At 32.9% G+C, this 72,089-nt stretch overlaps 2 protein-coding genes and 1 long non-coding RNA gene across 4 annotated transcripts in view; 2 read left to right on the forward strand and 1 right to left on the reverse strand.

Moving 5' to 3' along the window:
* The window catches only part of RpL10 (ribosomal protein L10), a 17,303-nt gene extending 4,905 nt beyond the window's left edge, over nt 1–12,398 (forward strand). The window contains exons 4-6 of the mRNA XM_035358466.2: nt 943–1,189; nt 8,428–8,590; nt 12,187–12,398. Of these exons, the coding sequence (XP_035214357.1) occupies nt 943–1,189; nt 8,428–8,590; nt 12,187–12,357 (581 nt within the window). The 3' untranslated portion in view covers nt 12,358–12,398. The remainder of the gene's footprint in view (nt 1–942; nt 1,190–8,427; nt 8,591–12,186) is intronic.
* A 12,933-nt stretch (nt 12,399–25,331) lies between these two features.
* LOC118188107 (protein argonaute-2-like) lies at nt 25,332–54,057 on the reverse strand. 2 transcript variants are annotated; one of them, XM_035358465.2, is made up of 3 exons: nt 53,640–54,057; nt 37,424–37,576; nt 25,332–29,719 (listed from the first exon to the last, which is right to left on the reverse strand). In XM_035358465.2, the coding sequence occupies exons 1-3, from the start codon at nt 53,656–53,658 to the stop codon at nt 26,997–26,999; spliced, it is 2,895 nt and encodes a 964-aa protein (XP_035214356.1). In that variant the 5' UTR covers nt 53,659–54,057; the 3' UTR covers nt 25,332–26,996. The 2 variants fall into 2 exon arrangements, with proteins under 2 accessions (XP_035214356.1, XP_085673852.1); XM_085817726.1 differs by lacking the exon at nt 53,640–54,057 and having other exon boundaries at nt 25,332–29,715; nt 37,424–37,559.
* Nucleotides 54,058–70,922: 16,865 nt separating this feature from the next.
* The window catches only part of LOC118188106 (uncharacterized), a 5,917-nt gene continuing 4,750 nt past the window's right edge, over nt 70,923–72,089 (forward strand). The window contains exon 1 of the long non-coding RNA XR_004758058.2: nt 70,923–71,064. This is a non-coding gene — a long non-coding RNA (uncharacterized LOC118188106). The remainder of the gene's footprint in view (nt 71,065–72,089) is intronic.

The raw sequence follows: 72,089 nt of genomic DNA on the forward strand, positions 1-72,089 counted from the left end.
AAATATGAATTTTCAAAAAGTATGCAAGATTGATTGTGTGTGTTAATTTTATTTCTGTATTATCAGTTCTATAATATAGCAGTGGGAAAAAAATTCAAATTCAGAAGTATTAAATAAGTGTTGAATATAATTATGAAAGTATTCAGCTAACGTAATACAGTATAAAGTCTCTAATCTGGACCTGAAAGCCACAAACTTAAGCATGTGCGTTTGATGAGCGCGTCCGCTACGCATGCGTGTAAAGCCAGTAAAGTGTTTACCCATGTGTGCTTCCAATAGTGAAGAAAGTAACAGAGAACGTTATGGAAAACGAAAAAATTTCGATTGACAAGTTAGTCGGTATTTTCGACACAGCAGGTACAGGACTTGAACAGTGGAACTTTGTAACTGAACAAGAAATTATGTTTATAGAATTAAAAAGAAAGTATTAGCACAAAAAACGAAGCAACTTAAACAACTAACGTTGATAGAAATGTTTACTAAAGTAAACAAATATTAAGCTTTTTTTTTTTTGTAAATTTTGATTCCCTTTAGATCATAATTGCTCTTTATTTCATAAATTAGTTTCATATTTTTAATTTTAATTTCTGCATGCCATCTTACCAGATTTAAATTGATATCTATAATCTGGAAAAATCCCTAATCCAAAATCGCCGAAGTCCCGACGAGTGCGGATTACGGACTTTGTACTGCATTATATTTATGTAGTTTAAGCAGTATGAAATGACACTAATTTAAGTGAGTGAAGCCTAACTTATTGCCAGCCTCTTTGTCAATAAGAAGTATGGTTATGCTGTTAGGTGATAATAATGCATTTATTTTGGTAAATTGCATAGATAGCATTTTCACCAATATTTTATTTGCAACATTTAAGGCTGTAAAATTTGCAATATAAAATCAGATAGCCTGATATACAGTAAAGTTTTGAACTTATTTTTATAGATCCAAAGATACGTATTTTTGACCTTGGAAGGAAAAAAGCAAAAGTAGATGAATTACCACTTTGCGTTCACCTGGTTTCAAATGAATTTGAGCAGATATCATCTGAAGCTTTAGAAGCTGGACGTATCTGTGCAAATAAATATTTAGTAAAGATGTGTGGAAAAGATTCATTTCATTTAAGAATGCGATTGCATCCTTTTCATGTAATTCGAATCAACAAAATGTTGTCGTGTGCTGGAGCGGATAGGTGAGTCGCTACAATTTGTTTAAATAATCTTTGCTAAACTTGTATGGCATTGTTTCAGTTTTATTAGTCTTGCATAGTTTTAAAATTAAGATGGGAAGTGAAGCATTTGCATCTAAACTTATTAGCTTTTCATTTTACACAGTTTTGTTTCCATTTTCTTTTTCACGTTTGAAATTTTTTATGAGTGTAAAATTGCTTAAAATAATCACTTCAGAAAAATGCTTATGTCTAGTTGAAGAAAATCATATTTTATGTACAAGTTTTACTCCAAAATAATGTTATTTTAAATTATGCCATAGGAGAAATACGTGAATTTATTTCTTTTTTGTTTGAAATAATTTTACATTTATTTTAATAAATTTAAAATGCTTATTTTGATGTACTTGTTAGTCATTTTTACTGGTTATTTTGAAAATTCGAAAATGTGCTCTAAGCATGTTGTTCAAATAAAAGTAAATATATTTAAAATCTTGTTGCAAATTTGGAGGTTTGTAATTATTTTAGAAATTTTAAGAAAGATGTATAACAGATGATTTATTATTTAGCCTCTCAGACTGCCTTGTTCTCTAATTATCTAATAAGTTATTTTCTATATTCTGTACCACTGGCTAAAGTATTTACTGCTATTGGTAGCTTGTGCGAGAAATTTTAAAGTAATTTTAAAAATATGAAAGTTGGTGCATAAAATAATAAAACTATTAACTGTCAATTAGGTCAAATATAGAAACACTAAAAACACTGGTTGCATTATGAAAAAAGTAGCATGATTTTCATAATATGAAAAGTGTGTTTTTGTTCTCGGGTAGTTGTATTGCAACATTCTTAGCGTATTTTGCTGTATTTAATTGCTTCAGTTTGTATTTCATTCCATTATAAATTTGATAAATGTGAGTGATTATAGTTGCAAAATTTGAAATGTAGCGATTGGAAATACAGAATTTTTTTTTCCCGTGTGTCAGCTACATTTTTTGTGCATATGGAAGAATCTATGCTTAAGAGCTCTATTTTTGTCAGGTTTTAAAAGAATGCAGTCAGCACTTTTCTTTTGATTCATGAATCACCAGAAGACTGGCTGAATTCAGAACACCTGCATAAACCAAATCATCACTTTTAAACATCACTTTAAATCATCACTTCTAAACCAAGGATTTCAATTTTCAAACGAACAAAAAAGATTTCTGATGGTCCATAAATGCCTGTAATCCATAGCAACTTCTGAATGTAAACAAAGTTTTGATTTTTAGATAATTCAGCGTGGTGAATACAAAAATGTTTCTTTATAAGTACGCGAATGAACTTTTTTTTACAAAAGTGCATCGGTTATAAAATATGTAAATTAAAAGTTAATTTATTTCATAGAATTTATTTTATTATGCAATATTAACTCTATAATAATTATCGATCATGAGAGTAAATTTTTCCTTTTAGATAAATCATTACTTTTGAGTATGTTCTATTGTCTAAATACTGAGTTTATGTGGTTAATGTATGTAAGGAATTCATTTTTCTGCAGCTTTTCAGACATTTGCAGCATTTTAGACAATGCATTTTTATAAAATACATTGTAAGGTATATTTTAATTTAATTTTTAATTCTTTCCTTGTTTCAACTTGCATATCTCCAACAGATTGAGTTTTTGGAATTGTGTTGAATGCAAATGAGTAAGAAGTAGTATTTAAGGAAGATTCATTTTACTTTGTGAGAGAGGTAAGAATCCTGAGTAGTGCGTGTTTGCCTTCAGGCCAAGCGTCGTTAGGTGCTGTTATGTTCGGCCGTATATTATGTGCCTATTGCTATTAGTTGGCTACTTTAGATTAGAGGCTAGCTACGTTAAATTTGTTTTGGCTTCGGCTAAGTGATAGTTCCGTATTTCTGAGTTTTTTTAATAGTATATTTATTTACATAGTTTTTCTTCTGTTTGAGTGCAAAGCCCAAATCAGAAGTACCTTCTATTCTTGAACTTCTCTGGTGGAGTTTTAGTAGATAAAAGCAAGATCCTTGAATTTATGCTGGCAATATTAAAATAGCGAAAAAAATATGCCCATCAGTTTGATATTCTGGCCACAGAATAAGTGCCACCCATTTCGTCGACTATATCAGCTGCTCTTTTTGTCATGTTATAAAATGTAATTAACTTCAGATTTCTTCAAATCTCCCGTACTTTCATCAATATGGTCATCGTTGTGCATAGTTGACAAAAGGTTAACACATTTGTTCTTTTCAGCCATATAAGAAAGTAGCATTATATCCTTATGAAACCCCAAGAGAATTGAATGCTGTTCTGTATTTTTATTCGGCACAAATTCAGGTGGGATAATCTTATCCTTGCATATTGTTTCAACGATAGAAATTTTATTTTTCTGTAAGAAATTGGCCAATTCATATCTGATATACCAACTGTCTGTCTCAAACAAAACATGACAATTCTGAAAAATATTTCTCCCAGAATTGTGTAATGGAGCTAAAATGCACTTTGCTTTTTCACAAGAACTGTTGACTTTCTTTTTCTTGTATGACCCATCTGGCTGCTGACTTGAGTAAATCTCCATGTTCAAAGTATAGAAGGTCCTAAAATCAACCACAGTAAATATCTTTATCTTGCAGGTTTCTTAGGCATATACTGCCAAAAGGAGCATCGTCCTTGAAAAGGTTCTAGCTTTTCATGCAGTCTTGTATTCCCCTACATGATATAATTTCTCCACAAAATTTTCAAACAAATCTTTTATTGGAGCTAATTTATCACTCTTTCTTCTGTTATCCCGTGTTCCAAAAGGCACAAAGAATGAAAAGAAAACGCTTATAGTTCATTTGTTTTATGAAAAATATCCAATCTTGTTCCATCAGTCACCCATAATTCTCTAGCATTTACACGGGAGGATTTGTGCAATCCAGCTATGTACGAGTCCTAAAAAAGCAAGAAACTTTTCTTTCTCCATAGGTTTTGCGTCTCTTAAAATTTCCCGAAATATTTTTTACATAAATATTAGAGCATCTCGCAATCATTTCAATCATTGTGTCATCAATATTAGCTTCTATTCATCGATGGGTGAAGCCACATCCTTAGATATATGTGTATTGCCAGGCAATTTTTTTATGATGTTATGGGAGTCTTTGAAATCAAAAGTGTTCTTTCTTCCTTTTTTTTTTTTTTTTTTTTTTTTTTGTATCTTTTCCTACAAAATAGTCAGTTTGATCACAAGGAATGTCTTCTGTAGAGTTGCACTCTTTTTCTGATTCAGACTGACGATCACTAAATATATTGTAAAGTATTTTGCAGTAATTGACAAAATAACAGATGATCTTCTTAATGAAACATATTTTTTTTTTTTTTTTTTTTTTTTTTTTGTTTTGTTTAGGGGGGAGATAGATAATTTGAAAAAAATTCTTTAGTGGCAAATTTTTTGTACAACTACTGGCTGGTAAAACTTCAGAATTCTCATTTTAAACAATTTCTTATGTTGCTGAGCAATGGTTACGTCATACAAATATGGCATTGCCACTTCAATAATAAATAAATATTTATTTGTTAAATAACAAAATATTACAATATCTTCATTATCTGAATCTTGTAAGAATGTTCACCTCTGAAAAGATGTTTGGAAACTTATAAGAAATGATGTTCTGCAAATTGATCTTAAAAGGGACCTAATTCATTGCTATATTCATTAGTGCAATTTAGAATATCCAAAGTGAGAATGGAAAAAGCAATATTCTCATTTCCATTTATGAAATAACCAATGCTGTTGACAAACCCCTGATGAAATTAAACATGACAACATCATTTTCTTCTGAATGCAGCCATACGTATGAAAAAGGCAGATGAAACACTTCTCAAAATGTTGTGTCTGAAATGAGTCGTAAATGCTTTGCGTGAAAAGTTCATGAATTGTTGCCAGACGTTGAAAAACCTATTTTTATTCTAAGAAAGATATTTTTAAATATCTGTTATAGCGAGAGTCTTTGGAAAGACTTCAGCTGATATATTAGTTTTGACAAAGTAGCGAACATGGTGAAGTGAGATTGTTATTATGCCAAGCAGTAATAACTTTAGGGGGCATGACAGTGTGATGGTTCAAGATACGGAATACTGAAGATTCAAACTTAGGTCAAACTACCAGTATTCAGCAATTGTATTGCTCAACTGCTTGTGAACTTGAACAAAAGTATGAATATCTTGTTAGTGAAACCCATGACGTAAGAAAATCGGGAACATTTATAAACTTTTCAAGATTAAAACATGGTCGATTTTGTTATAAATCCCATGATTCTGACATGTTTTAAATACACTCCTGCTACACAGATAGAGGCGGAATGATCTGTCCTGTTTACAACAGATACATCATGTCAATGTAGAATATGAAGGAAAGTTTAGGTTATTTGAATATGGCTATGGACCTGAAGAAAGATGCCGTTTTGAACAACTTTCTAAGGGAAACTGGCTTGTATTTGCATTACATGTGAAGAAAACTAGAAAAATCAACCATGCAGCCAGCTCTTTAACCATGATATGAAACCAGATCAAACTACCAGTATTCAATATCAGTTGTAGGAAAAACCTGAAGAAAATGCTTGCAATATCATGTAATCAGAAATTAACTATTTAATTTGTTGTGTTGCATAGCAAGATTACTTTTGCAAGTGTCAAGGTAGAGAATACTACTTTTTTTTTGTTTCTTTATACAGGTATTTGACCATGGTATTCATTACATATATTCTCTGTCATTCATACAGAATACTAATATTTTTAGTAAAAAGTGTTTTTTTCATTAAGTGCTTTGCTTGTCAATATACTCAAAATTATGTTTAATAATTAGTGCTACTGTATATTTAATAGATTAATGGATTCATTACTAAATAATACATTTAAAAAAAACATTCATTTTACACAAGCAATTTTTCAAAGTTGTTTTTTGAATTTACTTGCCGATAGCTTAAAATATTTTATTTTGAAACGGTCTTTTTCATAATAAATTTGACAATGCCAAGTATCTTTAATAATATTCAAATTCTTTAAAGTAGCATTGTAAATAAAACTAGAATAAACATTATACATCTTGTTATCTTTCAAGATTTATTCAAACTTTGATTAATTACTCAAAGCAGTGGTTTACTAACTTTGATGATCCTGGGAATACATAAAAGTATATTGTCATCTCAGAGAACCAATAATAATATTTTTTTTATTCTAATCATCTATTGTATATATGCACCCAGCATCCTCTGAAAAGTAATTTTTAAAAATGCATTAAAATATATCAAATTTTTAAGCATGAAAACTGATTTAATTCTTATTATTTTAGGTAAAAATAAAAACTTTAATTATTTAAAATGTATATTATTGCGGCCCACATAATAATATACGTTCCATAATATTTTTAACGTAATAATATACGTTCCATAATATTTTAGGAGCTCTGTGGTTCTGAGTGTTTAAAGACTTAAAAATTACATAAGAACACAGCCATACATACTATTCTAAAAAGCCGTGTTATATTCACCCCTCCCCCGCCGATTTTCACCACCTCAGCTGGTAGTAACGCACCGCTAGCCAGTGGTAAAACGGAGCCCCGAACAGACGAAAAATATTCTCTGTCTAAAAGCGAACCAGGTTGCTACTCCCGACAAACCAATTCGCCGGGTTACCAGAACTTTTATCGCTATTTTTGGCGATGTTTACATTTAACGGATCCTTTGCCGAAGTGCTTCCAAATAATGTAATGCAGATGAATCAAAGTTTAATATTGGGGCCAATGGTCAAATTTCTGTGAGTTGGCTGAAGACTTGTTGCCCGCTGTTAAGCATGAAGGTGAAAGCATAATATTTTTTGTATGTTTGTTGTGTTGTATGTTTCATTGCTTCTGGGATGGAAATTTTATTTTTATAAAAAAAATGAATGGTTAAAAATAAAAGGTGAGGCTATTTTCCAGGACTGCTCTAATAACACTAGAACAGATGGTGTGAAAAACGTAACCTTTTAATGTGTTTCGAAGTAATCCCCATCTGCCGTAATACACTTCTATGCTCGGCTGTATAAGTTGTGGAAACAACTTTTTTTAAAGTCCTCTTTCGGAAAGCTCTTCAATGTCGGTGTCACGTTCTTGATGTCTTCAACATCCACAAAGCGTGTTCCTTTGATCCTAGTTTTGAGTTTTGGAACTGAAAAGAAACTGTGGGGGCCAAGTCAGGAGAGTATGGCGGATGATGCAGTTCCATGACCTCATGCTTAGCAAAAAACCTCTTAACTGGGAAAGCAATGTGGTGGCGGACGTTGTCATGCAACATGATGTCGACATTGAAGAGCCTTCTGAAAGAGGACTTTAAAAGTTGTTTCCACAACTTATACAGCCAAGCACAGAAGTGTATTGCAGCAGACGGGGATTACTTCGAAACATAGTAAAACTTATGTTTTTCACATCATCTGCTCTGGTGTTATTAGAGCAGTCCTGGAAATTAATAGCCACACCTTTAAGTATGTTAGTGGAACTTTGAATACATCTGCAAGTGAACTTGCAATGCAGAATTCATTCAGTTTCTATCAGAATAATGATCCTAAACATACAGACCTAAATGCCAGCTTGTGGACAATTGTCCTGAATTTATCAAAGCTATTTTATAGGTTTGAATCATATCAGTATATGGAGCGAGTTGAAGAAAAGAATGGGTAAATGACATTTCTTTGAAACTTCTGGTAAAAGCAATTCTTTATGGAGCAGTGAAACATTCCTACTTGAAACATACTTCATTTCCACTTTATGTAGACTGTTGTCAGAATGAATGAATATTAACCCTCTAAGTGTTATAGGTTTAGCCCTAAAATGTCATTAGCAGCCTAATAGAACTGTTAATGTGCATGCAACAGTAATGCATAACTGCTGCATTTGAAAAACAGATTTCTTCTTATTGGTTGAAATGACATACTGTCTCATTTTTAAATAAAAATGTGAAATATTCAGTCAGACTTACTAAAGCAGCTAGCACCATCTTCAGCAGTATTTCTTTCTTCAATAGTATTTACATTTCGTTCTACAGTTTTTGACTTTTGAAATGATGAAACTGTATATGTTCTTTGTATACTTGTTTTTTTACTGTAACTCGTATTCTCAGGTTAGGTCAGCTTCAACTATAAAATATTTATTAGCTGTTAGATTTATAATTTTTTAACCATTTTCATTTTTCAATCAATAGTCTGTATTTAAGCTATTACAAATCTTTAAAACGTTTATTTTTAATATTTTAAGGCTTCAAACAGGTATGAGAGGAGCTTTTGGGAAACCTCAAGGAACAGTTGCTCGTGTAGATATAGGACAAATGATTATGTCTGTAAGAGCTAAGGATCAACATAAGGAACATGTTATTGAAGCCCTTCGTCGTGCAAAATTTAAATTTCCAGGTCGTCAGAAAGTAAGTAAAGTATATTTTTTATTTTCAGTAATATGCTGTTAATTTGTAGAAAAAAAGTTCATTGTGTGCTGATGCCTCGATATTTGCACAGTTCTAATTGTGTCTTGATTTTTTGTATAGGCTGTCCCGTCAGATTAAACTATATTTATAATATAAATGTTATATATTTACTGACCATGTGCTGAAGATAGTGCTAGCTGCTTTAGTTTTTGAAACAAGCAAGCCAGAACAAAAAGTTGCTTAAAGCCAGTTTGGTAAATAAAGTTGCCATGGAGAATCTGAAAACTACATTTTGAAAGACTTCTGATGCAAAAGCAGCAATTTTACGCTTAGTTGTCATTGTTTTCCCCTTTAGCACTAACTTAAATTAAATAATGTTGCTATAATTAGCATTATGCAGAAACTAATCAGTGTGCAAAGAAATGCTCATTAACACCCTATTAGTAATCATAATACTTGTTTGAGATGAAGCCCTAGTGTGCCATATCCAAACAACCTAATCCAGTGGTCTTGCACTTTCAGTCCCTCTGAAGCAATTTTATGTATGCTGCAATTTCATTTTAATTATTCTGTTGCAGATGTTGTGCTCATAGCTTTAGACGTAAAGATAAGGACTAAACTTATGTGCATGGCTGCTCTTTAGGGACAAAATGAGTAGGGTAGGCTTTGTCAGGTCACATGACTACTGTAATGCAAGAAAATTTCCTTCTTAAGTATGATCAGTTAATTTGCAAGCTGACAACTAATGACACTTCAATATTCTTTAATATCCAGTTGAAGATAAAAGTTAGCTATTTAGTGGTTCATTCAACAATATTGGAATTATCTGAAATAAATGTCTAAAATTTAATATTTAGCTGTCAATATACTTTGGTTACAAAAAATAAATGGTAGAAATATCAGCTCTAGAGTAGAATTGTGGGTGCTCCTTCGATTAGCGACAATTTTTTTTTTTTTTTTTTTTTTTTTTTTTTTTTAAATTTTGCCTATGAAACCTTATTTCTGGTTACCATGATAGTTTTAACTTTGTTTTAGCTTCCTGGTTTTTTTTTTTTTTTTTAATGAAAATAGATTGATGTTTACATGGATAAATTTAAGAGCAGTGCACAATGCCTAGTTGTTGTGCAATTCTGGGATGATTTTTTTTTAAGTGAAAAAAGATTGATGATTGCATGGACACAGAGTTTGTGCAATTCTTTGACTTCTTATTTTGGTTTTGTGTTGCATCCATCTTGAAATTGTGCCTTCCTGGCACAAAAAAAAGAATCTCCAATAAACAAGAGGCACCCAATTGTAAACTTTTAATGAAATTTCTTGCGGGCATTTCTTTATTCTTACTTTCAGATAGAAAATTAATTGTAAACTTAATTTTCGCCTTTTTGTTATTGTTTATTATGTTTTGATAGATATTCAGTATGTGAAAATCATCAAAAGGTATTTAAATTTTTTATTTTAACAATATTTTAAAATTTTATTGAAAAGTGTTCCATCCTGTCAGTTACTTTGTGATCAAGCACATGACCCACATATAATTTAAATTTTCAGACTATTGACCTAGCCTTTCTTCATTCCGAAAAATGATGGTGAAAAGCTTTCTAGTAAACATATGTTTTTTAAACTGTAAGGTCTTTTGTAACTTCACGCTGTGTTCTTGTTTGTATCTAGGGCTCCACTATATGTTGGAATTAGAATTTTGTTTTACATATTTGCAGTATAACTTCAATTGTTATTTAATATACAAGTATTTAATATTGAAGGTAATATTTTGCTGGAGATTATAACTGCATTTACATATAATTATTTTGAATTTTCATGTATATATATTATGGTTATTAGTATTGCTATAAGAATTATTATTTTGGTTTGTTAGGGTTGTTTAATATTGCTATAAAGTGTGATTCATGCTAGGTAGTGTAATTTTATATGATTAACTTAATGTGATTTTGTGATTAGGAATATGTACCTAACACTGCATATTCCTTGATTTGTGTATATATTGGGTCATCTGGAAAGTTCTGTTTTTCAAATCAAAAGACATTCCTATCATATTTTGTTGCTGTTAACAAGGTGAGAGCAGATTTTGAATATGGTCTTTTCTGCTTGCATTGCATAAATCTAGCATATGTTGTGGCATAATTTTTGTTTCAGTACTGTGAAAAACCCAGAAGAAGTTATGGTCTGTTATTTAAAAAATGCTTGTGAGATTGCTTCTAAAAATTGTACTGTATATGATAACACAGCTCAGAGAGGGTTAGGAAGTGCAGAAATTTCAGCTTCTAATATAATGCTCACTCTGGATGTTTTTCTCTGCAAACAAGGACATAGTAAAAGAAGCTGTCTCAGAGAATTAATGTATACAAACTATTATATTCTAAACACAATATACGATCATTTGGAAAACACTGTATATAAGCTGCTGCAAGTGTGGGCACCCCATTCTTTAAGAGAGTAGGATGTGCTTGCTTGAGTTTTGGCATGAGATTTTTTTTGCTAAAACAAGATTTTTTAAAATGGTTCATTACTGGAGATGAAAAGTGGCCATTTTGCAGTCATCTTGCAAGAAGATTGTTGGGTAAGCCAAATGAATCTGCTTTTGTTACATTGAGGAGTTGCATTAAAAAATTAATGCTTAGTGTATGGTGGTAATAAGAGAAAATTTTATTTTATGAATTGCTGCCACCAAATCTGGCAGTTTTAAGAGCAAAATTTAAAGACCCCAGAATTAATAAATTGTCGATCTCCCCCTTTTTCCCCTCGCATCCTCCTGTCATGACAGTGCTTAGTGTATCACATTTTGATGAATATCAAAGGCTTATTGAGTATGGCTGGATTGTATCCCTAATATTCACTAGTCCTTGTCCCATTGAATTTTTTTTCGTAGTGACTTGAAAATTCTCTGAATGGCCTGGAGTTCACTTCTTTGGAGTTTATCTCACAGCACTTTGGTTTATGAAACAAAGTCTTAGAACAAAGTGGTACTTATGTGGTTCAATGAAATTTTCTTGTGCATTTGTATTTATCATCAAAAGACTGCAAGTTATTTAATATTTCTTCAGTATTGTTTACTCCATACCATTGTAAATTGTCATAGGAAGCTGCTGTATAACCATAGGCTGGAACCTGGTGTAAGTGAATATTTGTCATTGTAAATACTTTCTTTTATCAAAAATATACACTGGCAAAAAGGAATTTGCACAATTACACTCTATCATAAGAAAAGCTCTCGCCAGTTAGTCTGCAGACGTAGGGATGTCTTGAAGAGGAATGATAAACTATTTTCCCGTCAGCCAGCGGTCTCCAAAAACAAAAAGCAACCCTTGGTTTGACCCTATTTGAAATATACTAGCTCTGCTGCTATAGCGACCCCCTAGACACTGTGATGGGAGCTATTATTCTTATAGACAGATATTACTAATTTTGTATAGATGATCTGTCTCAAAAGAGCAAGTACTAAGTATATAAATTTTGAGTGATTAGACACCGTCTGAGCTGATTATTTTTAACATTACTTTGTAATTATTAATTTGAACACTGTTCTCCCAGTGCAGTTTTATATTTTGTGCTGGTGATTATAAGTTTTTTTTTTTACTTTTCAGATTGCTGTTTCAAAAAAGTGGGGTTTTACAAAGTGGGATAAAGAAGAATATGAAGCAATGCGAGCAGATGGTCGTCTGAAGCCAGATGGATGTTATTGTCACTATTATAACAACCATGGGCCTTTTGATGTTTGGGTTGATATGCAGCGAGAATTAAGAGGACTTGATTAATGTAAGAGTTATATGTAATTAATTAAAGTCCTGAATAAGTACTGGATTTTTCAGTGTCCATTTTCTTTTAAAGTGAACATTAAATTTTAAACTACAGTAAAACCACAGCATAACTAAACTTACTTAAACTGTATCATCTTATTTTATGAAAGCACTGAAATTATCTCTGTATTTGGTACTTAGAACAGTACTTTTGCTTTATATTTATTGCACATAACATATCAGTAGAATACCTTTGGTGGTAGGTTTATAAGGAAATATTAAATTTTCTCCCCTTTTTTACTTAGTTTAGAATAAAATTTCTAACTAGAGATGGCATGTTAAACAGGGTTCGTACGGTCCTTAAAAGTCAGCCATAATTGGGAGAAGGTTCTTAATTTTAATCATGTGAAATTTCTGTCTGTATGACTGAAATTTTAAGTGTGAATTGCCATTTTTGAGGTATATTTTTGGCGATTCACTGATAAATATGGTTATATTTTGAATGGGTTATAATGTGTTCCTATTTCTAATATAAATGGTGGGATATTAGAGTTTTTAAGCAAGAAGTGAAACATAAGCATTTCGAAATTATTTCACTTTTTCTAATGAAGAGATGCTAAATAACTTTTCGTTTGTGGGGATGGGACGGCTCTATTCAGTATCTATAGTAAATTTTTAATTCCAAGATCTGACGATTTTTTTTAAACGTTGTAACATTGATATGTTTCATTAAAATAATGGTAATGTATTGAAATTATATTTTAAAAATAACATTAAAATATGGCATTTTTAATTTTTCCTGTCATATAAAATTATATTTTGGCCACTTATTAGACAATATTTTGAATCTGAAAAATGAAGTATAATGCACAAATTCTCAGAATATGCATCAGTTTTCTCTATAAAATTAATTTTACGCTTTTTAAATCTGATTTTTTTCCCAAAATATTTCTGGCTGTTTGCTGTTACCAAATCTGTAGGGGTAATTTTTCTTTGGGACATTAGACATTACAACTTAAAAAAAGGATGCAACTTGGAAAGTTTAGAAGGATTTTAAGGCAAGATTTATAGACCCACGATTCTAGAAGATTCCAGAAAAATGTGACAAAATGGAAAATGTCTGTATAGTATTAACACATAATGGAAGTACAGAGTTGCCAACTCTCCCCATTTAGGCTGGAGACTCCCGATCTTCGACCGTTCTCCCGACATTTTTTATTCTTAAAATTTCTCATGATTTTTATGGAACTTCGTTATATGAACAAAAAAAAAAAGTGGGTTTGGACATCTGAAAGCAATTGAATTTTCTCTAGATTATATCTAAAACAAAAACTTGCGAATCAGATGAAAACTTCTGCTTTGTGAGTGAGAGCATATACGTATCCAGAAACGTCGTTGCATCGGGCTCCACTGCATGTCATCTGGCGTATATTAGCATATGAGCACAAAGCAAGCTGTTATTTGGATGTTCTTTAGTTATTTCGTTCATCTTGTCCTGAGTTGTGTGACTACAACGTGCCTTCGGGAAATAGTTTTAGAAATTATCTTTTGTTGTGTCTGCAAGAATGGTGAAATACTTGTGTATGTTTAAAAAATCATACACCGTTGACTTTCCTTCCATTATTTCGTCAAGGAAATGCAATAAATTTGCGATGTGTACCGTCTGTTGTTGCGATTTTTCGATTTCGCATGGTGGAAGGGCGGATGTTCTCAAACATGTGCGTACACAAAGACAACATGAGTTGTTTTCTTTGGAAACAAAGGACCAAAAAGTTATTAATGTAGAATGTCTGTTATGTGCCTTTTTACTGGAGCACAACCTGCCACTGAATGCATCAGATCACACTGTAGCTTTATTTAGAAAAATGTTTCCCGATAGTTAAATCGCTAAGAAATACTCAAGTGAAAGAACCAAAACAGGTGCAATTGTTAAAAAAATGGGTTTGAAAAATAAATCTTCAGTTATTGATAGCATTAAAACAGTTCCGTTCTGCATCTCTAGGGATGGAAGCAATAATACTGATTCAAAACTGTTTCCAATTGTTTCTTTTTTTAATCCAGTCTTCAGAAATTGAGTGCAGTTTACTTTCTGTCCCCACTTTAGAAGGATATTTGACAGGCTTTAATATAGCACAGCTAATTAATAAAACGTTAAAAGAAAATGCAGTCCTTCTAGATAATTGCTAGTATTTGGTGCCAATAATGCACCAGTATTGGTAGGCTTCGAAGACTGGTGTTGCAGGCATCTTAAGAAAGGAAAATTCAGATTTACAGATTATGAGTTAATTCATTATTAAAAACAGTATTTTTATCATTTAAAAAGTCTTTAATATTTTGAACAATCTCCTAATTTTTGAGTGTGATAGGTTGGCACGTATGGAAGTATTTTACAAAAAATTTGCAATGAATTTCTTGCTTTTTGGAGAACATCTCTACTTTTCACTAGACACAAGCATGGGAAATATTAAAAATTCTTCTAATCATATCACATGGTTAGGCATTATATAAAGGAATTTTTTTATTAATAAAGAAACTGGAAAATGACAATTTAAGAGATTCATCTAATATGTCTTAATGCACCTACACAGGTCTGACGCTATGCATTTTCGCATGTGGTAAAATCACATGGAATATTAAATTTATATCTGTAGATCCTAAATTTTGCTCACTTGTGCCCTTTTAAATTCTGCTTCCAGTGCCTGCTCTAAATTCTAAAAGTTTTGCCATTTCTAGATTCTAAACATTCTGCCACACCAGCTCTGTAACCGGCCCTTACCATATATGTTTCACATTTCTTCTGAATGTTCGTATTGCTAAAGAAATAAAATTAGTAGCTTTTTATATGCATTTAGTTTTTTTTTTAGAATAACATATCTTTAATTAAATCCAAAAATTTTAAAATGAAAAGGAAGCATGTTGAAGAAAAAAACCGAATACATACAAAGAAAGAAAATTATTTAAAGATATATACAGTTATTATGTAAATTACCCAGTTATTTATAATTTCAGCTTTTACTATAATTTCCCATTTTTATCTCCGCTTCCTCTCTTAGTTCATGCCAGCTCTGATAATTTATAACTTTTTGTCTGCATTATCGCTGCCGGCATTTGAATTAGTTATAACGATAGAGTTACTGAGGCAGCTTAAGTTAAAATTAAATTGTATAGTCTTTGACAACTAGCCCACCTTTTTGTTTGAATTTGACCATTCTTGTTTAATTACATCACCACAAACTGGTTAAAAAGGTAATTTGGTCATCATAAGAACATGCCTTTAAGTGCTTTTTAAATACGAGGCTTATTTACACCTTTGTCTAACTTTGTAGTTACTTTCAGACATAGCGATAATTTGCTTCACGTCTGTCGGGAAGGGGTTGGACTGTTCAACTTTTACCAGATCAATTAAACCCTCATAGGTACATTATGGGGAGGTTGACAAGTTAGGAGATATAGCACACAGAAACTAGCAAGAACATTGATTTGCATATTGAAAGAATTTTTTAATTCTTAGAAAAGATGCTTTAGAGAAGGAAATCGATATAAATTAGCCAAAATGTCTGGGCACGCTTCAGATTAAAAAGACTCATAAATATTTTGTTGAGTGTTATTGCTACAAAACATAAATGTTAATGTTTTGTATCTTGTAGTGTATGATTATCCTAGTATCGTTTAAGAATCAATGACATAAATAGCATGTATTTTAAACTGAAATTTTATTAGATTGCGATTTTAATAGGGCTTTTTAATAAATATTATTAAAAATAAGCAAAATTTAATAGTGGTCATGTAAATCCATAATGACAGGTTATCTAACTACCTAATTCAATTATTTATATTAACCTGCTGTCCTGCTTTTAGTGAGAAACGTGAATATCATTTTAACTCTACGAATGTTAACAGGTCTCATTGGAAGAAACCCTCACAAGATTTTTAAGACATCTCTTTTACCATATGATTTAAAGTGTTTTTCTTTTATCCTGCTCTATCTGCATTTCTCAAAGTCATTTCTGCATGCCTTCATCAGCATTACAGGTTCATTTCAACAATTCATCTGATACAATGTGTTTGTGCATTTTATTAACCATTCATCTGGTGCATACATAACCTTCAAGGTTTTGTGCCATTAAAAGTCAACTAACCAACCATCAATTATTTATAACTGCTTACCCTTAAAAATTATCTCTGCATATTAAAGTGAGCTATTACCTTTCATTAATCCTCACCGTGGTATAAGATAAAACACAAAAATGTAAAAATTAATGTAAAACTTATTGTTTTTATATAGTGAGACCTAAAATAATACAAAGCAATTTAGTATCACCTCTGGTGGTTTTGTGGCTTATTGGAACCTTAAAATATGTTAACTGGGTTACACTTAAGGTTTCCACCTCTCCCGGAATTCCTGGGTCCTGAAAATTAAAATCTCCCGGCTCCCGGAAGGAATTTAAAATCAATATTACTCTCCCGGAATATCAGGTTCTCGAAAATAAATATACAATGTGCATGGACGAAATGGTAGAGAGCATCAAAAATGACATGACCGCGCACAGCAGCCAAAGAAAGTCTATGTCAATACATATTCTTTGCAACAGCGATCTGTGGTGAGTAAGCGCCTTACGGATGAGTCATAGTTTCATGCCAGGGTGTCATGCTCATCGCCCTCACCCTTTCATTTTCAATCCATTCTTTAATTTAGTCTACTAGCTCAGGTTGGTGCTTACGTCAAATCGCAGCATATACCCACATGGATGCGAGCTTGGTGCATCGGCTATGGCAAACATGTTGGGAAGAAGGAGGGGCGCAGTTGCAGCCAGAGTTACGTCAGAACGTGTGGATCGGCACATCCGCCAACAAGCTGTGGCGATCCCGCAAGTCACTTCTACCGCGATTCTGCAGCACGTGCAAGATATCCTGGATGTTCCTGTGTCGACCAGAACCATTTCCCGTCGATTGGTTGAATATGGACTGCACTCGTGGTGTCCGTTAAGAAGACTGCCATTGACCCCACAGCATAGATGCCAACGTTTAGAATGGTGCTGGACTGGAGTGGTGTGGATAACAGAATGGCGAAACATGTTCTCAGATGAGTCATGCTTCTGTTTATGCAGTGACAGTCGCCGCATACGTGTGTGGCGTCGACATGGAGACAGATCTGATCCGGCAGTAACTGTGAAATGCTTCACCATGCGACATCGTGGCAAAATTGTTTGGGGTGCTATTACCTACGATTCCAGGTCACCTAGTTTGCATTCAGGGCACTATGACGGCTCAACAATACTTGGATAATGTACTGCGGCCGGTGGCAATCCCCTACCTTTACTACTGCCTAATGCAATTTTTCAGCAGGATAACGCCTGACCACATAGTGCTTGCATCTGCCAAAATGCTCTGCAAGGTATACAGATGTTTCCCTGGCCACCGTACTCTCCTGACCTGTCACCAATTGAACATGTGTGGGATGTGATTGGATGCCGTTTGTAGATTCTGCCCCTGCCTTGCTCAGAAGAGCTGTGGCAAATGGTTGAAAGGGAATGGAGAGCCATCCTTCGAGACACCATCCGCACTCTTATTGACTCTATGCCTGGACGTGTTTCTTCGTGCATCACTGTCCGCGGTGGTCCTACATCCTACAGCTGATGCCGTTCTTGCTCAATATTCTGACTATCATTTTGAAATAAAGATGATCACTTATTGCTGTTTGCTGTCTCTGACTTTTTTCCAAATTTCATCACTTTCTGACTACTCCTTCTTGGCATTGCATTTTCAATGTCGAGCAGTGTATTAAGTACGAGGGTGTTAGAGTTACAACTCTAACCTAACTGTACATTACCAAAGCAAGAAACGCCAATCGTTAATATTGAATAGCGGTTTTTTGCAATCGGTTTCGAACTTTTCCATAAGGAAATCTTCAAAAGAAAAGGACAATATATCCAGCAATTAAAATTACTTCAGTCTATCATGGAATTAAGCACCATCATAACCAGGATTGCACAAACAAATTGTTATAACACTCTAATTCTAGATTCTTCTTTGACAAAATGATTTCTTGTGGTGGAACGAAATGTGCAAGTATTTGCGAGATTGTGCTTGCTCCTGCAGCTCAAGAAATACTTTTAAATGAGATTCAGGAGGCCAATTTTTTTTCAGTTGCGACTGCCAAAGAAACATTTTTTTCTTCTCCCAGATTTTCACAGTCAAGAGGTGGCAACGCTAGTTACAACCTTTGAAACTACACGATGCTATGACACTAACTGCATCAGACAGAGCCCAACTAACTTTCAAAACTTGCCTACCGTGTCCACATCAGGCCTTTTAGTTTTCTGATCATCAGGTTTCTCTCTCTAGGCCAAGGAGCAGCGGTGACAACAACCAGTCATAAATCATTCTGATTAAGATTTTAATTTTGATTTTAACTATGCCGCTTGACATAAAATCTACCTGCTATTTTGAGCAAGTATGTGACAAAATGAGACTAAAAAAAAAATAAATAAATAAATAAAAAAAAGAAACTATTAGTAAAACGTAAATAAAATGTCACTTATCTTCTCTCAAATATGCTGAACTATATAAGTGTATAATAATTAAAGTATATTTTAATTCTCAAACTTATTAATAATTGTTAATTAAGTGATGTTTAATAATAATAATGCATCCTAATTACATATCTATTTTATTTTTTTGGATGGTATTACAAAAGTGAAGTTCTAGAGATAATACTTTTAATTGAATTTATTAATTTGTTATTTGCTCATTAAAGGTCATTAAAAGTACTTAATTTTCATGTGCAGAAATGTGTACGAACCCTGTTAAACACAATGTGTATATTTAAGTCTTTAAATATCAAAATAACTAGAATGGTGATCTACTCTACAGTGACTGTGTTGTATTAGTGACTATTGGACTTTGGAAGTAAGGAATCCTGTTGTGTAAACTATGAGAAAATGTCGATAACAAATGTCAAGAGTGCCAGTGAATTAATGTACACCAGTAAGAATTAGGGCTTTGGAGTCGGTAGGGAAAAAGACTCAGACTTCCTCATATATATATGTAAACATATACAAATGGGTTATAGTGTATTTTTTTTTAATATAGCCATAGATCCAATTTGATAAACTTCAGTCTGAGAAGAGTCTTTCCACACTAACTTGAATAGGAGGAAGGGCTGTTACTGTTAGGGCTACTTTTAATTTTTCAGGATATATTTTAAGTTCTTAAAGAGGTGTCTTGCAAGTGCAATCATATTTCTCTATTTCTTTTCAATATTATCGAAAAATATTTCCCAGAATCTAATTAATCTTTGGAAGATAGAGGCTCAATTGCAATGTCTGCAGTTTGACTGTCCTGATTCGAATTCTTCAATTGTTCTGAGAATAATTTCATTCTTAATGGAAGTTCATAGATGACTTTATTTGTCTTTTTAATTTGTTCTTCATCAAAGAAAATTCAGTGTTTCGGATCTCCATATATTGAACCCAGCAAGATCTCTTGTCTAGCAAACTAGTTTCTCTTTTCTTCATTGAAGAAATGATTCCTTCTGCAATAAACCCTCCATTTCAGAAAGAACAAACTTCACTTTCTTCCATTCTCGCCTCCTGTCAATTCTTCAGATTGCAGCCTTTTTGTGGCTATATACGGTATAGAAAGAAGAGTTTCCAATTCTGCAAGATCATTCCAACCTTTCTGTTAGTGAAACATTAGGGTTATCTACATATCCTAAAAAAGTTCTTAATTCTAAAAACTTATTTATCATCAAATATGTACTTCCATATCGCACTACTTGATCAATAACCGCTCCTTTTCCTGCTTGCTTTCTAAGAATGGTATCAATTTTAGGAGTTCTTGCTACTTACCTAAATTTATCAGCGAGATTTGTAATTCTGACTATCATTTTGAAATAAAGATGATCACTTATTGCTGTTTGCTGTCTCTGACTTTTTTCCAAATTTCATCACTTTCTGACTACTCCTTCTTGGCATTGCATTTTCAATGTCGAGTAGTGTATTAAGTACGAGGGTGTTAGAGTTACAACTCTAACCTAACTGTACATTACCAAAGCAAGAAACGCCAATCGTTAATATTGAATAGCGGTTTTTTGCAATCGGTTTCGAACTTTTCCATAAGGAAATCTTCAAAAGAAAAGGACAATATATCCAGCAATTAAAATTACTTCAGTCTATCATGGAATTAAGCACCATCATAACCAGGATTGCACAAACAAATTGTTATAACACTCTATTTCTAGATTCTTCTTTGACAAAATGATTTCTTGTGGTGGAACGAAATGTGCAAGTATTTGCGAGATTGTGCTTGCTCCTGCAGCTCAAGAAATACTTTTAAATGAGATTCAGGAGGCCAATTTTTTTTCAGTTGCGACTGCCAAAGAAACATTTTTTTCTTCTCCCAGATTTTCACAGTCAAGAGGTGGCAACGCTAGTTACAACCTTTGAAACTACACGATGCTATGACACTAACTGCATCAGACAGAGCCCAACTAACTTTCAAAACTTGCCTACCGTGTCCACATCAGGCCTTTTAGTTTTCTGATCATCAGGTTTCTCTCTCTAGGCCAAGGAGCAGCGGTGACAACAACCAGTCATAAATCATTCTGATTAAGATTTTAATTTTGATTTTAACTATGCCGCTTGACATAAAATCTACCTGCTATTTTGAGCAAGTATGTGACAAAATGAGACTAAAAAAAAAAATAAATAAAAAAAAAGAAACTATTAGTAAATCGTAAATAAAATGTCACTTATCTTCTCTCAAATATGCTGAACTATATAAGTGTATAATAATTAAAGTATATTTTAATTCTCAAACTTATTAATAATTGTTAATTAAGTGATGTTTAATAATAATAATGCATCCTAATTACATATCTATTTTATTTTTTTGGATGGTATTACAAAAGTGAAGTTCTAGAGATAATACTTTTAATTGAATTTATTAATTTGTTATTTGCTCATTAAAGGTCATTAAAAGTACTTAATTTTCATGTGCAGAAATGTGTACGAACCCTGTTAAACACAATGTGTATATTTAAGTCTTTAAATATCAAAATAACTAGAATGGTGATCTACTCTACAGTGACTGTGTTGTATTAGTGACTATTGGACTTTGGAAGTAAGGAATCCTGTTGTGTAAACTATGAGAAAATGTCGATAACAAATGTCAAGAGTGCCAGTGAATTAATGTACACCAGTAAGAATTAGGGCTTTGGAGTCGGTAGGGAAAAAGACTCAGACTTCCTCATATATATATGTAAACATATACAAATGGGTTACAGTGTATTTTTTTTTTAATATAGCCATAGATCCAATTTGATAAACTTCAGTCTGAGAAGAGTCTTTCCACACTAACTTGAATAGGAGGAAGGGCTGTTACTGTTAGGGCTACTTTTAATTTTTCAGGATATATTTTAAGTTCTTAAAGAGGTGTCTTGCAAGTGCAATCATATTTCTCTATTTCTTTTCAATATTATCGAAAAATATTTCCCAGAATCTAATTAATCTTTGGAAGATAGAGTCTCAATTGCAATGTCTGCAGTTTGACTGTTCTGATTCGAATTCTTCAATTGTTCTGAGAATAATTTCATTCTTAATGGAAGTTCATAGATGACTTTATTTGTCTTTTTAATTTGTTCTTCATCAAAGAAAATTCAGTGTTTCGGATCTCCATATATTGAACCCAGCAAGATCTCTTGTCTAGCAAACTAGTTTCTCTTTTCTTCATTGAAGAAATGATTCCTTCTGCAATAAACCCTCCATTTCAGAAAGAACAAACTTCACTTTCTTCCATTCTCGCCTCCTGTCAATTCTTCAGATTGCAGCCTTTTTGTGGCTATATACGGTATAGAAAGAAGAGTTTCCAATTCTGCAATATCATTCCAACCTTTCTGTTAGTGAAACATTAGGGTTATCTACATATCCTAAAAAAGTTCTTAATTCTAAAAACTTATTTATCATCAAATATGTACTTCCATATCGCACTACTTGATCAATAACCGCTCCTTTTCCTGCTTGCTTTCTAAGAATGGTATCAATTTTAGGAGTTCTTGCTACTTACCTAAATTTATCAGCGAGATTTGTAATTCTGACTATCATTTTGAAATAAAGATGATCACTTATTGCTGTTTGCTGTCTCTGACTTTTTTCCAAATTTCATCACTTTCTGACTACTCCTTCTTGGCATTGCATTTTCAATGTCGAGTAGTGTATTAAGTACGAGGGTGTTAGAGTTACAACTCTAACCTAACTGTACATTACCAAAGCAAGAAACGCCAATCGTTAATATTGAATAGCGGTTTTTTGCAATCGGTTTCGAACTTTTCCATAAGGAAATCTTCAAAAGAAAAGGACAATATATCCAGCAATTAAAATTACTTCAGTCTATCATGGAATTAAGCACCATCATAACCAGGATTGCACAAACAAATTGTTATAACACTCTATTTCTAGATTCTTCTTTGACAAAATGATTTCTTGTGGTGGAACGAAATGTGCAAGTATTTGCGAGATTGTGCTTGCTCCTGCAGCTCAAGAAATACTTTTAAATGAGATTCAGGAGGCCAATTTTTTTTCAGTTGCGACTGCCAAAGAAACATTTTTTTCTTCTCCCAGATTTTCACAGTCAAGAGGTGGCAACGCTAGTTACAACCTTTGAAACTACACGATGCTATGACACTAACTGCATCAGACAGAGCCCAACTAACTTTCAAAACTTGCCTACCGTGTCCACATCAGGCCTTTTAGTTTTCTGATCATCAGGTTTCTCTCTCTAGGCCAAGGAGCAGCGGTGACAACAACCAGTCATAAATCATTCTGATTAAGATTTTCATTTTAACTATGCCGCTTGACATAAAATCTACCTGCTATTTTGAGCAAGTATGTGACAAAATGAGACTAAAAAATAAATAAAAAAAAGAAACTATTAGTAAAACGTAAATAAAATGTCACTTATCTTCTCTCAAATATGCTGAACTATATAAGTGTATAATAATTAAAGTATATTTTAATTCTCAAACTTATTAATAATTGTTAATTAAGTGATGTTTAATAATAATAATGCATCCTAATTACATATCTATTTTATTTTTTTGGATGGTATTACAAAAGTGAAGTTCTAGAGATAATACTTTTAATTGAATTTATTAATTTGTTATTTGCTCATTAAAGGTCATTAAAAGTACTTAATTTTCATGTGCAGAAATGTGTACGAACCCTGTTAAACACAATGTGTATATTTAAGTCTTTAAATATCAAAATAACTAGAATGGTGATCTACTCTACAGTGACTGTGTTGTATTAGTGACTATTGGACTTTGGAAGTAAGGAATCCTGTTGTGTAAACTATGAGAAAATGTGGATAACAAATGTCAAGAGTGCCAGTGAATTAATGTACACCAGTAAGAATTAGGGCTTTGGAGTCGGTAGGGAAAAAGACTCAGACTTCCTCATATATATATGTAAACATATACAAATGGGTTACAGTGTATTTTTTTTTTAATATAGCCATAGATCCAATTTGATAAACTTCAGTCTGAGAAGAGTCTTTCCACACTAACTTGAATAGGAGGAAGGGCTGTTACTGTTAGGGCTACTTTTAATTTTTCAGGATATATTTTAAGTTCTTAAAGAGGTGTCTTGCAAGTGCAATCATATTTCTCTATTTCTTTTCAATATTATCGAAAAATATTTCCCAGAATCTAATTAATCTTTGGAAGATAGAGGCTCAATTGCAATGTCTGCAGTTTGACTGTCCTGATTCGAATTCTTCAATTGTTCTGAGAATAATTTCATTCTTAATGGAAGTTCATAGATGACTTTGTCTTTTTAATTTGTTCTTCATCAAAGAAAATTCAGTGTTTCGGATCTCCATATATTGAACCCAGCAAGATCTCTTGTCTAGCAAACTAGTTTCTCTTTTCTTCATTGAAGAAATGATTCCTTCTGCAATAAACCCTCCATTTCAGAAAGAACAAACTTCACTTTCTTCCATTCTCGCCTCCTGTCAATTCTTCAGATTGCAGCCTTTTTGTGGCTATATACGGTATAGAAAGAAGAGTTTCCAATTCTGCAAGATCATTCCAACCTTTCTGTTAGTGAAACATTAGGGTTATCTACGTATCCTAAAAAAGTTCTTAATTCTAAAAACTTATTTATCATCAAATATGTACTTCCATATCGCACTACTTGATCAATAACTGCTCCTTTTCCTGCTTGCTTTCTAAGAATGGTATCAATTTTAGGAGTTCTTGCTACTTACCTAAATTTATCAGCGAGATTTGTAACTAAATGAATCAGTTTAATCATTAATGGCAAATATCACATCCATCCTCCCTTATATTTATTTATTAATAGGAAATAATTTATTTCAATAAAATAGAAAATAACTTTATTAATGTATACAGTCCATAAATAAAAATAACTCAGCTTCTCATTAATTTTTTCAATTCATTTTAAATTCAAACTGTCCATCGAAAACTGGAGTCGACCTGTTTTTAGAGACTCCAGCTCAGGCTCCTTTTACCCCAAAATTTGCCCAACTCCACAGCTCTGGTAAGAATACACCAGTAAGAAACTTCTCCATTTCTTCTCTTAGGTAGAAAACTATTTAGTTCTTTGTTCTTTTTCAACTAAACCATGCAAGTGAAAATTCAGTCTTGAGAGCTTGTCAAGCAATGGGTGGAGTGGATCTTCAAGATTAAATATGGCAAATTATTTTGAATGAACAAAAATGTTAACAGAAAGGATTTCTATTGCTGCTTAGTAGGTGCATGATGCAATTATTTTTTTTAATAGCTAGTGGTTTTGCTTGGGACGATGTCTGATGCTGCTCAACCTTATCCTGCACACATCTCTAACAATAGCAGATTTTTGAAATTAGGAATTCACCTGCCCAAACTTTTTCATTTGATATGTTTATTTTCACATGTGAATATTCTGATCCAAATTGCAGAAAAGAAGATGTCTGAGAAATGAAAAACTGCTTACTGATACAATGAAAAATATTTATTATATTATATATAATTAATAAATGTATAAAACAAAGCAACTTCTATATACGAACTTTATACAATGTTAAGGATGGTGCAAAATACAAGTTACAGCTATTTTTAACAATAAAAGTGAACCATAAGATTTTTAATCTGACCAGCCACTTATTTGTCTAAACTTTGCCTCATATTTTTTATATCAATAATTGTTACTTTTTTTTAAGATTGTATAGATGTAAAATAGAATCTCAATTAAGACTAAACTTCAGATCTACAAGATAGACATGGTATAGCCATACAATGTGTTATACTGAATGATTTTTAACAAATATAAAAATAAGAAATATTAAAAATTCATGTAATAAAATTACTGACCTTACTAAATACTTTGCAACATTTAAAATCCATACTGCTACTTGCTTTTATTACTGAATCATAATTTTGTTCATATTAATATGATAAGTAATAAGTTTAAATAATATTAAATGTACAGAACAGACTTTAAACATCATATTTCTCAATTATAGAATATGACACATTTTAAAAAGTTTTTATACATTAATGGATATTTTTGTTGCTTCACAAAATGAAAATTCATCGAACCTAACTTTATCAAACAAAAATGCTTATATAATCCTCAGCTCAGAATTTGTTATTATATCAAATCTAAAAACAATATCAATTATACACAGCAAATCATAAATTATATTTGACTTGTCATGTTAAACAATATGCAAATAGCTTAGAATCATATATGAAATGTTTATATGTACCAGTCAGAATCTCACTTTTAATTCATAAATTTTAATAAATATGTTAAAAAAGTAAAGAACATAAATTTAAGTAAATACATGAGAGCACCTATACTAAAACTAAGTATAATTTTTGGTTATTCGGAGAAAACAGTAAGTCATATTGCTTAAGTAGCCTTTATATGTAGTTTGAAATTCATGAAAAAGTTTTTAAAAGGGTTCAATCAGACTTCCACAAAAAATTACATAGCATAGTTAAAATATGCAATATTTTAAGCTCTTGTACATAAGAAATTTGATATAGTACTATAAATATCTACAGCAAGCTACACGGTAAAAACATTTATCTTACAAAAAAAAAAAAAAAAATTTGCACAAATATACAGAGTGGGGAGATAAAATCCATTGCAGGTTATGTATTTCATCAGGTATTCAGCATCAATTTACTATTTGTATACACTTTACATTCAAAACATGTTTCAAAATTACTTGTCAGCTACAGAAAAATATAAATGAAAAATTTATCTGTAGATAAAATATTTCCAATTCTTTGTGATATCAGTAATATTTTAATAAATAATATAAAACATATCTATTAAAATATGCAATGTTTATCAAATTTCCATAAATTTTACTTTTTTATGACTAGATACTTTAATAAATTAATAATCAATATAACTAGATACTTTGTTCAGATATTCTTTATTTGAAATCTGCATAGATTTTCTTTTTACTAATAGTAGTAAGACAACAAGCAATTTACTCACTTACCAGCAGTTGTTGAAAGACATCTAACCATCATTTTACATAATTAAGAAGATCACATATAATAGAAATATACAGAAATGAATATCTCTCACTTCAAATCTTGAATATTTTGTAAATATTAATACAAAACACAAATATTTAAATCAAACATAGAACATATTTCTTTTATAACTTCCCATACTATTAATTGCTTCCCGAGCATAATCTGGTAATTTGGAAATGGAGCCGTTAGATGACGAACTGCTCTCACGCTCTTTCTGAATATGAAAATCTGCATATTTTTTGGCTCGATATGCAGCAAGATCAGCATACCTCACCGGAGCTGGAATTGATACACTTCGATTACACCTCACGTACATATAACACAGATGATAAGCTAATGTCTGCAGAGCATCTGCACTAAAATTATTAGCATCATACAACACAGTATAATGGGCTGGTTTACTTGTACCTTGGATGCCTTCATGACTATTTAAGTAAAAATCAAACAAATATGGATGAGTAATATCTCTGTCCACTGTAGTACCTGCAGGAACATTTCTTCCCTTTGAAATGCCATCCCGTGGGTTTGCTGGTTTCAGTCTTTTCTGATGTCGTTTTTGAACAATTATATATGTTATAGGAACAATGTATCCAATTACATCTTTACATGCTCTCTCAACTTCACAAACTTCATGATCACGCACTGCTTCAAACTGTCCTTCACTAACACCATCTCGAAAAAAAATAATTTTTTCTGGATATTTCCCTCTAGTATGATGGAAGAATGTTTTCAAAATACCTGCTACCATCTCTCTCACCTCTAAAATTAATTCTTGTGAAATCTTATTGCCTTCTGGATTATCTTGAACTCTGCATGCAAGTTTATATGTAGATGGGTATGCATCTAAACTTCCAACAACAGCTGCAATTGAAGGACACCCAGAACCACGTGGAGAATGGACAACATCAGCTCCAAATACTATTACAGGTTTCAAAAAAATTTCAGGTCTTTTGAATAATATGTGGTTAACACCACCAAGTTTAGCATTAATTTTCAGACAGACATTAGTTGCAATTTGGTCATTAAACCTAGGAACAACACCAGAATCCATACATTGGGTAACAAATCCTAGTTTATAATCAGCGATGAATTTTATTTCATCATAATTATGAAAATAATCATATTTTGAGAGAATAATAACAGCAAAAGAAGCTTGAGTTTTTTCAGCATCTTTAAGGGCTTTTTCAACTGTATCCCGCCTATTAAACATTCTGATATCTAGAAGCTCACCAAAATGCAGACCTACTTTTTCTCCTACTCTAAAAAATGTATTAGCAAAACGTTCCAATTCTTTAAAAGGGCAATCTGCAAAACTTAGTATTATCCATGGTTTAAGATCTTTCTTTTTCTCAAGCGAAGACTTAAAGAATTGTTTTCCTTCCATTCGCCATGTGCCTTTTTCATCAGGGAGTGACGTATCTTTATTGAAGTATGCTAAAGAGGGAGGATCTAATACTCTGCCTTGAACACGCATTGGCCGAAAGTCCATTGACAAATTGAAATGTTGCATTTGTTTACCACTTTGTTCATTCACAGTATAAGCATCTTTTTCAATAGCTTTGAAACGAGCCTCTGGTGCTACTGCTGCCTGTTTAATCATTTTTGAATTAAGACTAGCACTGAGCTTGCCTAATTTTGGCTGTCCTTCTACAACTTCACAGTTCTCAAAAGGAATATAAGTTTGATTGTTAGTAGATCTCATGTATAAGCAAGGTAAAAATGGATATCTTAATTTTCCATATTTGGTTTGGAAATAGCTAGCAATAGACATTTTTGCACCATCAACTGAAAGCTGCAATTCTTGGGCACTTACTTTAGAAATGCCCTGAATATGATATTTCCTGGGATATGACAAATGAGTTACAGTTACACGTACCCCCTTTAAGGCACTTTCTGCTTTCTTTATTTCATAAGGTTTCATGGCATCTCCATGTGTAATATCACGCTTTAGTACTTCATTAATATACTCAATAACAGGTCCAGCCTTATGAAATGCTTTTGCTGCAAGATTTAGAACTAAAGCTGGTCCTTTTTCTGTAAGATGAACACTTTGATTATATCCCATCCAAATTTCAGTTCCTTCTCCTAAAGCAACTTTATCTATCTGAGTCAGGAAGAAAAAAGAGCGACCCACTTGAATCTGCGTACTTTGAGGCTCTCGGTGGTTCATTATAGCATTGAATGCCATTAGAACTTCTTCCACACTTTCAGAATGCCCTTCATATAATTTTTTCAGAGATGTAACATCAATAATATTGGATCCATTTAATTTCTTTACAGGTTTCACAATTACTTCATACTGACGAGTTTTGCCCTCCACTCTTAATCCAACAACTGTTGTCCTTTGTGTATCAAATGGGAAAGGATGTGAAGTAAAAATATTTTTTACACCATCATATACAGGACTGTATTTGCTTAGATTCATGGATTTTACAAGCTCATCAAAAACTTCTTTGCGCTTTATCTTTCCTATACTTCTGCTCTGCTGAAGTTCTAATCGAGAGATCCCAGAAATTGCAGCTTCAGCAGCAGTAAGTTCTTTCCCTTTCATATGGCGGCCATACTTTTTAATTTGATCAAGTGAATTTACTTCAATATCATAATGATAGATATATTGAGCTTTGCTTCGCAAAGCAAAAAAGTTTGTGACTAAACTGATATCTCTTCCAAGAGTGCCATAACCAGGTCTCTTAGCAAATTTAGAAAATTTTGTCAATTCCTTTGAAGAATAATGCTGTGCAACTTCTGTTCCTTTCGCAACTCCTCCACTTGTGAGTTTTTCAGTTTGAAAATTCTGAACATCCTTTTCACATTTTTTTCTGCCTAGTAAAAAAAGTATGAAATGAATTTAATATTTAACAAAATAGAATAAAATAATAAAAAACACTGAATGCAGTTATATTTGTTTTTAGGTAACATAATAGTTTTCAAAATATAGATCCTTTATTACGTGTATTAACAATTTTATCAGCTGGGTACTCTAACTGTGAACAACAACAGGTATTTAAAATGAAGTGTAATAATATTTTCCCAGTCGTTTTTGCAGTTCAGCTTATGCCAGTACTCAGATTCATAATACAGAGCAAAATAAAAAACATAATTAAAATTAATTATTATATTTTGCATAACGAAATATACATACAATATAAACATGACTACAAATCCATCTTCTTCATCCTTCTCTAAACTATAAAAAATTAAAATTTCAACTGCTTCACTTTTACGAAACAATTTAATGCACAGATTGCATCACACTTCGTACAAAATTCGATTTAGACAGGGGCATAGCTAGAGGGGGGCATCTGTCCCCTGTCGCAAAATCCAAGGGGCGCCAAACTGATGTTACGACATTTTAGAATTAAATGTTTTCCATCCTTGGCAAGCAGTAGGGGGCACGAAATCTTCAGTTGTCTCTGGGCGCTGAAAACCCTAGCTACGACTCTGGATTTAGATCTCATTCTAAACAGGCATAATAACTTTTTTATCTCTATATCGTAATGCAGTTATTTTAAATAGTAAGTTAACATATGTATGGATGACAGGATGATTAGTTGGGACAGTTGAATTAGGGTTAATCCAACAGGCATAAGCTGGCTCAAATGGCTCAGCCGAATCTTCACAAAGTGACATCTGCACATTGTCAAGATAAGTATTACACAAGTTCTACTCTAAAATTGTGTACATATGTATACTTACGTATCAACTGAGAAAAGACACCACTGTGCCAGCAATACTCAGATCCACACAAAGTCCTAACCAGAAAAGACAAAACTTTCACAATTGAAATAAATGGCCATAAATCTACTGGGTGTATAGACTGCGTAAAACCAGCCTATTTGCTTTCGAACTCTGATTTGCCTGAACTGAAATCAAACAGACTTAAAGACAATTCAACAGAATAAATCTGCTATTGAACTCTCTAGACACAGATTGTCACAAGATCAAGAACACATTCACTTCTCAAAGAAACTTGTTCCTTACATTACAATTTAAAAATGTTTTGAAATATATTTATTGTTATTTCATTTATATATATATGCATTATAACCTTGTCATATGTTGAATCTGATTTTGATCTCCACTAATTTTATATCCTAATTTTGTTATTAAGGGCTGGGGGGAATTCTTTGAAATATTTGATAATTTGACTCTATTCTTTATTACCATCAAAGGAATCGATAAGGAATACTGTGGTGATAGTGATAAGGAGCATGCCTTGTGTCCATATTTGCTGTTGATAAATATGGATAACCAAAGGAAAAGTTTTTGGAGATGTGCAGACAGAGACCGGCTGTCAAGGAGTAGGGCACGAATTCGAAGTCAGAAAATAAATATTTATTGTGTATTATGTCTGATTAAAGCTCATGATGAATCCAGTGAGAATATTTAATGTGATATGGACAACAGAGATTGGCACCCTACCACAGGTTACAGGAAAAACTTAGTGGATAAAAAACCAACTGGGACAGATATACTAATATTAAAGGCATTCTATATTTCAGTTACAATTACTATTTTGGTACTTTTCTGTTAACAGGGTGCCCATCACAAATGTGTCTCAAAGTACCAAATGAGGTAACACATCATGACTAGCTAAATTAATTATTGCATAGCTATTTATGTAATATATATATATTCAATGTGGAGAATGACCAATCTGGGAAATTCTCTTAGGAATTTTTTATGTGAAAATAAATCATTGTTCATGGGAAGAACAATAGTTGTTTTCTCTATGTACATAGTGATATGCTTTCCTTTAAAAAACAAGATAATTTCAGAAACTCGGCATCATGCTTGTTAAACATTATACATACTATATATATAATAGTAATTCCATTCATAACAGTTTTATATATCACTAGGATTGCCACCATCTATTTAGTGTCAATGTTTGCACCTTTGTTAACAGAAAAGTACTGTTTTTAATACCATTCTCTTTACTTATGTAATACACTTTTATTATCTGCTCATATCTGCTACCATAAATAAAAGTTTCTAAATGATATACACAAAAATAAAAAGCAAGAAAATATGCAATGAAGGGAAATATGCAAATAAGCAAGCTATGTACAGGAAACATATATTAGAACCATTAAAGAAATACTTATAAAACTTTTAAAAAATAACAAACGTACAAAAACTGTTCATTCTAAAACAGCAATTTATAACATACCATTCACAATAAATATTACTTTTCTGATGTTTCAAAATAAAATTGAGAAGCTAAAAATTGACATTGAATTAAAAAAAATCACTGATCCAGCTATTTAAAACAGCATCCAAACATAAAACATAGTGACTTATAAAGTACGCTAATTATGTTAGTAAAAATACTGAAAATAAAAGTACTGGCTAAAGAAGTTAGTTTCCAAACAGACATATATGTGGAATTATAAGCTACAGACATGTAATAGCTGCATTTTGTTTCTTACATATAACCAGATTTGCAAAAATAAGTCTTAGAACTCCATTGGCAAATGAGTAAATGTAGCAGTATGGCAAATTTCATACAACAGAATGAAGTGATAATTAAAGCTCACTATTTAGTGCCTGCCTCAGTGCAATGTTACACATAGACACAACAGACCAAGGAGAGAGAAAGTTATGCAACAAAGTTACAAGTAATGTACCAAGTAAAAAAAAACAAAAAAACAAAATCTGAAATGTTTCAGATTTTAAATTACGTCCAAAGGGGCGTTTTTTAACATTTTGTGTGTTACCTTTCTTTATTAAATATCATGTTACTCGCACTTAAACCATAAGATCCAGTGCAACAACAATATCGCAAAATAGTTTTAAAACGAGCATATCTTTAGAATTTCCGATACAGAGACTCACGCGCTGGAGATAAAAATGTTTTTTCTGCACAACGCTGCCATTGCTCGCTTTGAAATCCTTGAGTTTGTTAATCAAAAATTCGTCAAAGTTTTAAAAAATAGGAAATCGATCATAAAACAAATTTCAAATTTGGTCTTCCACATGCTCATATTCGTTGGAGGATTACGTTATTCAAAATTCGATGACTCTATGTACCGTTGTTTTATCACAATACGAGAAATATACATACATTTATGCAGATTTTTCATTATTTAATTTCTTCAAATATAATGCAGGACTCTAACATTTTGTGGCAACAGTTTGAAAAGTGAACTGACATTTATGAGTCCGACGCAAAATGCCAAAACGAAACTAATAGTCCTTCAGGATTCAAATCCCTTTGGACTAATAAATACAGTAATATGAAGGAAGTTTGTTGCATATGTGTGATAATAGATTCAAATGAAGCATATGCTTCATGAGGAAAAAAATTAATGATCAATAACTGTACCTTGGAAAGGTAGCAGAATAAAATTTAGACAAAATATAAACTGAAAGCAAATTTGATTACATTTATCATGAAATTCTGGCAAATAGATTTACTTTGTCTGTTGAAATGATTTAATTTAAAGCCCAGAGGATAATTTAAACTATGAAAATTCCCAAGACTGAGTTTAAGGGAAGTTATGACTGGCGAGTACATTTCATGGCTTGACAAGCACTCAGAATTCTGTATCGAACATCAAAGCCATGGCTACTTTCTTAAGAACTGCTCGAATTTCAAATGCCCTCAGCTTAAGAAAGATGCATAATTGTGACTTGAGGACAACATGATGTATTACAAAAAACTTTAATCTACTTTGATAAGCCAAATGACACTACAGTCAATCAGACAAGTTGAAAAGCAATTGTAATATGAATAGCTGAAGTAAAATGTACCATAAAGTTACTGCTAACAGAAATTAAGGCAGCATGGTTTCAATGTCCAGGTGTATTTTTAAATTGGCTACTGAGAGAGCTCCTATGGTTATCTGACTGAAAGAATGTCTTGAATATTGAAACCATTTAATGTGTCCATCAACCTACATTGTAAGGCTCATCTGTAATGTTTTTACTCTGGGAGATACTATGCTACAGAGACAGAATGTCTTGAATATTGAAACCATTTAATGTGTCCATCAACCTACATTGTAAGGCTCATCTGTAATGTTTTTACTCTGGGAGATACTATGCTACAGAGACAGTGCCAAATGAGAGGCTAAGAAAGTACACCATATCTCAGATAAATGAATAGATTGCAGCTTCAAAGAAATTAATGTCACAAAAATAGTTTCAAGCTATGTCTGTTTCCAACATGAAGCTCAGAAGAAAACTTATATATCACACATCATCTTAGAATGAAGATTACTGATGCAGCAAAATTTCAAGTAAAGAACATTATCAATAGCGGTCAGTTTTATGAAACTGAGACATTTAAATACTATAAATAATAATAATGTTTTTATCTCAGTAAACTTGCAATATTAAATATTTTTAAAGGTAGTGACAGTGAAATTTCAAGTAAAGAACATTATCAATAGCTGTCAGTTTCAAATAGACACTGATTATAGTTTTTATAAAACCTAGGCATTTAAATACAATAAATAATAATAAAGTGCTTATCTCAATAAATCACATACTTGTAATAATAACTTTAAACTCTTAAACTGCTTTAAAATTATTCATCATCTCTACATGCTTTACTTTGATTTTGGTAAAAAACTTTAAAAAGTATTGTGCATATATGATGTACAATGCATTCTTGTTTCTTTAGATTTATTACACATTTTTCAATAATTCTCATTTCAATTTTCTGAATCTCTCTTTAATAGTACTTTTACTATTTTATTTCCATATGTGTTTCTTTGTTTTTAATTTCTTCACACTTATTTCCTCATGCTTTACTTCAATACACTTTTCCTCAAAATTAGTCATACATCTTTGCCTTGAAGCTTTCAAGAATGATACCTTTCTATTAATTATAAGATTAGAAACACCTTTTACTGTTACTTAGTGCATCAACAATTACTCTGCACATAACAATCTAAAAGCTATCTACAGTCATCCTATCTAAACAACTATCTCAGTCATCCCATCTAAAACTGATTTTCATCAACTTCATTTATTTCCATGTAAATATATTAAATTTATTTTAATGACATCTCAATATATGCTTTATGGAAAATATAGCTTATTATGAGCATGTAATATAAAATTCTAACTTTAATTTGTAACAGCTTCTTGAATTTCTTTTTGAATTTGGTTATTTCCTCTCTCAATCCTAAAAACAGAAATATGCTTATGAAGTGCATGAATTTTTATAATGTGCATGCTTTCAAAATTAATCTGCCATGTGATTAATAATGTTAACGATTCCTGTTCTTACATCATGGCAAAAGTAAAACTGAAGTCTCTTATCTAACAGTAAGGAAAAATTTACAAATTCAAATTTATAACCAAACATTAGGGATAAAGTGGAAGCATAAGTTTGCTATTCTTAATCTAATATTAATACTGTTGTGTGAGTACAGATGTGTAATGGACTGAATGCACACAGAACCAATGGTAGCTTGGTAAAATTTATTTTACCAAATGAAATACTTTACCAATTTTGGAACTTTCCATAAAAATACTCGCACAGCTCTTCTAAGCATTACAGGGTACAATCAATATACTTCAATCTACAAAGAATTATTAACTAGTTATACTTCAATCTACTAAGAATGTTAAACACAGTGCAAAGCACATTTAAAAGACGAAGTTCACGTGGAGCTTTCTCAATACTCTGAACTAAACAACTGAGAACTGATGCTCTCTCTGGGCTGATATAGTTTTCTCAGACTGCTGAGAAATCTCTAATACCTTCAATTTCTTGAAATTACTAGATGGCATATATGATTGAAGTACAGGATACAGTTACAGTTACATATAGGGATCAATTACACTAGCAGTTACAGTTATACAGGGACCGGACCAAAATGTTGCTAAGTCTATTACCGTAATTTCCGGAAGAAAGGCCGCATCAGCGTAAACGCTGCACTCGAGAAAAATGGCGGGAAAAAAATTAAAATTACACAGAAACGCCGCAATACATTAAATTGCGCGTGACATCGTCGTGAGCCATATAGATGCAAAAACTCAACCTAAGTCCTGATATATGACATACCAGTTAAGAAAAATGCATGAAATGAAACCATAACTCAAAAATAAATTAAAGGTAAGAAATGTATAGCTTCTGTGCCGTTTAGAGACATTTTCAAAAATTTTTCGCTCCCTAATTAAAAACTATTCAACAAGTACTTGCACCCTAACTGATGGGATGTGTATTTGGCAGAATGCCAAGAAAAATCCATTCATGCTGAAGGGAAAATACGTCAGAGTTCGTTATTGCGAGGCAGGTAGAGTCGTGTCCGCCTTTGAAAAAAATTGCAGAAAAGGCAGGGGTGGAAAGAGAATGGGTCCTGGAAGATTCATCGAATGGCAGAGGAGAGAGACTATTCAAACTGATGAGAATGTTGATTTGAAAGGGGGAAGAATGTTATTGTTCTGAGATCTCGTTTAGGGTGAATAAGGCATGTAGGTCCATTCAAGGAAAAGAACGTAAACAAAATAACGTTCGCAAAAAGCAACTGAGTGGTCTTTTGCGTGGGAACAGCACCAATCTATGCACAATGACAAGGCCATCCAAACTATGTACAATGACCATCATAGGAAAAAATTTATTTTTAGTGCACCTAAATGCCGCATGGGTAGAAACGCCGCACCCACTGAAAATTTATGTTTTAAACACGTAAACGCCGCAGCGTTTCTTCCGGAAATTACGGTAGTCGCCAAAACCACTGCCACTTAGGTGATATCTTGCCAAACTAGAGTCATTTACCTCAGTGTTAGGTAGGGTTGCCCTTATAACCTTATTTTTCTAGCATAGCTTCACTTTTCAAGCATTTCATGCTACATTATATGAAAGTTATTGCAATTTCACATACAATTTTCCTAATATTATTTACATATATACAAAATTAGTAACAATATCATGATCTTGACACTAAACTAGTATTAATGTCATAATTTTTCCACTTCTCTGTACTGCCAATAGGACACAAACTGTCTGGCTTTTTGAAAATGTTGTTATAATATGCGAAATTTAAGTGTGTATTGCTTTATTGTATTTTATTCTATGAACAAAACCTAAAATAAATTATGTATCAAATGATCCTTACTGCATCTAAATGAAAGCCATCTCCAGCATACCACGACCAACATTACCATATTTTGCTATATTTGATTGTATAGCTACAATCAAAAAATATAATGCAAATATTGTTGTCATCTAGACCTGCGGTTCTCCACCGATATGTGTGGGGAAGGGGGAAAGAATTCTCTGTTGAGAAATTTTCATAGTTTAAGGGGGAAATGCATTCACCTTTTTATTTACCTGTTAAGTATTTAGTTTATGAATATTATATTCAAGTTTTAGTATTTATCTACATTTTCTATGCTTTTTCTTATCTAATTTTTAAATGCATCAAAAACAATCTTAAATTTAAATAAATGTATGTGTATTTTTTAGTTTTGAAGAGGAAGACGGGAAAGTGTTGCAATGATGAAAGGGGTGCAAGGATTGAGAACCACTGATCTAGACAGACTCAAAAATTTCATAATAATTTATACCATTTGCAAGAGAAGTACTGCTTGAAGCAGCTGCAAATTGTTGAGTAGAAACAGGCTTTCCTTGAATTTCTCTTTCGGGTTTTAAAGGCTCTTGAGGAAAGTTGACAGCTTGCTGTTCAGCTCTTGGGTTTTTGCCTCTTCCTCTTCCACGACCTATAGAAAATTAAGCGGAATTGTTAAAAAGAACCTTAAAACTTTTAATTTACTGTATTCACAAGGTTTAAGTGCTATCTGTCAAGTAAATAATGAAATGCTAACAAAAATTTTGCTGCTATCACACATTAATTTGTTTCAGCAAAACAATAATTTCAAACAATTTTTCTACTTGCTTTACCATTGAAAGAAAGATGATCAACTTTTTCCTTCCTTTCAAAAAAAGTTATACGTGTTTTATTTTCAACAACCAATCAGCTATCAACATTGAATCTCCCATCATTGTTTACATTTTTGTGTAAGAACTAGTTTTCCCTTTACGTAGTGTCTTCAAAATGATCTATGGTGATTGGTTGTTTTATATCGTGCAACAGACCAGAAAAATTGTATTAAAGAATTATTCTTCCAAAAGATTTTAAGTATGTGATACAACCTTAACTTTACATATTTCAACCACTGCCTGCTACCAACAACGTAGTAAGAGTTCAGTGTGCCTGTAAGAGCCCAATTTCATGAAGAGAAATATCTCTGAACAAGCATCTCTGGATGTCTTCACTAGTCCGTCTACACACAAGAAGTGTTCCTAGCACATCAAATATGTGTCCGCAGCATTTGCACTGGAAGTCGTGATCACTGCACATGACGGGATACATTGTTACTGGATGCTGCATTAAACCATGAGACCAATTATTATCAGCCAGAAGGATTGCAGCACACTCACATTTTTATTATGCCTTCATCAAAACTCTCCCATCAAAGCTCTTGAAAACACTGGAATGACAATTATGATCACAGTAACATATATAAGGAAGAATTCCTTAAAAAAAAAAAAAAAAAAAAAAAAAAAAATTCAGTGTTTTATTTTTGTTTTCATTTGATAAGGCGGTCTTCTGAATTTTAACAGTTTATTCTAAATACAGTCTCCAGAATTCAGTTCCAAATATTATAATAATCCTGCAGGGGCGTAGCTAGAGGGGGGCAAGGGGGGCATCTGTTCTCGGGCGCAGAATCCAAGGGGCGCCAAACTGATGTTACGACATTTTAGACTTAAATGTTTTCCATCCTTGGCAAGCAGTAGGGGGCGCGAAATCTTCAGTTGTCCCTGGGCACTAAAAACCCTAGCTACGACTCTGTAATCCTAGTAATTTTCCTCACAATTGCTCTAAGTATTATTTCTTGTAATACAAAGCTTAAGACATAAAAATTGATATCTGACATTATCTTACACTAATTTTATTTAACCTAAAATGATCTTATATTAATTTTAATCTTACATTTACCAAATTTCTAAATCCAAAGCTGAAGAAATGCTTTAAGACATGAAAATGGATATCTCAGATTTAGGAAATCTTACTATACTGTTTACCCAATAGCAACTGGAATAATGAAAAACTTTTAGAAAGTCATCAATGATTTTGGTAACAGAAAAATAAGTAAAATAACACTTTAGAATGTTGAAATTAAAAGTTTATTTGAAAAATAAATACAATTTTTATTTATCTTTCCATGAGCTATTTTGGCATTTGGTAAATTTTTTTCATGTGCACTGAGAAAAGCAGCAAAAGATCTGACTAACCCACTGTTTTCTACCAATTGTATTCATATTTTGGCATTTCATGTCTCTTGTGACACTTAAATAAAATACAAATATCATACTTCAGAAAAACTTCTATTTAACCATAATAAGAAAAAGAATTTCATTAACAAACTAATTCTTCATTAATCTTGCGTAAAATATCCAAATTTTGAAAGAAACAAATTATCATTAGCTATCAGTTATCATTATTTGCCATCAATAAAAAAACATTAAAATAAAGTTCTTTATTTACAAGCAATTTTTCATTTTCAAGCACAAACCAATATTTGAAAAAAATTTTTCTGTGTTTTCTTCTCTGCACACTAGCACAGGAAGATTGAATTTCCATTTTTACATTGCGAACTGTCTTTGATCTAGCCCTCCTTGAAATTTGTACATGCTTAAGTAAATTCCCCTGTATAAAATATTTTCTTTACATATCTTCAAAACTATAACATTTTTTAAATGTGTGCACAAGAAGTTGCATATAATAAGTTCAGTAAACATATGGAAATATTTCGAGTATCTAAAATAGGCTGCTTTATTAGGTACTTTCTAAATCAAATTTGTACAGAATACATAATTGTATTGCAGTCTATTTGCAATGCAATGATGAACCTTAATGTATTAAGAAAGATATATACAGGCTAGTTATAATTAAGGTGACTCTACTATCAGACCTATGTACACCAAAGCACCATTAAATTATGACCATCCCATTAATAACATGTAAGCACTCAAAACTGCCAGTATCTACAGTGGCATTGACCCCAGAAGATGCTGATAAGTAGCCTGAGGTATCTGGTACCAAGTGTTAACCAACTTGTCTTTCAATTCCCACACACTGCCATGGGGTAGCATGACAGCACGAATTTGGTTTTGCCGGCGAGACCACAAATACTCAATTGGATTAATGTCAGGTGAATTTGGAATACAAGACATGACTTAAAAGTAACAGGGTTGACCCTTATGACATAGTGCATTATCCTGCTTGTAAACACCATCCCCCACTGGAAATACTATTGTCTATGTATGAGTGACCTGGTCTTCAATGATGTTCACGTAGTGCACAGATGTCAGGGATTATTCTATGGGGAATTAATGGGTCCTAATGCAGATCATGGAAACATTGCCCACACCATAATACCCTTGCCACCAGCTTGTCTCTGTCCAACTGTGCATCCAGGAGCCATGGTTTTGTTTAGAAATTGTTGTATTAGTACATGCCCATTGATGTGATGGACCAGAAACTGTGATTCCTTGGACCATGCAGCTTTCTTCCATTCTTCTAACATCCAATTCCGATGTTTCTTGGCCCACTGCAGACACAGCTGCTGATGACATGCTGTCAGCGCAGAGACATCCTTCGGTCTCCGGCTGAGTAGGCCCATATGCAGCAATGTACACTGCACAATGTGTTGAGAAACACTGTCTGGGTCGCTACTGTTGTAGCTAATGCCAATGATTAAGTATTTCAGAGTGCCTTTGGTTCTAATAGGAAAATTACATAAATTACATAATAGGAAAATTACATAAATTATATAAATAGTTAGTTAGACGCAAGCTAGAGGGAGCCACATTAGCTTGAGAAAGTTTAGGCATAAAAATTTTTTTTTGCATTAAAAATTTTATATTTTTCTTATGACATGGATAAAAGACAAAAGGAAAAAGCAGAGGAAAGATTTTAGAAATTAAGAGGCTCATTGGCATATGGCGCTAAATCAGAATGTAGTAAAGTTTGTGAAAATGTTAGGAAATATCCAAGGCAGAAATTAATTCTGAGGGCATGATGTGATTTTTAAAGGAACAGATTGATAACAGTGCGAAGAAAGCCACTTTTAGTGAGGAATAGCAATTTTTGAAGACAGAGACATATGCATTCACGGCACGGGAAGAGGAAAACAGAAGAGGCGGGATTGTGTTTACGGCTTTCAGCAGGAGGATAGATGCCGTAGTCTCGGCCCATGGCTCTTGGTCATTTTTGTGAACTTGGAATATCAGGATCGTGGACAGGAAGCTGTTGAAGTGCACGGTTATCAATCTGTTCAATTTTGAGGAACAAATTTTGACCAAGTGTTTTAATAATCAATTGGTTTAATGTTAAGGTCCGAGTGAATCATATCTGTACGGACGTAACAGGCTGCACTAAGGACTAACCGTAAGATTTTACTTTGAAAGGCTTGTAATTTTTTTATGCAAGTCTTTGCAGCAGTACCCCAAACGATACATGCGCACATAAAATTTGATCGAATAACTGAAGTATAGAGAACAGCTTTGTTTCTAATAGACAGATGGCTCTTTCGAGTTAATAGGGGGTAAAGTTGGGACCTGACGCTCTTCGCTTTATTGAGAGTATTCTCAATGTGAAGAGTAGTTTTGAATCAACTGTTGTAGCTCTTCGGTCATGGCGTACAATGCATAGTAATTTCTGCTATTCTCTGGAATCAATGCGCCATTGACGACACACTGCTGGCACCGTTGACTAGTCGTTTCACCATCCATACACCCCTTTCAATATGTGCTCACAACAACTGCATGTGAACAGCCCATTAAATCATTTCTGATATTGATGTTCCCAGTCGTTGAGCCATAATCATTTGACCTTTATCGAAGTCTGATAAACCAGCTGCTTTTCTCATTATGTCGCTAATTGCGCAATGTTTGGAAAGGATCGAATCTTAATGCTCCATGAATATCACCAGAGCACGATGTGTCTGGATCGATGACACATATTGCCATAAGAAACATAACATAAATGAAGTCATGATAAGTAGGACCTGGGAGGGAGTAGCAGTGAGTGGGTGCAAAGGGGTGCCAAGAGGATCATAAAATGACCGACATCACAAATAAGCAAGGGCAGGAGTGTGTATGAAAAGCAAGTGTAGCAAATTATTACTGGCAATGGTTTAAAGCAAGAAAATATCCTCATAGTGTAAAAGAATACTATGGAAAACAAGTACAATAAATGTTAAAAAAAAATGCAAAAACAATATGGAAGGAAAATATGAAAAATGACTAGGTGATAGGAAACAAGTACAATAAGAGACAAAACAAATGCAAAAACAATATAGAAGGAAAATATGAAAAATGACTAGGTGATAAGAAGAACAGTCTTTTTGTGGTGTGTGACAAGTGGCCTTAGATCATAATCCTCTTCCAAGTATTTTATAGTTAAAGAGATTAAATGAGTTTAAGTATTGACAGTGTTTATTGAACAATTAATTTCAGGAGATCAGTTTTTTGTAGCAAAGGTCCATGCAGGTGAAGCATAATCTAAAAATGGTCTGATAATGGAGGTGTAAACAAGATGTTTTTTTCTAAAGATCCATACTTGAGTGTGTTCCAACAATGGAAATTAGACTATTGATAACTCTATTTGCTTTGTTTCTAATCTTGTTAATATGATCATTGCATTTCAATTTAGAATTAAAAGTTAAACCCAAATAATTGGCAATCTTGACTAAAGGAACAGTTTCTTAGAACACTGTAAGCTGACGCTTAAGGTTTGGAAAGACAATGCAGAGCAGCTTTATAAACTTCAACATCAGCCGCACATGCACAGTGGATTTGTTCCGGGGCGAACCCACTGTCATAGATGGAGAGTGGTCATAATGTAATGGTTCTTCAGTGTATAGTGCATTATGGTATGTATTTCAGTGAAACTTGATATATATATACAGATCACGAGAAAAAGAAAACTGCTATAAAAAATAAGATACTCTGGCATTATCGCAAACACTTTGGCACAATTGGACGATTTTTTTAAAGGGGGGAGGACAGTAATTTCAAACTGTTATTTCATATCTACATGTTATTAGGTACATATTTGAATTTTAGTTCAATATTTATCCCAGAAAACAAAATTAAAAAAATTATCTACAAATGGATCACCCCGCATGTAATTGTTTCAGTCTACCACAGTCTTAACCGGGCATTTCTTACTCTTCCACGCAAAATTTAACACTCATTAATTCTTTAATCTAGTACTGTATAAATCTGATTATAGTAAATAGCAGACAACTGTATATAAATTTGTAGTAATAGCAGTATATAACTCTGACTGCTGTAGTAAATAGCAGACAATAGTTAACTATTCTAAAACCAATTACTGCTTCTAATGCCGACATGTTCATTACGTTTTCACGCCACATTTCCAAAAAGGTTGTTAGTGAAAATACACCATCATCAAATGTGAATGCAAACATTCCTGCATCTGTGGCAAAATATATTCCTGCAAAAATTTCACAGAACATTTTTCGTTTGCAGACAAATTCCACAACCGCATATTATTTCAAAATTCAGTTCAATTTTCAAAACATCGCAATCTGCCTTACAGCTTCTAATATAACCAACACACCATGTACAAAAATGGAGATGTTGCTCATTCAAACTTATAGTTATAATAGCTCGAGTTTTGACCACCAACTGTAAAGCATACAGGTTGAACACAGAATAAGAAACTTAATCCCACCATTTGCTGACTGTACATTTCATTTGTATCAATCACATATTCAAAGCACATGACAGCAAGTTCAACAAAGCAGGAAGGGATTTCTTGAAGAATTGGAGCAATGTTATGCAAGCATTCAGTTCAGGCAGAGTCAATGCAATTCCTCAACATATATAATCCTTTCAGGAATCCACATAACCAGAAGTCACACAGATTCAAAGTCCCGAGAAAAAAGAGACAAACATTTCAAAAAAATTTCTTGAAAGTAATCATATCCAAAATGAGCACAAAACTTCACTTGTTGACTAATATGGGATATTGCACTATCTTGTATGAAGACAATCGTTTCTAAACATTCTGTCTTTTGTACGGCTGGAATAATTTGTTGCTGAAAAAGTTAACAGTAATAGGCACTTAATGATGCTACATCTTTTATATTCATACACAGCACTGCCATCTTACGAACCCATATGCGATGGTTCTGAATATTTATTCACTGCCCTGTTTCAAGTAAAATGCATTTCGTCTGACCACAAAATGTTCAAAGGTTCTGCAATGCCAATGACTATTCTCATTAAAAACTAGTCAGCAAAATCAGTGTACTGATGCGAGTATTGAGGGTGCAGTTTTTGTTCCATGTGGATTTCATATAAATACCACTTTAAAAAACAAAAGAGTACAGATCTTTTGTACAATAGACAAAAGAATAAATAAATCTTGTGATACCACCTGTCAAATATCAGGAAAATAAAACTCTCCAAAGCAACTGTGACTTATACAGTTTCATCAGATATCCAATTCTTTCCTATTTCTGGCATACCTAAAACTGCCCAGGTTCTTCAAATTTAGAAGTCTGGGTTAATCTTTGGATTATGGTAACTTGGCGATTTTTTGGTGAAAATTTGGCGACCAACCCTGCTACAGCAACCTGCTAGTTTTTCTTTTAAATTTTGTTTTCACGAAGTAAAGGCATTTTTTTTCACTCAAAATTTTTTTCCAACAATCTGCTAGCCGAATTACGCTTATGCTAGAACTTTTATGGAACAAAAGTGCTTAATCATGATGAAGATTAGGTGCGAAATTGGGAGAAAGTGCAGAATCGCCCACTGCTTGCTGTGTTTTTAAGAACTGCACATACATGGTATCATCGATATACACGTCGACCTATTTTCACTTAAAAAAACATCCCAGGATTGCACAAAAATGGCATTGCGCACACTCTTGACTTTATCCATGTACACTGCTAAAGTCCTAGCTAGTAACCTTTATTGCCTTACCAAAATGTCGCCAAACTACCTGTTACCATATTCCAAAGATTAGCCAAAGTCTCTTATGGATTTATGCAAGTTACAAAAGCTTAGGCCCCCCTCATTTTCTTAGGATTCTGCTTCCCTCCAAAAAAAAAAACATTGTCCCACATCACATATAAAAAAATTGTCACATATCCTTTATAAAGGGCCCATATCTCAAATAGCTGGGGTATCATCAAGCATAAATCTGGTCCTGTCAGTAATTATCTTTCTTAAAATCATTTTTCCAATACTAGCCTTAGAAATATCAATATTCTACCAATGCAGCTAAATTAGTGCTGCAATTCTGATAAAACTACTTAGCCAGTCCAAACTTTTGTTGGAAAGCGAAAACAAGAGTGAATATTTAGCTGATTTTGACGCAAATGAAACATATCATGATAAATATATCAGTTTAAGAACAAAAGTAGGAAATAAATGGTGCATTCCACTCCTGTAATTACACCTGGAACTTTAGAAAATTTTCATGAAGAGGAAATTTAAACTACCAAAGTTGGAGCTTCAAAAATTCAATGGGGAGACCCGAAATTGGTTAGAATTTTGGGGACAATTTAAGAAGGTCGACAAAGATGTAAATATAGATAACAATGAAAAATTTCAACACCTATTGCAGGCAATGGTCGTTGGATCCCCAGCGAGACAGCTCATTAGATAGTTATCCTCCCTCAAGTGCGAATTATGAAGAAGCGGTTGATCTTTACAATATGGTAACTGGTAGTTTGGCGACATTTTGGAGGCGATAAAGGTTACTACCTGGGACTTTGGCAATAATGTAGCAGTACTCAGTTCCGATTACGCATTATTTTGCGTGAGGGAAATGAGAGATCATGGGATATGTCATGTGATATTAATGGACGAATTACGGTTCTTTAATCGGAAAAGGGGGGAAATCGGGAAAAAAACTGAAAATTTTATATTTAGCTTTATTCTGTGTTGTGTGAAACAGTGTTTGTTAATTTTTGGATCCCATGGCCCTAACTAAAGTGAATTCAAAATGGGTATTTAGGCATTGTGATAAAGAGAAGTTTGCTTTTTATTTTGCAGAGGAAGTATGGAGGAAAAATTCGCAGAAAAAATCTTTCAATAATTTTATTGAATGAATTAGAAAAGTGTATCCGCCACATAATCAAGACTCTGAAGAAGATTAGGTAAGTTAGTATTTTTAATTATTTGAGGATATTATTTTTATGCATTGTTCTAAATGTAAGGTGGAAAGGAATTCGGTATTATTGGGAAAATTGTTATTAGCAATGATTTAGTTTAAAGTAATTAGGATTGTAAGGTAATTTTTATTAATTTAATGTATGTGCTCATTTATATTTTAAGTAGTGTTTTTGAATTTAATTATATTTTAATGAAATGATAGTTATTTTGTGAATTTTATGTTTGTAGGAATTTGGTATACATTTTAGTTGAAGTAAACGTGCATGGAAATAATTTAAATATCTGACACTAAGTATTTGTAATGGTTGCGGTATGAATTCGTTGGTGACATTTATAATATAATAGATGATTTAGAGGTAAAAGTTTTTGGATATTTTATTTATTTTATATGTGGAAATGTTCATATTTGGAAAGCGTAAATACTTTTTCGCGATCAGGTAATTTCATATATGTTCTTTTTACCGGGTTTAAAGATTGAGAAAATTGTCATGCATTTTCGTGAAATTTTTCTAATTTATGAGAAAAAACCAGTGTACATGGATATAATGAAGAGTGTGCGCAATGCCATTTTTGTGCAATTCTGGGATGTTTTTTTAAGTAAAAATAAGTCGACGTGTACATGGTTTAGTGATATTTTAATTAAATGATAGTTATTTTGTGAATTTTATGTTTGTAGGAATTTGGTATACGTTTAAGTTGAAGTAAACGTGCATGGAAATAATTTAAATATTTGATACTAAGTATTTGTAATGCTTGCGGTATGAATTCGTTGGTGACGTGTATAATGTAATAGATGATTTAGAGGTAAAAGTTTTTGGATATTTTATTTATTTTATATGTGGAAATGTTCATATTTGTAAAGGGTAAATGCTTTTTCGCGATCAGGTAATTTCATATATGTTCATTTTACCGGGTTTAAAGATTCAGAAAATTGTCATGTATTTTCGTGAAATTTTTCTAATTTATGAGAAAAAAGCAATGTACATGGATATAGTGAAGAGTGTACGCAATGCCATTTTTGTGCAATTCTGGGATGTTTTTTTAAGTAAAAATAAGTCGGCGTGTACATGGTTTATGTGTATGTGTTATTTTGAAAAACGCGTAAGGAGTATGGTATTGTGCACTTTTTCCCAATTTTGCAGTGAATATTTGTCATGATGAAGCAGTTTTGTTTGATAAAATTTCTAGCATAAGTGTAATTCGGCTAGTAGATTGTTGGAAGAAGTGTTCAGTAGATAAAAAGAACAGAAACATGTCTTTACTTCGTGAAGATAAAATGGCGGCGGGGAGAAAAAAATAGAGGGTTGCTGTAGGAGAGTTGGTTGCCAAATTTTCGCCAAAAAATCGCCAAGTTACCATAATGTAAAGATCAACCAAAGAAGCTATCAAGCAGCTAAAATCTCGATTTGCGTGTGACAAATTACTGGTAAAAACTTATGTTCATGAATTATTAAAGTTCATTTAAGTTCAAGCTGGCAAAAAAGGAAATATGACTCTATCTAAATAGTTTTATGACATTCACTACTGGTATTTTACGGAGTTCCTGTTTTGCATAACATCTTTTCTACATTTCATGGTAAGTCGTAAGAATTTGAACTGTTATTGGTACTTACGTATTATCGCAACCAGGTTGGCATGATTTGCAAGTTTGAGTAAAAAAGTATGAATAGAAAGAAAAGGTACATTTATTAATTACAGATAATTTTTAATACAGTTTTTTATATTATTTTGTTTTAAAATATAAAATAGCAATTAAACACTTCCGGTTTCGAATTTCAATAAGTTGCAGAATTATTTTTTCGGTGGAAATCTTTTGGCTATTGCTTTTAGCACTGATTGAAAACCGTCTTCGCCATTAACAGACGATTAACGCCATTTTTACAAATAAACTTTCGTCTATTTCCACAATAAGTCCTTCGCTGCCTATTTGCTTTCTTTCTTTTTCATCCATTTCAAGGGCACATATCTCCCGCATGTAATTATTCCAATTTATAACAGTTTTGTCAGCAATTCCCATCTCTTCTGCACAAAATTTAATTGAGGTTAACTCTTTACACCAACAATAAATGAAGCGCACCGCTGTCACAAATGAAATTCGGCTACCTTCAAACCAATTTCCGGTTCTCACACCCAAATGTTGATTGCACTCTTCGACGTTACATTTCCAGAAGATTTGCTTTCCAAAATACAGTTTCATTTTATGAGAATTTTTACAAGTACGTTCGTTTGGTATAATTCCATATCCCTGCAACAATTCAACAGCATATTTTTCACTCGCAGGCAGTAGCTAAAGTATTTCAGGGCATTCAATTTAACCAGTAAGAAAAATAATTTCTTTACGAAAAACTACGTATAACACGTAGGGTTGCCGTAAGTAGGGTCGCCAAATTTGGCGATTTATGTGAATTTTGGCCTGGTTGCGTTAATACGTAAGTACCCTGTTATTTTATATTTGTTTCTTTTTCCCATGGACCATATAAAGCATTTACTACCATTTCCATAAAATATGTCAACTAAAATGAGCTCTTCATAGGTTTGAATACAGTCACTTTAATTACATCCATCCTCTACATATATCATCAAGGTTACATGAGAATTTATCTTTGTTTCTACATAATATAAGCAATAAAAAATGACAGATAAGTTGCGAGTACTCATCTTGTGTTTCACACGAATACTATATTTCCAGTTTAAAGTCAACCTGCAATGTTGTAGATTTGTAAAATTGGCCAATCTTTACTGTATGGTACTCCTTATTTTTTTTTTTTTTTTTCTCTTTTAAATCAGCACGTGGTATTGGTTGCTTGTGAAATCCCTTTCATATGGACCCAGGTTTTTGGTTCTTACTATTCTTTTCAGTTGCTGTGTTTGCTTGCATGTGTGTGGTATGGTATTGGATTTTGAACTTGATATTATTTTGCTGTGGATACTATCATTTGAGTATGTCTGAGGTGGGTAAGAGGATGAATGTTGATTAACAGTGGATGAGCCAAAGCAATGAAACATTTAATTGAATTGCCTACCTGGAGGATGGAAGCTTAAACATATGTATGTTAAAAAAAAAAATATGTTAAAAAATTGACATTTCATTTATTTATTCATCTCTGTGTGTTAATTTCTGTTAAAAGGTTTGTTGTTTAATGTTTTTATGTTCAGAAATATGTAGTTCTAGTTATTTATTCCTCTCTGAGTAAAAGTATATTTTAGGGTACCCTTTGGCGAAACTTGACGATTTTTGGCGGTACATGGATACCGAGTTTGTGCAATTCTTTTATTTTGGCTTGCATAACGGCAATTTTTGCTTTAACAAGACAAAGAATTGCACAAACTCAGTATCCATGCACACATCGACCTAATTTCACTTAAAAAGAAATCCCCGAATTGCACAAAAATGGCATTGCGCACTCCCTTGACTTTAGCCATGTACACGTCAACCTATTTTCAATTAAAAAAAATCCAAAAATTGCACAAACTTGCATTGTGCACTCCCTTCACTTTGTCCATATACACATCGATATATTTTCACTTAAAAAGTCAAAGAAGCACCCAATTCTACAATACAGGCAAACAAAAAATACATAATCTCAATAAACTATATTTTAAATCAAACAATAAAATAACATAAAAAAAAGGAAAAACATGTTATACATTTAAACACTACAAAAAGCAAATATCCACTTACCCTATTTAGAAGTTCCTTCGTCTAAGCCTGTGGCACACAAAATTTTTAACAGCATCCAAAAACTTCCTAAAATTATCTGAACTCGAATCCGTATATCGGCGTCGCCACATCTGAACCTTTCTTCCTACAAATCCATCTAAACAGTTTTTACATTCGACTAGACGGATATCCTTCCTACATACAGGACACTTATAATGGCTACTGAGTAAACCTTCATTTATACACCAGTCAATTAACACTCGTTTCCCCTTTTGTACCAAATCATACAGAAACTTCAAATTAATCTTACTACATTCAGCCATTTTACCGCCTAAACAATAAAACCAACACACACCACAAAAGCGCTTACAAAACATCCCATGATTCAAAATTTCTCAGAATCATGCACCTGATTACGTCACAATAGGGTTTCCATAACATTCAACTACTCAGGCTACCATAAATGAAACAAATTGGTGATAAATGAAACTTGGAGATAAATGAAACATCTTCGCCATAAAACAAGGGAGACCTTAAAGTCTACTCTAATCCCTCTCTGTGTATTTTTGGTTACTTGTTTGGCTAATCTTTGGAATATGGTAACAGGTAGTTTGGCAACATTTTGGTAAGGCGATAAATGTTACTAGCTAGGATTTTAGCAGTGTACATGGATATAGTCAAGAGTGTGCGCAATGCCATTTTTGTGCAATTCTGGGATGTTTTTTTAAGTGGAAATAGGTCGACGTGTACATGGATGATACCGTGTATGTGCAATTCGTAAAAACGCGGCAAGCAGTGGGCGATTCTTCACTTTGTCCCAATTTCGCACCTTATCTTCGTCATGATTAAGCACTTTTGTTCCATAAAAGTTCTAGCATAAGCGTAATTCGGCTAGCAGATTGTTGGAAAAAAATGTTGGATATATTGAGTAAAAAAAAACATGCCTTTACTTGTGAAAACATGCCTTTACATGTGAAAACAAAATGACGTCCAAACAAAAACTAGCAGGTTGCTGTAGCAGGGTTAGTCGCCAAAAAATCGCCAAGTTACCATAATCCAAAGATTAACCACTTGTTCTTCTCCCTGTGTTAAGACGGCAGTGAATTTTTTCTGATTACCATAATAGTGTAAACTTTGTTTTAGCTTCCTGACTTTGTTTAAGTAAAAATAGATTGATATGTACATTTACAAAGATAAGGCAGTGCGCAATGCCTAGTTTGTGCAATTCTCTGATGTCTTTTTAAGTAAAAATAGGTCGATGTGTACATGGACACCGAGTATGTATAAGCATTTGACTGCTTATTTTGATTTTGTGCGGTGGCCATCTTGAAATTGCCACCAATCCTTCCTGGTGCCGATCTTGGCATAAAAAAAGAAACAATTCACCAAGGGATACCATAGAGTAAATTTTTACCATATAATTTTATCAGAAATGTTACAAACTGAACAATGAGCACAGCTTAAACATTACTTATAATTAGTATATTTGTTCCTCTCCCTCACATTTATATTATGATATATTTTAGAAACTTTAAATTTCTGTAAATTATATAACTGAATAGTAAATAATATTTTTCATTTATTAATGTTAATCACTGTATTAAAAACCATTCAAATCTGAAAAGCCAAAAAACAATCAATTTATGATTTCTCTTTTACATAATGCTATAAATACTATTTTATATTAATTACATCAAACATTGCATTAATTAAGTAATATCTGGAAAATGTAAAAAAAATTAATTTTCAAACTCTCCTCCCCCCCTTAAAAATAACTTTCTTACAAAACATGAACTCTGAATTTTTTTAAATTTTAAACTTTTTAGTATTTAATTTTAGTAATGAAGTAATATCTGAAAAGGTTAAAAAAAAATTCAATTTTCAAACTCTCCCCCCCCCCCCCCGTAAAAATAACTTTCTTAGAAAACATGAATCTGAATTTTTTTTTTTTTTTTTTTTTTAATTTTAAACTTTTTACTATTTCAGTTCAAAGTTTAAGTTATAAAAATTAAAAAAACTAAAATAATTTTACCATTATTCATTTAAAAATTTTGCTTACATATGCTGTCCCAGAAGAAAAGAAAGAGAATTTAAGATAAATTAATATTTAAAGTTTACTTTGAGCAATGCATTGCATAAAATGACTATGAATATATTTATACAATTTAAAGTATAAAAAAATCAAATGAAAATTTTTAGATAAAAATTTAGCAAATCAATAAAAATAATCAGTCTTCCACTTCACGTCAAGTCCATTACCTTGAGATTATTTTACCCCCAATTAGTTTGTAAATCTTTCTAAAAAGGGGGCAGTACACATTCAATGTAGTCAAACTTAGCTTGACTAAATTATTTATGTCACTGAATATGTACTGCCCCTTTTAGGCAGATTCATAAACTTGACATGAAATGGAAGACATATTATTTTTCTAATTGATTTGTTAAAGAAAAAAACTTCTGTAATTAATTTGTATCATGAATATAACACACTAATAGTTCATATTTAAAATAATTAATCTTCTTTATAGAAAAAATAAATTAGGTTACAAAACATATAATGAATAATACGAAACTTGAAAAGGACGGGCATTTTTGCATACAATCACACATTTTAAGATTTAAATCTAAAAAATTTCAATTGGTTTTTTTATATTTCGAATTGTAGAAATATATTTATAGTCATCTTTATGCAATGGAATGCATTGCTCAAATTAAACTTTAAACTTAATTTATCTCAAATTTTCTTTCTTTTCTTCTGGGACAACATATGTAAGCAAAATTTGACAACGGGCCATTCAAATCAAACTCAGCTAAATACAACAAATAATTAAGGCTAAAACTACAATAGTTGCTTAGGGGGAAAAAAAAGTGGCATTAAAAAAAAAAAAAAGTATACAATCAATTAACTGCTCTAGCTTTTATTGGCTAGAAACAGTAAATAACAAAAGGGTAATTTGCTTATTTAAATTTTGATCACGTTATAAAAAGTATCATTCCAAATCAAATCAGTATTAATTAAAAAAATTTTTTTCACAACTAAAAAGTTTAAAATTAAAAGTTAGCAAGTTTAAAATTTGAAATCAGAAGATCTTTTTTATTATCAGCATTCTGATAATTAAACATATCTGGCCACTTTAAGCAAGCTTTTTCTCTCTCTAAATACATGCCGGTGTATAAAGAATAAAGAAACATAAAAATTAAAATTTGAAAAAATATTTTTTTAACGAACATTACACAAACAAACACACACAGGAAAAAAAAAAAAAAATTAAATATGTAAAAGTAAATTTGTGAAAATAAAGTTACTTAACGAGTTTCCTTCATCCCAAGCAAAAGGATCAAATGGTCAAAGTATGCAATAAAACTATACACATAAATGAATGAAAAATGAAATTTTGTGAAAAGCGAAACAAGAAGCACGAAGCCAAATTAGGAACAAAAACATTCACAGATTAAATTTGGTAACTTGCATATACCTATATGCAAGATTCATTTTACACTTAAATTTTGACATTAAAAATAACTTCTCACAGTTTTCCCTTTAAATAGCTTTTAATAGTTTTTCCCAATTCATTTTACACTTAAATTTTGACATTAAAAATAACGTCTCATAGTTTTTCCTTTAAATAGCTTTTAATAGTTTTTCCCTTATTAAGTTTTAATTATGAAAATGATGTGAAAAATTGATGAATGAAAATGCATCAATTGATTAATGAAAATGCACTTTTTAAGTCTCTGCACTAATATATTACCAATATCTCTTATTTAATATGCTTACTGATATAAATTAAAGTATAACTTCCATATGCCAGAAAATTTATCAAAATTAAGGACATTAACGAAAACAAAAACTGAAATACTTCCTGCTAAAAATAAATTATATAACTAATCGTAATATTTACCTCTGCCTCTCGAACTCATCGTTTAACTTCAAGCGTAAGATGAATATAAAATACTGTACTTTAATAAACAACAGAATTCTGAGCTCATTTTACATTTTCCCGTTCTACATTCTTGACAGATCAGGCTCTGAATGATTGCATCAGCAACTCTCAACACGTATGGTTTATTTAGAAATATTAGGGTTGCTTGTTTGGCAATCAGTGGGCAATTCTACTAGCGACTTTTTGTTTACATAGTCATTCTGCCGGTCAATGATGGAAATGTTTCGATGTAAAACTATTGACATGATTAATATTTTTATTAAATGTCCATCAAACAGTTAAATCAATTGCTTAATTCCTGCAAACCAACTCAAATTCATATAAATCCAAAACAGAAACTTCCAAATGAAAATTCTTGTATTGCTTTCAATTTACCTTTTGTAGAAAGGCAACAAAAATTAGTTTGTTATTATTGCGAAACAGGAAACACTGATGGTTCTGGATGGTTTACGTCAGTGGTTAGCTGATGATAATTATCAACTATACGTCACAGACTGCATTCATGGGTTGCTATAATTGGCTATTTATTACCTTTTTATGTATAATTTCGAGAAAGATCAATCTAAAAAATCGATCGATAATATGACGTAAACAAATTCAGATGGCGAAAAATGATTTTCTTTCTGCTCTTATTACGTGCTGATAAATTTATCTACACGTTTGCATTTTGCCGCATCGACAGCCAAATAAAACTTGTGATTACAAATGTATCGTATGATAGAGAATGTAAGAAACTAAAATTTCAAAATTTTACAATTTCTTAACACTTTTTTCGGAATAAAAATATAACAAAATAAGAGTTGTGTAATCATACATTTTAAAATCTTTATATTCTTAAATTAGAATTGTATATATCTCCATATATTGCTGTTTTTGACAACATTAAGAACTGTTGTTATTACCAATCACTTGCCTGACAATGGTCAACACAAACCAAAGACATTAACCGCGCCAAGGAGTCAAATGCGCGTGTCGTTGGCATGAGCCTTTAGCAAAAATAATTATAAATGGCAGCCCGACTTTTGCTCAGTTTCACTGTCAATTTTGACGCCGAGCACCCCAGGGGGTACATTCAGAGGGTCTCCCATCTTTCTTCCCTTACCACAAACTCTCGAAAGGGCTTTCGGCTAGTCGCATATTTAGAGCGTCCCCATACCGCACAGGATTCAAACTCGGGCGGCGTATTTTTACTTCCTTAATAGGAAACGCAACTCGAGACTATATTTGTGCGGCACACTATAAATATATGGCGAGCCGAAAGTCCTCTCGAGTGGTTTGGAGGTAGAGGAAGAGCAAGGTCCGTAGAAAGAACGTTCTTTCTACGGACCTTGCAGGAAGAGGGGTAGGAGACCCTCGGACGTACCGCGCGGGTTGCTCTTCCTCAAAATTTGGGTAGAACTAGGCAAAATCGTACTGTCTTGTAAAGAACAAAAGGCTTTGGTCCTTGGTTCTATATGGGTCCTAGACTCTTGCCAATGAGAGGCATAAACTTGTACTCCTTGCCAAGATGAATTTCGTGGGCTTGTTCTGATGAGATCACACAAGTGATATCAGTCACATTAAGAACTTTTATTGGTGTTCAAATAAAAATCTAATAATTCTGCTGAATTCTGCTTTTCATAAAAGTACCACAATATTTCAACGGGACTACTAGAATATCTGTAATAAAGAAAAAGTAAATTATTAGGAGCGAAGTAAAAGGTTACTAATAATTTGAATTTTAATTACAGTGCATATGCGTAACTTTCTGAAATGTGAAATCCAGGTGCGTAGCCAAAGGGGATGCCCTGTTTCAGCCCACCGTCTGAGCACACCCCGTTTGAACGCTACCTTCGATTCAAAAAAAAAAAAAAAAAAAAAAAAAAAAAAAAGGTGCTAAATTAATTTCAGTAGATAAGCCTTAAATTTTCTAAACATTGCTTTCCAGCTTCCCAACAAATTTGTGTGATTAACCAATACTGAACAGAAAAGCTAAGATTTTCGATTTAGAAGTAAAATCAGAAAAAGTCATCCTGTCTCACCAAACAAGCGACGGAAAAATACGTCGAAGGTTATATGTGACACTTTCAAGTCGTATAGGCTTTGTCCCTTTACAGCTTTGAATAGTCCCTTTAGAGTGTTTGTCCCTTTAAGGCCCATCCACAATAGTACGCTCGAAACGTAGCTGACGAACGCGCTTTGAATCAGCTTTGAACGCATCAGCTTTGAATAGTCCCTTTATAGTATTTGTCCCTTCACAGCTTTGAATAGTCCCTTTATAGTGTTTGTCCCTTTACAGCTTTGAAGGTTTGTCCCTTTACAGTGTTTGTCCCATTTATAGCTTTGAATAGTCCCTTTACAGTGTTTGTCTTTATACAGCTTTGAATAGTCCCTTTATAGTGTTTGTCCCTTTACAGCTTTGAATAGTCCCTTTACAGTATTTATCCCTTTACACCTTTGAAGGTTTGTTCCTTTACAGCTTCGAATAGTCCCTTTACAGTGTTTGTCCCTTTACAGCTTTGAAGGTTTGTCCTTTTACAGCTTTCTCCTTCATTTTCTGTCTAACTCTGACGTTCAGCGTGGCCGTTCTTTGAACATGCAGCCGCTAAAGAAGCAAAACTCATTTAAGCATCTGAAATCACAATGATTGAGGGAATTAAGTATTAGAAATTGAGTTGGAGTATTTAATTTTAAGATTTTGCAATATTGCACAAGAGAGAAAAGGGAACTGAGTAAAATAATTCTGAATGATTGCTTTTTGCATTAATTCTGAATTTCAGTCAAGTCAATAAATGATGTAAAAATATTAAATTCTTTTATTTTAATAATATGGAAAGCATACCAACTTCGATACTTTTAATAAAATACATTATATATTTTTTTAGTCTCCCAGTAATTTAAGCCCATGTTATTTAAAATGATTTAATGGAGCTATTGTTAAATACGCAGGTGATTTATTCACTGCCAAATGGCCTTATTTTATTTTATTATTTGTATTATATTTATCTATTTATTTTGCCTGCGTCTGCAGTTGGAACAAATTATCAGATAATTATGGAATAAATGGAAGTGTAGCACAACAGAAATCCGTAGGTTGCTAAAATTCTATCGCCCATTAGTAAGCTGAATGTATAATTTAACAGTACTAATTCGACATAAGTTAGAATCTCAGAGAACAGGCTTATTACTTAAATACTTTTATGATTTTCCTTACGTGTAATCTAAATATAAGCCAGTTTTCCTTAGAAAGTCTTCCATAAAGGCATCCCTTCCCATACACAGATAACTTTCGTGAGCTTTGGCATACTCAATCAATCAAACAGTAACAAGCATATATGGAATGCTAATTATAATGATTTAAAGATTAATGTATCTGTTTGTAAGATCGATATTAGCCGACATCAAGAAAAAATCACATTTTGGACGGAAATAATTTTGTTGGTATGGGTTTGATTTTGAAAAAAAAAAAAAAAAGTTGTATTATAGTTCTTGCTACAATTTTAATATGGTTCTAAAAAATTCTGATGTGTACACCACATGACTTCCTTGTACGGAGTATTAAATTATACGCATTTTTTCTTGCATTTCATTTAAACTTATTGGATTGAATTAAATCTACTTCGCCGACAGAGCATAAACCACAATAGAATAAATGCATTCTTTAAAATTCACTCTAGTATTTGTTTACTATAGCGACACTCTGGCGCTAGATCCACTTAACAGTATTAATTATTATATAACAGTTAACTTATGTAATAATTATATAACGGAAACTAAGTTAACTGTTATATAATCCAATAATTATATAACAGTTAACTTATATATTTCGTTCATATTATAACTCATAATGCACAAAATTTATATCATTTAAAGAATAGAATTATCTAATCGTTGCCACATGTTCTATTCAAATACTATAATAAAGCTAGAATGATGTATAAAAGAAATTAAGCAAACAAAACAAAAAAGAACAGTTTTTCGCAGACGATTGAGTATTTCTCGTTTAATTAATGTCGTTCTCACTTCGCGAGAAGGCAAAAATACATAAAAACTCAAAATTTCTATATTAAAAATTACGAAGTAAATCTTAAACACTTATTTCCTCAAAAAAATTCCAGAAAGAATTAAGCATGATTTAATTGGCAATAATAAATGAATGCGTTATCTTTGTTGTTGCGAAGCTAAGTTTCTCTAGATTGGCAACAAATCCACTAGTCTCCTGTTTCAAATGTAAACATCAATGGCCGCCATAAAAAAAATCTGATGTGTACATCACATGACTTCCTTGTATGGAATATTAAATTACACGAATTTTTTTTTTCATTTCATTTAAACTTATTGGATTGAATTAAATCTACTTCGCCGACAGCGCATAAACCACAATAGAATAAATGCATTCTTTAAGATTCACTCTAGTATTTGTTTACCATAGCGACACTCTGGCGCTAGATTCACTTAACAGTATTAATTATTATGTAACAGTTAACTTATATAATAATTATATAACGGAAACTAAGTTAACTGTTATATAATCCAATAATTATATAACAGTTAACTTATATATTTCGTTCATATTATAACTCATAATGCACAAAATTTATATCATTTAAAGAATAGAATTATCTAATCGTTGCCACATGTTCTATTCAAACACTATAATAAAGCTAGAATGATGTATAAAAAAAACTAAGCAAACAAAACAAAAAAGAAACAGTTTTTCACAGACGATTGAGTATATCTCATTTAATTCATTCATTTCTCACTTCGCGAGAAGGCAAAAATACATAAAAACTCAATTATTATGTATATTAAAATATAATGTATATTAAAAATTACGAAGTAAATCTTAAACACTTATTTCCTCGAAAAATTTCCAGAAAGAATTAAGCATGATTTAATTGGCAATAATAAATGAATGCGTTATCTTTGTTGTTGCGAAACTTAGTTTCTTTAGATTGGCAACAAATCCACTAGTCTCCTGTTTCAAATGTAAACATCAATGGCCGCCATAAAAAAAAGGCTTACCAGCACTTAGACAAATTTAAAATTGTTGATAATTCTAAAAATATTCCGCACAGATTTACTAAAGGCATAAAAACCTTAACCGGAAGATAAAAACAACATAATACAATCATTTTTAAAGCAAAAAATGTACAATTTACAAACATATAAGAGTAAAGAAACTGAGATCACTGAGCCGGATAACAGAGTGGATATATATATAAATATATTTAAATACGTTTGGTGCGGCCGATTGCAACCAAAATACGAGGTGCACATCTACATGTTATAGCAGTCCTATATACAAAATTTCAACATTCTGAGGCTACTCGTTTTTGAGTTATGCGAGATACGTACGTACGTACATACGTTCGTACAGACGCCACGAAAAATTCTATTCAGAATTAATTTTAAAGAAGTTTTATAATTTTTTTGAAGGAAAAGAGTATTTTATTCTGTCCTTACGTACAGATATCACGCAAAAACATCGTTAAATTGCATTCGATAGCGGTCAGAATGGATACTTTCGTTGAAATATGCGGCCTGAAACTTTTCGCGATTACAATAGCTCCTTTTTACTTCGTATAAGGAAGTAAAAACAAATGCATTATATTTTTTAATCATAATGCAAAACACAAAAAGTGCAATATTAATATTAAAGTATATCACTGATTCTCTCAGATGAGAATGTAAAAATGTTCTTCGTTTTTTGTTGGAGTCATTTGCATCATACAATAGTTTACATATTGTTGCTTGCGTACGGGTTCGTTACGAAATGAATGCACAAGTGCGATGAAAAATGAACAAAAATTTATTATTATCACAACAAAAATGCTTAAATCTTCTCAAATTATCATGCAGTATTACAATATCTCACAGTAGTTATCTTTTAACTACTCAAATGTCCAATAGAACGTAATTCAAAACAGCTAATGAAAGCTAATCCGCGAATTCGCTACAATCAACAAGAGAAGTTTTCTAAACAACAACAAACTAAGCAACTACTACAAACTGAGATGTTTTTCTCCTTTTACAAGATTTTAAAATCACGCGCTAGAATTTTCCAGTACTTTCTCGAAATCAAAAAGAGATATTTATTTATTTAATGCACGCGCTCTTGTGTTTTCAATTTTCCGGCTTAGCTTTCTTTTAATATTCGTCACGCGCTGCACTGCGCGAGAAAAAAACCATTTAATTTATAATTGAACTAACATTAGCTTTTTAAATACCAAATTCGTAACACTGCCCCCTTCCCAAGGACTGCACGTCCCGGGCAGTACAATCACTGGACAGGAAGCTAAACTTACAACTGTGGCATAAATGCAACTGAGGCATAAATATTACATTACAATATCAAACAACATGAACAATAAATGCAATAACTAACTTAATCAAATGCTATCAAATACTAAATACAAAACACTAAATACAAATCAAACACTAAATGCAAATCAAATACTAAATACAAAACACTAAATACAAATCAAACACTAAATGCAAATCAAATACTAAATACAAAACACTAAATACAAATCAAACACTAAATGCAAATCAAATACTAAATACAAATCAAATCAAATACACATTTAAAACCATAAAGGACCATGGTCTGATACTATTTACAATTATTTACACTACGTACTATGGCCATAGTAATGAGCTAACCTGTCGTAATGAACGACTTTAGGTTTAGAGTTCGAAGACTTACGAATCCGAACCATGACGTCATTCAGCCTGTTTAGAACTGTGTACGGGACATCCCAAGGTGACTGTAATTTCGGACAAACTCCTTTCCGTCGAGTCGGATTTCACAACCCTACCTTGTCTCCTTCGTGGAATTGATGTTCAGTAGCTCTTGTGTCGTATCGGGTCTCCATCTTCTCCATCGCTAAGTTGACTCGCTCTCGTGCAAAGTTGTGTATTACTTCAAACCGGGCCTGGAGATCTCGAATATATTCCTCAGACAATGAAGGAGCATCCGGAGGGCGGCCAAACAATAGATCACAAGGCAGACGAAGGTCATGACCGAAGAGCATCTGTGATGGAGAATAGTCGGTAGTCTCGTGGACAGCACTGCGGTAAGCCGTAAAAACAGCTATAATTTCTTGTCCCAGTCCTGCTGGTTTCTGGAAACCACTAATGAGAGGTTATTAAGGATGGTTCGATTGAACCTCTCTACCATGCCGTCCGACTGGGGATGTAATGGCGTCGTTTGGGTCTTGTCAATGCCGAGTAGTTTGCATAGTTCTTTGATTACTACCGAGGTAAAATTCCTTCCCTGATCGGAATGTAACTGAAGAGGCACTCCGAACCTGGAAATCCAGTGCTGTATCATCACCTCAGCTACTGTAACAGCCTCTTGATCAGGAATAGGATACGCTTCAGGCCACTTGGTGAAGTAATCAACGACAACGAGTATGTATTTGTTGCCATCAGCAGTTCGTGGCAGAGGTCCCAAGATATCAAAGGCGATACGTTCAAAAGGCGCGCCTACGTTGTAACGTTGCAGTTTGCCTCGGCTGCGTCTCTTCGGTCCTTTCAGACCTGCACAGGCATCGCAAGATCGGCACCACTTTTGCACGTCATCCTTTGCATTATTTCAGTAAAAGCGCTCACGAACTCTCTGTAAGGTCTTCATTATTCCAAAGTGACCTCCCGTAGAGCTGTTATGTAGTTCTTTAAGGACACCAGGAATGCGGGATCTTGGAAGTATCAGCTGCCATCGGAACGTCTTCCTATCATCCGATTCGAATTTCCGGTATAAGACGCCGTTTCGAATGTGAAGTGAATCCCAGAGTGCCCAATATTGTTTGGTTGTAGGACTACAGATAGAAATGTCCTGCCAGGTAGGTTTTCTGTTTGACGACTCCATTAAATCAATTGTGGGTTTAATGTCGTGGTCTTCCAGCTGGTCTTTCCTGACTTCACTCCACGGTTCTCGATCAGCCGATGTTGATGTTGTAATTTGTCTTGCGACCAGAGTCAGCAGCTCGTATTTTGATTCCACCCTGGAACAATATCGGCAGTTTTCTTGGCAAGGTCTTCTAGACAAGGCGTCGGCGTTTCCGTGTGATGATCCCTTACGATGACGGATAGTGATGTCATATTCTTGGAGTCTCTGTATCCACCTGGCTATTTGACCCTCAGGATTCTTGAAATTTAAAAGCCAGGTCAATGATGCATGATCGGTGCGGAGCAGGAATTTTCTGCGGTATAGATAGTGATGGAACCGTTCTACAGCTTTGACTATGGCGAGCAACTCTTTCCTGGTGACACAATAATTCCTCTCCGGTTTAGACAGGCACTTGCTCCAGTACGCCACTACACGTTCTTGGCCGTCTATTTCTTGGGACAAAACACCACCGACACTTTCATTGCTCGCGTCTGTGTCGAGAATAAATGGTCGGTCGCGCTGAGGATACGTCAGGATTGGAGCAGATGTTAAAGCCTCCTTTAAGTTGTTAAATGCATCGTCGCATTCTTTTGTCCACAAGAACTTTTGGTTGCTCTCTGTCAGCTTGTGAAGGGGTCTTGAGATGGAAGAAAAGTCCTTCACGAATCTCCTATAGTAGGTGCAAAGCCCTAGGATTGGAGCAGATGTTAAAGCCTCCTTTAAGTTGTTAAATGCATCGTCGCATTCTTTTGTCCACAAGAACTTTTGGTTGCTCTCTGTCAGCTTGTGAAGGGGTCTTGAGATGGAAGAAAAGTCCTTCACGAATCTCCTATAGTAGGTGCAAAGCCCTAGGAAGCTTCTCAGCTGATGGACATTTTCGGGACGTTTCCAGGATTTAACCGCTGATACCTTTTCAGGATCCGTGCGCACACCTTCTGCAGAGATGATATGTCCCAGGTAAGTCACTTCCTTTCGGAACAATTTGCATTTAGTAGGACTCAGCTTCAGATTGGCTTCTTTCAATTTCTGAAGCACCTTCCTAAGATTTTCTAAATGTTCTTCAAAACTCTTTCCGACGGTGACGATGTCGTCCAGGTATATCAGGCAGGCTTCGTAGGAAAGTCCTTTCAAAACAGTCTCCATAAGGCGTTCAAATGTTGCCGGCGCATTACACACTCCAAACTACGTTACCTTGAATTGCCACAGCCCTTGTCCCGTAGTAAATGCCGTCTTTTCTCGGTCTTCAGGCTGTATTTCTACCTGCCAATACCCACTCTTTAAATCAAGTGTTGAGAACCACTTGCTTCCAGAAAGAGTGTCTAGAATGTCGTCAATTCTAGGAAGAGGGTAACTGTCTTTCTTCGTAACCTCATTCAACCGGCGATAGTCAACGCAAAATCTTGTTGAGCCGTCTTTCTTTCTGACTAGGACGATGCGAGATGCCCATGGACTTACTGAAGGCTCGATGACATCGCCTTCTTCCATATATTTTAACAGTGTTCGCACCTCTTCCTGTTTAGCAAACGGTAGACGTCTTGGATGTTGCTTGATCGAGGGATGATCGCCGGTATCGATTCTATGTTGTGTCAAACTGGTTCGACTCACGTCAGAAGACGAGCGGGAGAAAACAACTTGAAGATCTTTAATGACGCGATCGGCAACATTCTTCTCTTCATCGTTTAATTACGCATTCTGAAGTAACTCTGATGTAATATTTCCTGAAGACACGGATTCTTAGATGTTACTCTTTCTTTCAACGGTGGTTACTGGAGTACATGCTGCAACCACTTCATCTTTCTTAATAATTCTCACCTTCTCAGTTACATTGGCAACTCTCACCGGAATAACCGTTCTGGATAGGTCGACGAGTGTTGAGGCTACTAGTACTCCTTTTGGGCTATTACAGTTATTGGGATATTGGGATATTGTCTTGTGCTATGATTTTATAGACAGATTTAACTTCTTCATCATTAACTTCAAATAAAGCTATGTCCTCAGATCTAGAATGCAATTCGTTATTTTTAAAGTCCAAGGAAAAATTGTATTTCCTTAGAAAGTCCAATCCGAGTATGCAAGAATCAGTGATCTCTGCTACATATGCTGTGTGATAGTAAGCGGCACTTCGAAACGTGATGTTAACATTTACTTTTCCGTCGATGTCGATCTTCTCACTGGACACAGTCTGGAGGGTAAAGCAGGGTAAAGCAGATAAGTTTGTTTCCCAGTTGTTGAGCCAAATCTTTTCGGATGATGGTAACGTTGGCTCCTGTATCTATCGTCATATTGCAGGGAACTCCATTAATATGTCCTATTATGAAAAGTCCATTACTGCCGCCTCTCACTGCAGAAATATGAAACGCTTTAAACTGGGGCTTTTCATTATCTGGCAACCTCCGCCCCGCGAGATGGCCACTAATTAGTTTTCCTGCTGTTTGTTACGAGTGGTCTTAACATCCGTACCCTGGGGTATTCTGCAGTTTCGTCGTATGTGTCCTTCAGCACCGCAGTTCCAACATTTTAAGGTCGGTTTCTTTTCACTGATATTTCTTCTTAAGTCATTGAGTTGTCTGGTTATATCGTCTAGACGAACAGTAACTTGATCCCTTGGTTCCTGGACATGAGCAGCTCTGATTGGGTGGCGGTCTCTACGAGTGGCTTGCTGGGCTGCCTCAAATTTCATGTCGTACACTAAAGCGCTTTTCAGATCTTTAACATCCGCCATTCGCAGTGCTTTCTGTATTTCAGGGTCCCGGATGCCATCGATGAAATATTGCAGGGACAGGATTTCCCTTGTTTCTGTCGGGCACTCCGAAAAGGCGTGATGTGACAGCCTTTCAACATCCGTGGCGAGCTCCTGAAGTGTTTCGGTGAGCTTCTGTTGACGGGATTTTAATATGAGCCTGCTGTAGTCTTTTAAACATTACTCGCCGAAGCGCAGCTCCAAGGCGCCGGACAGAGCTTCGAAATCTAGCCTTTGATTTTCGGGAAGCGTCTGCAGGATATCCGCTGTGTCTGCTCTCAGAGAAGCGGCGAGATGACAGGCCTTAGCTTGGGAGTCCCATCCGTTCGCATCCGCAACGATAGAAAACTGGGTCTTATACACTTGCCAGGATGTTTTCCCATCATGTGTGGATAGCTTCAGAGATGGACGAGCAGGCATCGGTAAGAATTTAAAATCATCACTCTTGCTCCCTGCCGTCGCTACGAATTTTTAAAGTTTCCATTTCTTTGGCAACTGCAGAAACTCTCTCTTCAACTTGTTGTTGGACGGCCGAAATTCTTCCTTCGACTCGTTGCTCCACAGCCGACACTCTATCTTCTATTTCATCTTTGACAGAAGAAACCTTTTCTTCTGTCTTTCATGGCCTCAAATTTACTTTCTATTACGCAGGTTATTTCTCTTTTCATTTCGTCTTGACCTGCTTCAATCTTTTCTTGTACAACTTTTATATCTTCCTTAAAAGTTACTTGACCAGCTTCCAACGTTTCGTGAACGGCTTCCATTTCCTTTTTAACGGATTCTTGCATCTTTTCCTGACCAAATTTCATATCATCTTTCATTTCTAGTTGTCCCGCTTTCATTTCCTGTTGGCCCTTTTTTATTTCCTCTTTAAATGCAGCAAAGGCTGATATCAACTGTCTTAACTGCTCTTCCATCGCTCTTGTGATTGGCATTCAAATCCCACTTCTGACACCAAAAATTGTTGCTTGCGTACGGGTTCGTTACGATATGAATGCACAAAAATTTATTATTATCACAACAGAAATGCTTAAATCTTCTAAAATTATCATGTAGTATTACAATATCTCACAGTAGTTATCTTTTAACTACTCAAATGTCCAATAGAACGTAATTCAAAACAGCTAAAGAAAGCTAATCCACGAATTCGCTACAATCAACAAGAGCAGTTTTCTAAACAACTACAAACTAAGCAACTACTACAAACTGAGATGTTTTCCTCCTTTTATAAGATTTTAAAATCACGCGCTAGAATTTTCCAGTACTTTCTCGAAATCAAAAAGAGATATTTATTTATTTAATGCACGCGCTCTTGTATTTTCAATTTTCCGGCTTAGCTTTCTTTTAATATTCGTCACACGCTGCACTGCGCGAGAAATAAAACCATTTAATTTATAATTGAACTAACATTAGCTTTTTAAATACCAAATTCGTAACACTATATATCCTCAGGGCTTAATTTCTAAAATTAGAAGTACCAGAGCCCTATGGAAGATCGTTAGCAAAGAGGAAAAAAAAGTAAATAAATAAATAAATAAAATAACTATTAAAATCATTAATAATTTAAAAATTAAATAGTTAACTATCATCAAAGTAATAAATAATTATTTAATCAATATTAATAATAAATATTTATAGATTATTATTTAATTAAATAAAAACTAATTAATTATTATTTTTTAAATAGTTAAATATTTAAGTAATTAAATAATTAAAATTAAATAAAATGTAAAGAGATAAACTAAAATTTAATAAGCGATTTTTAAAATAATTTTATTCCAAAAATTAAAAAATTTCTACTGAAATTGTTCAGATGCATAATAGAAATGCCGGAGCCTTCTTATTTAGGGCTCCGGTGCGCTCCGCCTAGAATTATGATTTATCCCAAAAATTAAGAAGTGCCGGAGTATATTCTAAAATGATAGTTATTTATTTTTAAATTTTGGATGGTATTTATTCTCTTAAAACTTTTTTTTTTTTTTTTTTTACTAGTTTTAAAGCTTTTATTCATTTTAGTCAAAATGTAAAGATGTTAAAGTAACACGAAGCGTAAGCGCATACTTTTTTCATTCTTAGAACAAAGGCGTGCCAATGAATAGAACCGAGGCATTTTACTAAATTACGGAAATCACCAAAATAGGCCCAGTTAACCCTTTACGTATCAACTACGCTCGTCGCAGATGCGGTCAAAACGGGTGTGTTAGAGGTCACAAGCAGAGGCGGGTTAAGCGGCTGGCAAACCTGTAGGTCGCCAGGGGTCCCGAGCTTCAAAGGAGCCCTGTGAGCACACGGTCATCTGGAAATACAAGCTTTTTCTAATTAAAGAACAAATATCAATTAAAATTGTTTACTACTATTAGCTCAATAAAACAATGCTCTTATTAGTCTATTTAGCTTAAAAGTAACAAATCGTAAAAGTTTGACACTTTCAATTTTGTCACGTTCTATCTTCATATTTTTTCCTGTTCTCACCACATTTGATGATTCAAACATTATAGTGAAAGAGGAATGCAAAGCAATGTCTCTGGAAAATTTTTCAAAAAGGCATTCTATCATGGAAATCAGGATGTAGATTGATGTATTGTGAATATGGCAAAGCACATTAAGGCTATCTGCCTAAGGGGAGGGATGCCTTCGGGGAGAACTTTCTAAGGGAAACTGACTGGTATTCACATTACACATGGAAAAAACCACGAAACCGAAGCCACGAAACCAGCCGCGAACGGGCTGGCGCATGCAGCCAGCCCGTTCGCGGGATTTGAACCTCGGACCGAACTACCAGTGTTCAGCCCTTTTACCGCTCAGCCGCTGAGGATGTAGATTGATATTAAGACAATCAGATCGAACATAAAAAAATACACTTTATATTTTAAGCATTAATTAAATGTCTCCGAAATCGTTCTAAAAATCTGTCAACAACTTTTTTACCATTTTTGATAACCATTTACCATGCATAATAATTAATTTATTAATGCAAAAGTTCTATCCTTAACAGTTTTTAAATGTTCCTTAAAGAGAATGTAATTATTTAGAAATTAATTTTACCAGAAGAAAATTTCTTTCTAAATGAATATCTTATTAATTTCGAAAAATATTCATTGGAATTTAACAGTTAAGTTACAGTTTAATTAATAGTTAAGTTACAGCATAGTTAGTTAGCTGTTAAGTAACAGTAAAGTTATTGTGTAATTTTCTCTTTAGAAATATTTTTAGAAATTTCTTTGGGATAGAAGGTGAATTTGTTGAGACAGGTGGGCATCACCGTAGTTTTGAGAAAGCATGTATGCAAATACTATTTTACATCTATAGAAGATGAATCCAGTTCTTTTATCTGCGCTTTTACCTCTCTATCGAAAACATTTATTCTGATAAGATTGCATTTAAAATATTGTCCTTGTAATAGGAGCTGTTACATACATATGCATTTATTTGATCAGTTGGGGGGGGGGCTGAGTCATAAGCTGAGAAAGTTAATGCAATAGTATCCGCATTAAAAAAAAAAAAAATTGCATTTTGTTTTTTTATAAAATAACAAAATGTTAAGCAAAATGTTACGAAGATCGTGAGTCAGCGAACTGATATGACGATGAGATAAGCAAACTCGTATTTTATGGTAACGACTTCTACGCTTTTTTAGGATGACAATTCCTAACGAAAATGCTACGTCTTTCTAATACACCAACTGAGTTAACAAAGTCTGACTGACTGCTGGGTTTAACTGAGTATTAACTGACGGTTTCCTACAGATCGATTAAAGAAAGAATTTCTATAGAATTTTACCACATTATTTGCGAAAAAGAATTTGCCAATAATTATTGCACTCTTACTCTTTCCATTCCTCGACTGTAAATAAAAACTTACAAATCTTTGCTCTGAGGTAATCTTTGCTTACCTCAATTACTGACCGAATACCTAACAGATTGGTAGCGAATTATCGATGAGTCTGAAATTAATGACAAAGTCCTGAGAAGGTTGAAAATTAACAGTTTTATTAAATTAGATCTTTAACAGAAGAGCACATCTCGTGTTTGACAAATTCCGCCTGTAATTTGTGGAGGCAATTTCAAAATTAAACTTAGTAGCCAAAGGTTACACAATTCAGTTTAACGTGAAAGTTGGCTCACGAACCTAACCGGCGTAGGTATTTAAATATCGGCAGCAAACTAATGCAAAGCCGAGAAGTTCAAGTTATCAGACTGGGAGAAAAATAACGTGCGCATACACAGGCAGGAACACGCTCTGAATTAAAATCTGAATTAATTTAAGAGAAATGGAAATAAGAAATGATAGGAAAGATCCAAAACATAAAATAACTGATGAGTGCAAAATAATAATAATGAACGTACAAACGTGAAGATAACTCTAAAGCCAATATTTAAATTACCCACTGAAATACGTAGTAGAGGCAACGAAAAAAATATTAGCCCTTTTCTATTAATTTGGCGTTTATCCGCCATGAATTCTTGTATAGATTTTCTTTCTCTATAAAAGAACTAGTAGTGAGAGGATTTCAGAAGGAGAAATTTTACACTATTAATTAATTTAACCCTTATCAATTGTTTTATTTTATTTTATTTTTTTTTTACCACAGAGATGGGAAGTGTTTCCTAAGAACATGTTTTATAATTTTCCATAAATGTTTGATGGGATCTAGATTTTAAGATTAGAATATCTGTTGTCAGAGCCGGGCCTAGATATTTTTCCACCGGAGAAAAAGAAATAAATACGCGCCCTTATAAACACAGGCAAATTAATCACATATGTAACTATTTTAAATTAGGATACTCTAACACTTATATTTTTAATCATAGCGTTATATATTAAAACATTATATAGGCAATGATTTACAGCTTATAAATGAAGAACATTATGAAACTATCCTTTTCATAAATAGCAAATAGTTGCACTGAAATAATATGAAGAGTAATGAAGTTACCTTAAAATATTATAAGATATTTCTCCCGCATTCTTAGCATGCTTTCTTGGCGCAATGGTTAGCACACTTGGCGCGTATTCGATGGGTTCGAGTTTCGGCGAAGGCATTGCATCAATTTATTGATTAAAAAAAATAACGTCTCTACAGTGGCGCCCGAACTAAAAAAAAAAGCTTCTAGATGATAATTCTGCACTACAAGGATTTGGCGACTGGGTCCCCTAATCCCCAGTCGCTCTTTCAAAGGGGGAGAATATAAGCCCAGGCAGCACGTCTCCAAAAATATACGTATAATTTTGGTGAAATAAGGGTATGGTATTTTTTGCACGTTACTTTTACGAAATTTATACGAATGAAAAAGGCTGAAGTTACTGTTAACTCTTGATCATTATTTTCCACACGTTATTTTTACGAAAATTATACGAATCCGAATGTACTGATAAAACTACCGTTATGATGGTATATTTTATTCGTCACTTTTACGCATATTATACGAATCCGAATGTTCTGAAAGAAACTACTGCCTTTATGGTATATTTCATTCGTCACTTTTACGGATATTATACGAAGTCTAAAAAGATTGAAAATGAAGTTTATTAATTGAAAATATTTAGTGTATTTCTGGCATTTCACTTTGTTTTCTTTGTCCACGAACATGAAAAAAGGGGCATTCATATATGAGGCTAAAATTTTTCTATAAATTTTAACATGTGAGCTAAATCTTTACGTGCATTTTTTGCAAAAAATTATATTTTCTTAATTCAAACATCTTCAAAATAACTTATTTATTTTCTTATATCAAATTTGTTATTTTTATTCATATCAACACTTATATTAATTTACACAATTTAATTTCTTTTATGAAAATCCTATTACCCATTTAACTGGAATAATTAATTAATTTAACTGTATATTAAATTTGTGTACTTACTGAGTTTGGTACAATACTCTCCTTATTTTATTTAGCAAATGTGGGCAATTGAATTGGAATAAGACTAGCAAATCTTTCATGTCGAGGAATAGAATAATAAATACAGCAGAAGATGCTCGAAAACGTTTAACTTCTTGAACAATAGTTTAATGTAGACCAAAGGATCATTAATTATAATCAAAGATATACTAATATTTTTATTTAATAATAATAATAATAACTCTACGAAATTGCAAGCTGAATCCTGATATTTTACATATATTTCAGTTCCTTTAATCTTTGTTATAAAAATCATATGAGGCTAATTTTTTAAAATTTTGTTTAATGTACGGAAAAAATGATATAGCGATTTTAATAATTTTTATATGAGGAAAAAATTAATAAATAATGTAAATAAATAATTATATTATATTTTATATTTTTCCTGAAACAGTTAAAGACATTCTTAATATGGAGATCTACAGAATAAGTACAAGGGTCCAGTTAAATGAACTCAAAATTTGCATAGTTAATTTTACGCTATAAAAATTAACCGGATTTACGATTATACACTGAGCATGCGAATATACAGACATTTCTATTTTTCGTAGAAAAATTTAATTATTACCTTAATACAGAGATGCTGTGAATATAAATTTATATAATGCAAAAGTAAGTTTATTTCATATGCTAATTTAGAGGCTTTCTTAATATGTTTAATTATAAAGGAAAAAAAAGCGTTGCAATTCTTGTTCACTGACCAATGGCAAAGCAGACACTTTCTACTTCCGGTTGTGGCGGGATATTTGTGAAGTCAGCACTCAGCAATGGCTGTCGAAAAGAATGGTAAAGTCGCAAAGAATACTGTTTGTTCGTGGATTGGCGTTTGTGACAGAATCCATCGAAGTTACTAATTATTTGAAGAAAGTAAGTGAATATTTTATATTTTCAGTGTTTAATACTCGTACTTTTTTCACCTATATAAAATTTTATAAATAGCGTCTGTGTAGGAAATGTGATTTTCCATGTGTTGTTCTTTTGTGTACGTGCCTAATGATTCATTTTCAGGATTTGGTACTGTTAAATTTTGCACTAGTCTGTTTCTTACTGTTTGTGTCACTCCTTTTTGTATGTGTCTCACCTTTTTATAGTTATATTATTTTTACTCAAATGTTTTAATATTTATCTTAAAGCATACTGTAATTAAGCAGGAAATAGCTTTTAATGGAAAAAGAAAGGCAATATTAACATGGCTAATTGTTCAGAAATCTGTTATGGAAATGTTATCTACCTTATGCCAAAAAATAAAGCATGTAACTTTCATTTATTTATGAAATTCAAAATTTTTTATTTGCTTAGTGTTTTCCCTAAAAATAATTTAATTTCTTATTTTTGAATTTAGTTTTATAAATTTGCTTTAATATATAATCTTTAACTCAAAGATATTGTGCTATTAAAAAAGGAAACTTTATGCCATAGAAACACAGGTACTTTGTTCCAAATCTGTGTTCATTTTTTTTTTTTTTTATATATATACTGAATTTTTATGCACTAGTAATTACTGAAATATATCCTTTCATGAATAATAAGTAAGTCCTAAGTCCTTTCATGAATGCATTTCTTTTTTGTTTGTTTGATTTTGTTGTTTTAAAAGATCTGCCATAGTTAAAGAAAGAAAATAAATTAAGAATGCTTTACTTTCAGTTTTGAATAAATTTATTACTATTTACTGCAGCTTCAAGTTTCTCTAAACATAATTTTCGAAGTCAAAACTTGATAGTTATGTTGATTATTAGACTTGCATGAAAAAATTTATTGAAAAATTAGTATTTGATCTAAAATACCTTAAATTATTTGAATTATATTTTACTAAATCATGTATTTTGATATAACTAGATAGTTAAAAAAATTTAAATTGTAAATGTGCAGAAATGCTTATATAAAACCAAGAA

This window comes from Stegodyphus dumicola, chromosome 5, assembly GCF_044657685.1.
Source record: "Stegodyphus dumicola isolate Sdum_Otavi_A_Nest chromosome 5, ASM4465768v1".
NCBI lineage: Eukaryota > Metazoa > Arthropoda > Arachnida > Araneae > Eresidae > Stegodyphus > Stegodyphus dumicola.

Coding starts and splice junctions, on each gene's coding strand:
- LOC118188107 (XM_035358465.2), bottom strand. Junction 29,720..37,423: donor CAGTACTTCTCTTGCAAATG/GTATAAATTATT, acceptor TTTTTTTACTAG/GCAGAAAAAAATGTGAAAAG.